Genomic DNA, 72,089 nt, shown 5'->3' with positions numbered 1-72,089 from the left:
GAATAACGGCGTAAGTCCAATCTCTTGGACTTACTCCATTATTCCACGGAACATATGGACTTACTCTACTGTTACATCGATTAAAGGAAACTGGTATATGTATACGCGATAATCGATTCGTAGTTAGCAAGACCGATGAGGGTCATCCATGTTTACATTAACTTCTAGAACTGTTTAGTATTTTATTAGCTTCCGTATCAGTGACATTGTGATATACAAGGTGTTTATTTTATCTTGAACACCTACATTATTTCCGCTACTATTAAAAGTAAGACAAAATAACTAAGTAGGATGTACATGGTTTTAAGACGCGCATCAGATGGTAATAAAACAAATCCTTTGAAGGTCATTTTAACAGTTTTTTCAAGGTCTCTGTATTTCTGTGCATATTGACATGTATTTTTCATAATGCAATGTTGTGTCGGCGTCAAGATGAGTTCAACAACCTATACACCATGACCTTGAAGTGACCTTAAAGACGCCGACTACAACATTGCATTATGAAAAATACATGTCAATATGCAAAAAAATACAGAGCCCTTGAAATGTACATCCTATTTAGTTATTTTGTCTTACTTTTAATAGTAGCGGAAATAATTTAAGTGTTCAAGATATAATAAACACCCTGTATTATATCCGCTCGAAATGAATACCGTTAACGCAAATCCTATGGTAAGTCGGAAAAGAGTAAGAACTAGTGATGGTTGGGCTAGGAATGTTGCAAAACGACTTCGTAATTCGGGTGCAGATGCAAATGACGATAGAGGGGTTGTTCCATGCCAAATGTATTACTCTTTGCAGACACCATCGTCGTTTTTGTTGTAAATGAAATATGTTGTAGTCTATGTGAAAATTCGTGGAGGCTTAAGTCATCATTTTGCCGGTTTCGATTTTTTTTTAGAAATGGCAAGCTTTCGAAAATTAAAACTCTTTCCCATTTTGGCAAAAACGGGCCTCGCTTGCGAATTTTTATCGCACGATCTGTTTGTCCGATTGAGCTAAATTTTTTTTTTGTTTTATTCGGAAAGGATTGGGCTATTACATAATAATTTTGTCAACCTCAAAAATCAACTTTATAATGTCGAAAAATTTAAAGAAATTCTTTTTCTACGTTTTTTCGATGATGGGGCTCGGTGATTTAAATGTAGAAAAAATATGGTTATATTCCTTGAAGATTCCCCTTTAAAATGAGCCCTTGAAAAAGATGGTGCATATTATCAATGGAGGGCTCATTTTAAAAGGGAATCTTCAAGGAATATAACCATATTTTTTTCTACATTTAATTCACTGAGCCCCATCATCGAAAAAACGTAGAAAAAGAATTTCTTTAAATTTTTTTCGACATTATAAAGTTGATTGTCGAGGGCGAAAAAATTATTTTACATAAAACCAAATAAAGATGAATAAAACCAAAAAAATGTAGCTCAATTGGACTAACAGATCCTGCGATAAAAATTCGCAAGCGAGGCCCGTTTTCGCCAAAATAGGAAAAAATTTTAATTTTTGAAAGCCTGCCATTTCTAAAAAAAAAACGAAACCGGCAAAATAATGACTTAAGCCCCCACGAATTTTCACATAGACTACAACATATTTCATTTACAACAAAATCGACGATGGTGCATGCAAAAAGTAATCGATTTGGCATGGAATGACACAGAGGTAAAGCACCAAATCCGCGTAAACTTCGTGAAAATATTAATTTATAAAAATTATAATTTACAAGGTACATGCAAAAATAAAAAAGGCATTTTTTAAAACTTTTTTATTTTTAATACTATGTTACACACGAAAGTTTAATGGCTCATTATTTCAGTTTACATATTCATGTTTCGTTCCTCCTCCTCCAACTTCTCCGCAAGTAAGGAGTCGACAAAACGCCCAAATTTGTAAAACTTCCGTTTTGCTATCAATTGACGTTTCGCGTCCAAATTCAAAATTGCGGCCGTGACGCTCCTGGCATACAATTCTACATGGTTCTCCTCCTTGTCTAATACTCCACGGAGCAATCGGTTCGACTCCTCAAAATTTCGGAGCATACCGTCGTCACCGTTAGTTGTCCTTTTGCGTTTTGACGCTCTCGTCGGTGGGTGTCGCCGGACCTCTTCGTCGGCATCCGACTCCCCATCTGCGGATTCGGTAGTACCGGTCGTAGGATCCAATGTGGAATTGGTGCCGGTCGTAGGCTCCGATGAGGTACTGGCCATTGCATCCTCGGAGTTTGGTCGGGGAAAGCCGGGGCGGTGGCTGCAGATCGTATCTCGCTCTCGGAAACTTGGAAGCAAAAATTCCAAAATCGCCCCATATTTATGATTTCTGTCTCCGGAATTCGCCGCCTGGCCGCTTTTTGTGATTTGACGTTGCCGGAACTTCCGGAACGAATCACGAATATTCTGCCATCTGCGTTTGCAGAGGGAAGCTGCAAACAGAAATATTTTTTAATTAATCGTCTATCATTGTTGTAGATACCTAGCAACGGGAGACTCTTTCCTCACAATCAGCTACAGCTTTCGGATGGGGCATGCGACGGTATACCAGATTGTCACGGAAACATGTAGAGTTATCGCAGAAACGCTGTTGGAGGAAACAATGCCGACGCCCAGCAAGGAAAGGTGGGAGGAAATCAGAAAACAATTTTGGGAGAAATGTAAATTCCCAAACTGCTTGGGGGCCATTGACGGGAAGCATGTAGCCATACAGAAACCACCGAACTCGGGATCTGACTTTTTCAATTACAAGAAGACATGTTCGATCGTGTTGTTGGCCCTGTCGGACTTCATCGCCGTCGATGTAGGGGGCAAAGGCAGGAGTAGCGATGGTGGGCTACTTGCCACATCAAACCTTAGGGATTTAATTAACGACGGAACGATGAGATTATTGCCCGACGGAAATTTGCCGGGCACATCAATTTGCGCGTCCTGCGTGATAGTGGGCGATGAAGCCTTCCCGCTTCGAAGAAATCTTTTGCGCCCGTATCCAGGAGCACAAGCTCAAGGCGACGAAAGGATGACTAATTTCAACACGTGCCTATCCATGGCACGGCGCGTCGTGGAGAATAATTTTGGAATACTTTCTCAGAAATTCCGCATATTTAACAGGCGGATCCAGGCCTTGCCTGGAAATGCTGATTATCATATATTGGCAGCGTGCATATTGCTCAATTTCATACGAGCCTATGAGAGGTCTTGGCCAGCAGACAGGGTGCAGGTAGAAGAAGAACCGGCGGTTCCTGCGTGGCGGCCATACAACAGTCGAACAGGCAACGCGACAAGGGAGGCTTTTGATGTTAGGGATACATTTAGTAATTATCTTTTCACATTAAGGGACCGACATGAATGACCGTTGCATGAGTGAGTGAGTGAGTGTGTGTGTTTGTGTGGACCTACATTGAAAATATAAAAATGTTTCCTAGGTCTGTATCAAAGATATGCATCGTTAAAGTTTCATCGCAACGGTCGATGTGGGGAAAAACAGCAATTTTTACCATCCTTGAACGTTTGTAGATCATTACAACGTCGAACGATTTCGATGAAACTTTCGTAATGCATATCATTGACACAGGTCTGCAAAACGTATTTTAAAAATTTTCAATATTAGCCCACAAACACACACGCACATATACAAATACAAAAAATGGTTAAATGCAACTCTTTGTATTTTCTCTGAAATTCCGACCAATTGCAGGTTTTGAAAAAATCTCTTTAAACATCTAATATGAAATCAATTGCTCTAGCTTCGGGAAAAAAGTTGGAAGCGTACAGTCAAATATTGAATAGTTAAATAAGAAGAAATATTGAAGAGTTATAGCTTTTTTGCGAGCGGTTCGAATATCAATGCGAGTCACTGGATACTTAAGGATGTTCTGGAGGTATATAAAAACTCAACAAAATTTTTGGAAATTTGACAAGATATAATTCTTACTAAATTAATGCAATTACCAAAGTTTGCGTTCGATTCACTGCACCGTTTAAAAATTATATAATAACAACTTAAAGTTTGCACATTTTAACACGTCTTCTTATGTAGAATTCATAAAATTCCACTTCAAACCCTATGTAAACCTTGAAAGAACGTAACTAGAAACTCAAATTTTTTTTTATATACAGGGTGTTTCGTTTAAAACAGGACACCTAAGTATCTTTTCTAACTTTGAAAATACAAAAAATGTTTTCTAACGTAATCCACATGGTTTCAAAAGACGAATCAGATGGAAGAATCGTTTTTTATAAATTATAATTTTTTAATCGTTTTTTCGAGGTCACTCGTGTTTTTCCGTATATACATACAGTTTTTCTAGTTGTATGTTATAGCAAACGTTATTGTACATTTATCCATGTTTAATAGCACGACCTTGAAATGACCGTGAACTCTAAAATATGCTAATTAATGCAGAACTTTCTTTCAGCGACATTTCAGATTTCAACGGTAACAGACATCGACTATGAACTTGAACTTGTAAATAATCACATTTATTACTGCAATAAACATTTGAAATACAGAGGAATGATACAGTCTGTTTATTTACAAATTCTAGTTCATGGTCTAATTTCTGTTACGGGTGAAATCTGATATGTCGCTGAAAGAAAGTTCTGCATTAATTAGCAAATTTTAGAATTCACGGTCCTTTCAAGGTCATGCTATTAAACATGGATGGATGCACAATAATGTTTACTATAACATACAACTACAAAAAACTGTATGTATACATATACGGAAAACACGAGTGACCTTGAAAAAACGATTAAAAAATTATAATTCATATAAAACGGTTCTTCCATCTGATTCGTCTTTTGAAACCATGTGGATTACGTTAGAAACATTTTTTGTATTTTCAAAGTTAGAAGAGATACTTAGGTGTCCTATTTTAAACGAAACACCCTGCATAGTAAAAATTATGCAATTAAATATGTCCAAATTTTAGTGGGATTCACTAAACAGTCACAGAACTAAAAATTATGAACTGTTACAAAACGTCAAATTTATCGTGTTGTCCTTCTCAGTAGCATGGAAACGCGACAACTAACAACAATATAGCTACAATCAGAGGGTACAATTATTCGCAAAAGTCACTCACAATTTCTTATAACATGAAGACAATTTGATTAAAAATAAAATTAAAATTAAAAATAAATATAACATGAAATTCACTAATGAAACGAAAGGTTTTTAAATTAATCTATTTTTTTAATGCAAAATATACACGTGAATGGCTTTCATTGCTAATATATTGATAGATTTCGAATTTCTTGTACTTTTGTCTCCCATTGTACCTCCAGAATATCCTTAACTAATGGCTGTTTCAATAAGTGTGTTATTATCCGAAAATATCTCTATTGCAGCAGTTTCATGTTTGGTCATTCCACGTGACATCGGAGCGCTTTTTGAAGTACGGTTTCGGATTTGGTTTTAATTTGAATAATTGGAAATCTTGACCTGTCAGCGATTCTCAAAGTACTATTCGTTATCTTCAATTGTTGTTTTTGCAGAGATGTACCAAAAAAGGTATGCGAACCCTTTTCCACACACATATTGAATTGTAAAATTATAACTAACAAACCGATGGAAATGAGTTTGTAGTGAAAAGATGCGAGCATCTACTAAGAATGTTGTCAGTTAAAAAAATGATTTTTTTCGCATGTATTCGGCAAATTTGTATAACTATTCACAGCACTCTACTTCCACTACAAGCTCCTAGAAACACATCTCCAAAAACGGTTGGCACTTTTTTAACACCTCGACGATACAACATCTCGAAGATGTCTAGGAATCCTTTGAGAATCGCTCACATATCACTACACACAAGGAGATATCCTTTGGACTGACTTTGGAATGACAAACAGGGATGTATTAAAATACAGTGAATACTGACCTGGCTGCTGCAGTTCCACAGCGATGTGTTCCCACGCGGTGTTCTTATACCTCGAATCCATGTATTGAGCGTGTGTCAAATCGTACAAAAATTCACGTGCGCGCACAGCTTCTATTAGTCTCTCGTCTTCCATGATGGGTCTAAGTGCAAAGCGTAGGTGTTAACTGTCCGATGATCGAAACTAGAAAGATTCCTGCGTCGAACCTTCGTGAAAAAAGTCACCTCGCAATTAGCCTCTGCGGGGGATGGTAAAGATACCTGTGGCCAAAAATATTATTGGAGTGGGGGACGCGGTCAACGGTAGGGCCTGCAAGTGACTCACCTGAACCGGGGCGCTCCGACGAAATGTGTTTGTATGCATTCATTACGAGAAGAAACAATTTTATTGGAAAATAACATTAAACGAAAAAAAATCAATGCGTCAAAAAGATAGCAGACTTTTCTTAAAGTAACCAAAAAGTAAGCTGTATGTATAAAAAAATTATGTCTTAATGTTTTGTAAGTCCGCCTTTTGGTTGTGTTACTTGGAATAAACGTTTTGCTATAGATTTATATAATTTTTTAACCACGTTTCTGCTTAACGATACCCAATTTCGTTCAATACAGGTTTTTAATTCGTCGCGGGTTCGAGATTTGGCTAAATGGGCCCAGCAATTTTCTATAATATTTAAATCTGGAGACTGGCTAGCTAGTCCAAAATTTGAATATTCTTTCACAATCTTCGTGTTATGAACACTTGCATTATCTTGCTGATGAATAAAGTTTTTTCCCGCAATTTTTAGAGCATGTCTCTTCAATTGTTCGTCGATTAAACTAATGTACTTTGCACTGTTCATTTTTCCAATTATAAATTTAATTTTCGTGTTTCCATGGTACCCAATTCCAGCTCACACCGTTACTCCACCACCACAGCGAATTGTCGACTGCACAAAATTTTTTGTTCCTTGCGCAAATCGTGGAAAGAACAACGGTAGCCATCCGGTCCATCTAACGTAAATCTGTTTTCATCACTAAAGATAACTTTTCGGCATTTTTTCTTCCAATGAACATACTTCACAGAAAATTGTAAACGAGCTCCTTTATGTTGTTTAGTTAGCGGTGGTTTACGCTTTTTATGTACTTACATTCTTTTATAATACGTTGTACATTGCGTATCTTAGTATCTACACTCCAGGTCGAAAAGATAGCACACTTTGAAATTGATGTAATTTCTGTGTCTTTCTCAACATATATGGATGAAATGAAACAAAGCTTCATTAACTTATCTGTTTTTATCGAATAAGGTAGAATTATTAACGAAATATAGAGGTACACAAAATGATAGCACACTTAACGAAAAACTTGAAATATAACAGAATTAATCGATAAAAATTAATGCTCAATATTTTGTAGGACCTCCTTTACAACTAACGATTTTAATCATTCGGTTTGGTAAATATTTATACAATTTTTTAATACTGTTTTGGCTAATATCCTTCCATTCGTCCAAAATGCACTATTTTAAGTCGTTAATATTTTGGAATTGTCTGCTATTTTCGTACACAGCTCTGGCAAGATGTCCCCAACAATTTTTAACAATATTGAGGTTGGAGATCTTGCTGACCACTCGAAAACACGAATAATTTTTGTAGAAAAGTATTTCCTGACCGCTTTCGCCGCGTGGACTGCGACATTACCTTGTTGTAAAATGTGTTTATTTGCAGCAATTCTTACAGCATAAGTGTTTAGTTGTTCATTTGTCATTTCAATATACCGTTCACTATTCATTCGTCCTGTTATAAATTTGATTTCTGTTTTACCCCAGTATCCAATATCGGCCCCAATTATCGCACAGCCGCCTCCCATTTGGCGACGTTTAAAAATTGCTGTTCTTCATTCAAATCATGATAGTAATAGCCTATGCCGTCTGGACCATCGAAATTAGATCTCTTTTCGTCAGTAAATACACTCCCGGACAAAAAGATAGCACATCGTCTATTTTTTCTCATTTGGTAGAATAAACCGAAGAAAATTAGTATTTTAATATGTCAACATATTCTGACATGCCTCTATATATAATGTACTGAATATCATCGACAATATTTACTTCAACAGAACTCTAGAAATGAAAACGTAAATATTGTGGTTCGCAAGTGGGACAAGATGATAACACGTGTAGTAAATCTACGCTTTCCAGTTACACCGAAGCTCGCGAATTGCGAACAACAACCTCGGAACATAGTTAATAAAGTCCGTGATATTACCTCGTGTTGTATATTTGTTTAAAAAAGGCGAAATATTATGAAAAATGGGTCGCGGAAAGAGATTGAACGCGTGTGAGATTCACACTATAATAAAATTGGAAGAAGAACAATATTCAGTGACAAAAATAGCAAAAATTATGAATAGAAGTCGAAAAGTAATAATGAATTTCTTGAAAAATCCAGAAAACTATGGTAAAAAGAAGAGTTCTGGACGTCCGCAAAGTCTATGCGCCCGGGAACGTCGTGCAATACTAAGAGCAGCCTCGAATTCTAAGATGACTGCAAGGCAAATTGCACAAAGTGTTGGTGTAGACACTAATATAAGGAATGTGAGACGTGTTTTACAAAAATGCAAATACATACAACGAAGAAAATTAAAGAAAAAGCCTTGGTTAACTGTGCAACATAAGAACAATCGGTTACACTTTGCGGAAAAGAATATTCATATGCGAAAGAAATGGCGAAGAATAATATTTACGGATGAAAAGAGGTTTAACTTAGATGGACCTGATGGTCTGAGTTACTATTTTCACGATATGCGAAAAGAGGAACAGTTTTTGAGTCGTCGACAAATGGGAGGTGGTAGTGTGATGATTTGGTGCGGTATCGGGTACTATGGTAAAATGGAAATCAAATTTATAACAGGAAAAATGAATAGCAAAATGTATTTGGAAATGATTAAGGAACAAATAAACACGTACGCGACCAGAATTGCTGGAGAGAAGTATACTTTTCAGCAGGATAATGCCGCAGTACACACAGCAAAAGTAGTAAAAGAGTACTTTTCTCGAGAAAAAATTCGCGTTTTAGATTGGCCAGCAAGATCATCCGACCTCAACATTATTGAAAATTGTTGGGGAAATCTTGCCCGAGCTGTATATAGAAATGGCAGACAATTTGGAGATATTGCCGAATTAAAAAAATGTATTCAAGATGAGTGGGAGCAATTAGAGCAAAAAACCATTAAAAAACTCTATGAATCTTTGCCAAAGAGAATGATGGCTGTTATTAAATGTAAAGGAGGGGCCACAAAATATTAAGCATTAATTATCATTCGTTGATTTACTGTTATACATAATTTTCATTTAAATGTGCTATCATTTTGTCACACCATATTTCCTTAAAAATTCTTTTTTTTTTAAATAAAATTGTATACGCTGGCGAAATTCAATTCAATTTCATTTGTGTCTGTTTATATCGATATTTCGCAAGAATGCGTAAAAATAAAACCTTGGTTGTAATGTTAAATAAATAAATATTACGTTAATTTTAAAATGTGCTATCTTTTTGTCCCGGAGAGTGTATGACTCTTTGCCGCTTTGTCCTTATATTTATATGCTTTTCGGCAAATTGTAAGCGAAACGCTTTCTGCTCCATCTTTAACCAAGGTTTCTTTTGCAATTCTCTTCACGCTAAGTGCTTGCATTTTTGTAAAACACAACGTACGTTCTTTCCGTTAGTGTTTACGCCAACACTTTCGGCGATTTGTCTCGCAGTCATCCTCGAATTTGATGCTGTTCTCAATGTTGCACGTCTTTCACGGGCAGTTAAACTTTGTGGGCGCCCAGAACTGTTCATTTTCCTGTAATTTTCAGGATTATTTAACAAGCTCATAATAACTTTTCGGCATCTATTTACAGTTTTTGACATTTGTGTAATTCAATTTTGTTTTCTTCCTTTAAGTTTTTTCCTTTCCTTAAGTTAGTTCTTTTCCACGACCCAATCTTAACGATTTAGTATGTTGTTTTATTAAATAAGCACGAAAGAAGCTAGTACCCACTTTATCAATTACGTTTTGCAATGAATGTTTGCTCTTCGGTAACTTCTGCACAACTGACAAATGTAAAACTGCTATTTGTGCTATCATTTTGTCCCGCTTGTGGGCCCCAAAATCTACGTTTTCATTTCGAAAATTCTATTGAAGTAGATATTGTGGATGATATCCAGTACATTGTATGTACAGCCATGTCAAAATATGTTGAAATATTAAAATATACTAAATGAGGAAAAATAGACGATGTGCTATCTTTTTGTCCCGGAGTGTACTCTAGCTTCTGCTACAATTTCTCTTGCAGCAGCAGCAGAATTTGATGTAGTTCTTAAAATTATACGCCGTTGACGATCAATTGTCACTCTTTGACGTCCTGCGCTATTTTTATCCATATTCGTCTACATTTTTTAAGAAATTGTACATAATACATATTCAACAGTTTCGCAATTTTATCAGTGGAACAATTTTCTCTCTCTCTCTCTCTCCCTCCCTTTAAATTATTAATATTTCAGTACCAGTCAATCTTGAACCGCGACCCATTGTTGAAAATTTCACAATATTTAAATCCTAGAACACGCACAATATCAAATACTTGTCCACTTGAACACTTTGACGTCTTGACGCAAACTGGAAACATCAAAGAAATTTAGACATAAAATTATTGACAAGAGTAGATATTATAAGAGCCACTTTAGTCCTCATTCCTCTTCCAAATTCTTAAGTACTTACCTGCTAAGAAAACATCTCATTTGTTTAAAATATTCGGTAAATGAATGGCAGAAGAAACATGTGTTTTCAACTGAAACAACTCGAAGTTCCGCAAATATCTTTATCGGTTTGTTAGTGCAGCCGTTGTAACACAATGAAAAAAGGTTGACAATTCACTTTGCAGGTATGTAGAAACAGCGGCCATTTATGACAGGGACTCGGCATAAACAGGGAACGGCCATTTATGACTAGATTTCTCGGATGTAGCATTTTTATTTCGCCCCGGAATAGTCGGGACCACACAAATTACTTTACAGTAAACACGTGTTGTCCAAATGTGCCGACTTCCAGCTTAATAGTAATGACCTATCATAAACCTCTCCATAGAGAACAGCCCCGGGAACGGCACATAAACACAGCGAGCCTATCGCTAAGTCTTGCTATCATCCCCACCACAGCCCCGCGCCTGTAGCCCCAATGTTTTGACTTTGACGTTGGACGCTACGTAGTATGTGTGGCCGCTGTAGCCAATATTTCGACGACAGCCGAAAGTGCGTGTGAAACGAGGTCTGCCTCCTCCACTCTGATCCAATCGGCCGCGCGTTCGTACCTAGATACGTCCTGCCTGGGAACCTTCTTCTCAGGCTCGCATCAATACAATGTCAACAGTTCGGACCCATACGAGATGGCGCCTTGCCAGTCCCTACAATCGCGTAGTAGTGGGCGTTAGCGGTTTTCATATCTTAGCCCACAGCTGTCCCGCTATCATTCGTACGGGGCAGTGTTTTGAACTAGTCAGAACATAAACAAATCGGCGAGCAACACAACACGCCTTTTCGGGCAACGTTGCAATCTATTGGTGTGATTTTTGAGCTGGTACATTATAATTTAGTATCTGGAAGTCCCTTCCAACACGTGTTGACCACGTGTTTTCTTTCGTGCTTTTGTCGGACGGTGGTCATAAAGTAATTTATGCTCGCCAACGAAACTTATTTTTACGCTACCCTCATTTATACCTGTCTTTACCTGCAATTAAATTTATGGACTTAAGGTAACGGACGAACAGGAGAACACCTTCTATGTGCAGCTGTTTGTAGTTATTGGGGTGTTTCACATTCCATGTGTACCGTATGAAATTTTTAAACGGTGCGTACAAGGTCAATCAAGTTGCAAAGTATCGTAGTGTAAAATGAACAATTTACTTACTACATTCCTGTGCATACTCCCCTCTACGTGTATTCTCGAAGACTACATACAATGACTCCCACTAATATTTGGACACTCCAAAAAAGACGATAACTTTTCAAATATTGGACTATATGATTTGAGCTTTTTTAGAAAGTCAGATCAATTAGTTTACTACAGGACGCGAAAGGAAATTTTTTCTTTTTTACGTGGGCCTATATTGAAAATTTAAAACATAGGTTTTGTAGATCTGTGTCAATTCTGAAAATTCCTTCAAAATCAGTCGATGTTGCAATAAGCTGCAAACGTTCAAAGATGTTGAAAATTTCAATTTTTCACGAATTTTAACCAATTTCGATGAAACTTTCACAATTGACACAGACCTACAAAACGTACTTTTTAAATTTTCAATATAGGCCCACATAAAAAAATTGTAAAATGCAACTTTTAGTATTTTTTCTACAATTCCGATCAATTGCAATTTTTTAAAAAATTTCTTTTCCCATCCTGTAGTAAACTAATTGCTCTATAGCTTCACAAAAAAGTTAAAATCGTATAGTAGAATATTTAAAAAGTCATCGTCTTTTTTTGAGCGTCCGAATATTAGTGGGAGTCGCTGTATGTAGCATTTTTACATTTATTTTCCTCCGGAGAAGTCGGGGCGCCTACAAATTATTTTACAGTCAACACATGTTGCCCGAGAAAGTGCCGACTTCCAACTCAATAGTAATGAACTGTGATACACCTCTCCATAGAGAACAGCCCCGGGAACGGCACATAAACAAAGCGAGCCTATCGCTAAGTCTTGCTATCATCCCCACCACAGCCCCGCGCCTGTAGCCCCAATGTTTTGACTTTGACGTTGGACGCTACGTAGTATGTGTGGCCGCTGTAGCCAATATTTCGACGACAGCCGAAAGTGCGTGTGAAACGAGGTCTGCCTCCTCCACTCTGATCCAATCGGCCGCGCGTTCGTACCTAGATACGTCCTGCCTGGGAACCTTCTTCTCAGGCTCGCATCAATACAATGTCAACAGTTCGGACCCATACGAGATGGCGCCTTGCCAGTCCCTACAATCGCGTAGTAGTGGGCGGTAGCGGTTTATTATATCTGAACCCACTGCGCTGTTCTCCCCCATCGCTCGTACTTACGGGGCAGTGTATTGGACTACTTGTTGGACATAAACAAATTGAAAATGTTTTTCACTACGTGGAAGGTGTAATGTCTAAAGAATATTCAGCAATTTTATTCACCCGAAACAACAAACAATTCAAACCTAACAGCTGTTTGTAGTTACTGGAGTATTTCACATCACATGTGTGTCGTATGAAATTTTTACATGATGCGTACAGTTGCAAAGTATCGTAGTGGGCGAAATGACACTATTGGTTTCCCTAAAATGAACGTTTTATTATTTTCCGGTGTATCCGAAATAATTTTTGATATCATATGTGTATTAGGTTGGAAGGAAAGAGTTATGGCGCATTTTAAATAAGCAAGTAATTTTACTTGTATATCGAAAACACATGTTGCTAATTAGTCATTGAGATACGGGAATTGACAGGTAACCTGAATGATGGCAACAAGTTGTTACGAACAATGAAAAAAGAACGGTATTTCAAAGAGCAAGAATCGTAGAATGCGACCATATATTTAAACATTTTTTCACACTAGATCCGGTGGAAAATTTGCAGAACAAAGATATGTCTCTAATATATTTTTTAGCAATTATTTTAAATCATTATTTAAGAAGAATTCACCAAGCGGTAGGAACGCTTCCGTCTTCCATGATGTTATAAAGGAGACCTACCGATAGTTTACCTAAGGAGTTGTAGAGCACATAAAAACCTTTTTTTTGTGCTACGCACAGCAGGCAGCCGCGACCCCCGTCGAGAATTTATGACCTGACGGCTGCGGCCCGGCGCGAGGAAAAATTTCGGAGAGAAATCGGACCGGTGCTGCCGATGTCCGTCGCCCTATCCTTAAGCATTGGTGGCGGCCGGATGCTGTGGCAAACTAACTGGTCCTTTACTCGGATACGGGAACCGGCGGCTCGCGGCAACAGGTATTCGGGATCGGTCAGGACGGTTCGTGGGAACGGTGACGGGAACTTCGGCGCGAAGTTAAACGGATTCGTTCGACGGCACGTTGAACGAGCGAGGATACAACGGCGCGTTGCAAAAGGTGTCTCGACGGCACGTGGAGACGGCGACGGGAACTTCGGCGCGAAGTTAACGGATTCGTTCGACGGCACGTGGAACGGGCAAGGATACAACGGCGCGTTGCAAAAGGTGCCTCGACGGCGCGTGGAGACGGCGACGGGAACTTCGGCGCGAAGTTAACGGATTCGTTCGACGGCACGTGGAACGGGCGAGGATACAACGGCGCGTTGCAAAAGGTGTCTCGACGGCACGTGGAGACGGCGACGGGAACTTCGGCGCGAAGTTGAACGGAAGATTCGTTCGACGGCACGTTGAACGGACGGGGATACAACGGCGCGTTGCACGGGGAACAGGAACGGTCGGGATCAGGGTCTTGACGGCTCGTCAGGGTAAGGCGCTTACCAGGGTTCCAGTCGACCAAGCGGCTCGCCTGCTGGACTCGGAAAGAGAACGTGTCGCCTTCCGCGTTGGCTTTTATAGGCAAATTCGGTGATTACCGCGGGGTGCGCGGGTTGCGGTATGTATGCGGCGTCTGTCTCGAGGCGCGAAAACGCGGGAAGGTGCGTAGCGCTGTGTCGCGCCTGGTTACGAGGCGTGAAATCGCGCGTTACGGGTTCGGTTTCGGTCGGGATCGTTCGGCGTGCTTCGGCAATACGCGAGTCTTCGCGTTAGTAGCAGAGCTGTACTGAGCCCGCTGTACAGGTCTGCTACAAGTTTAACGAATTTTCTCAAGGAAAAAAAATTTTTAACGAATTTTTCATATTCTGCAAAGTTTCCGCTTTAATTTTAAAAAAAATTCATCGCTCTACCTCATTTCTATCGAAAGTTATTTCTTTTTGAATCGAGTTAGGTCACTTTTCCCCACTGTGCGCCGCTGCAGCTCCCATAGTTGTTCAAAAGAAAATCTGGAAATAGCACAAATCCGTTCTGATCGCCGTTCGTCGAAACGTTCGTCGAAACGTTCGTCGAAATGTTCGTCGAAATGCGCGGTTCGCAGCAAGGTTCAAGGCGCTGTTCGCGGCGCGGTTCGTCGAAATGTTCTAGTCTGTACGAAGCATAACATTTCATTCATTTGTCGGTGAATTTCTGCTTTATGGCATTCTGGTGGTCTGTATGATTTTATATTAATGGGTTTTTGGTTCTTTAATACAATTGTATGTTGCGTCAATGAAGTACATGGTAGTGGATCGGTATCTAATGCCAAAATGTCGTTGTAGGAACTAATAATTTTTAAGATGGGTTCTCGCATGCAGGATTCAACGTGATCAAGTCGTAATTTAGATGTAAGTTCGTGGATTCTATTGTAACGGGACTTGTTCCCGGTCTGGATTAAATCTCGGTCTGGATCTGGATCTGGGTTCCCTCCGTTGCTGATTAGCTCGCCGCGCCAGGATTTGTATACGGCGGAGAGAATAGTCGGGATTAGGAAGTACGGGGTGCGTAGAAATAAAGACACGTGGAATTTTAGATTAACGTGCGCTCGCTGCCAGCGAGTTTCATTCTACCGTGATCGCGAGAGTGCGGAATGCAACATATATTTACGAGGATCGCGGTGCTCGGAGATTGATTCTGTCGCGAAATCGGTTGGAAACGGAATCTTTACGGGTGTGAATATTTATCGGTGCAAGTGAACAGAGTTCGGCAGGTGACACACCGTGGCTGCGAAAGAGAGTGGCGACACGCCGTGCTCTTGGATTCAGGATTCAGCTGGTGACACACCGTAGCTGCGGAAGAGAGTGGCGACACGCCGTGCTCTTGGAGTCAGGATTCGGCTGGTGACACACCGTGGCCGAGGAAGAGAGTAGCGACACGCCGTGCTCTCGGATTCAGGATTCAGCTGGTGACACACCGTGGCCGAGGAAGAGAGTGGTGACCCACCGTGCTCTCGGGATCAGGATTCAGGATGTGACTAGTGACATGCCGTATATCTGGAAGAGTGGCGACCCGCCGTGCTCTGGGAGTGAGATTCTCACGGCCGGCTTCGAGGTGTTCGCTATGCGAAGTTAGCTCGATGTTGACATTAAGAGGGACCTAAGTAAGTCATTTATGAATACTTACAATGGAGATGTTATCAGGAACGTTCCTTACGTGGTCTGTACTTGTTAACATCTGTACCATCAATGTCGCCCCGAGCTCTAGCCGTGGCGGCTTTTATAGCTCGCGAATAGTGGTGGAAGTGGTAGCGCGGCGCTGTGATTCGCGGATAGCTTCTAGGCGCGGGGGTGGCGCGACGCGGTCCGTCTCGGCGCGACGACGGGGATACGGCGGTTTGTTCCGAGAAATGAACGACGGTTGATCTCGGTTTGGTTATAACCGGATTGATCCGGTTTACGTTCATGTATAGTAACAGGCCTGTACGGTACAGGTCTGTTACACTATCAATGTTATTTTCAGATTCAATTAAATTTGTAATGTGTGTATTCTGCTTACCAGTATTGATGAAACAAACCCTCGTAATGTCATCGTTGATTTTACAAAACCGTGAGGTGACCTTGTTTGGTTGTATCTCTACTTCAGTTGGCGTCGTCTGTAATGAATAACTAAATTCGTTAAGCTGTAGGTAATCGTTGTGTATGGAATATTCGTATTTTTTAAGATAGGGAAGTCCAAGAATTCCGTCTTCAATTAATGGAAAATCGTCAGGGACAATGAGGAATTCGTGTGTTTGTCCTAGGGAAAGTAGTTCGGTCGTATCAGTTATTTCGTGTTCGTCATTGCCGAGTCGTATGTGTCGAGGTTGTGTTAAAGGTGTATAATTTTTTACAAATCCTCGTTTGATGATGTTGGCTCCTGCTCCTGTGTCCAGTAGGAGTCTTCCTCGTTTGGACATTCCTTGGAATAGACAGAATACTGACTGCAGGTCTCCTGGGGTGTAGTTAATTCTGTAGCTTCTGATAGATGGTTGTCGATGGTCTCGAGTCTGTGGATGCGACGGGGTGGTAATTTCCCGTTCTGAGGTGAGTAAAAATTTTTCGGCTTGAGTTGGTAGCAAGTTGCTTTAGTGTGTCCCGATTTTCCGCAATGCTCGCAGATAACGGGTGCCTTGGTGATAACGGAGCTATCCGACTGTCTAACGACAGTGTTGTTGTTGGCTGGGTTTGACCGTGCAAAGTACCCTCGAATTGGTTGTTGCCTTGGCAGAACGTTCACATGGCGCGGCTGTTGAACTGGTCTGGAGTCACCTAGCCAGAGTTCCATGTTTGTAGCTTCGCTCTGTGCTTCGGAGATGGTCTTCGGTCGCATAGGAATAATTACACTGTCCAACACCAAATTTGATTTCAATATACTGTTGGGTCCTTCTTATAGAGTTTTTTGCGCTGATTCCGAATCTGGTTTTAATTTTTTTCCTATACGTCCAGTTTTTGAGAAAATGGAGTTTTAAAAAAAGACATATTTTTCAACTTTAAACAAATATTGCGATGTTATTATAAAAGATATTGAATTGTTGTTTACAGAAAAAGATTCTGTAGACTTTCCCGAATACAGTGATATCCAACATTAATACATTATGATTGTTTAAACATGTTTAAACAATGATTAAAGACGTAGATGCACCACTTTTGCACCAATTTTTGCGGATATTTTCGAATTTATCTCAAAAAATAAGGGTCCAGCGAAAAATTGAACTATACCACGCGAAAGAGCAGACTTTTATCTTGAGAAACCCCCCTGTGAAGTTTGCATGGTCGACGTTTTTACCGAACCAGGAAGCAAAATATCTTCGCCCGACATGCGTTGACGCCAGTGGTGCTCTTCCACTAGCGCGGTCGTTCGTCGGGATACGGCGCGGCGCGCTGCGGTGAAACGGCGCGTGGCTATAAGCGCGCAATTATGTCAGCTTACTTAAATGTAATATTTTATTAAATGTGTTATACTATTGTTATTTATTATTTATTAGTATATTTATTCTGTATAAATTATTTTATGTATTTTTTAATGTTAGTCTCTCGTTTATAGTATATTTAATACAAAAAATACCTTTTGTAACAAAAAAATAATTTATTCACACACTACACTATTACACTATTTACAATGCTAATATATATGTGTACACTATTCAGATATAATACACTATATCGATTTAATATGGAGCAAACTATTTTAATTATGTATTTAAGTCAATAAAAATAGTCCCGTTTATATTGTGTTTGGACTTATTTTACTCGGAAGAATCTCGAGTGTTCATTGGCACTATAATTACAATACATAGATAAGACGACAATTACTGAAAATAAAATTTTTCAGTCAGCGCATTGCAGACTTTCCTTACATTGTATGTATTCCGTTGTCCGTAGACCGTCATTTATTTCAAAATATCGTGTTGGTTCTTAAGAAAACTGATGCCAGAGTTCAGTTTCGGCTTTGTGTTTGTTGAAATCAGTCGTGTCAAGCATTTCAAATCTGCATTGCTACGTATAAAACTTCATAAAAAACATTTATAGTTATTTATAGTATTTTAGTTGTTGTGTATATAATATATGTATTTTAGTAGTGTATTATATCTGAATAGTGTACACATATACAGGGTGTCCCAAGACCCCTTCGACTCCGGGAAATGGGAGGTTCCTTAGGTCATTTGAAGCAACATTTTCCTTTGCACCAATGTCAGCCGGGGCTTTGTTTAGGAGTTATTAACGAAAAACACGGACCAATCAGAGCGCGACCTAGACGCGCGATGGCACGTTCAGCCCGGCGCGCCGGGAGACGAGCGCGGTGTAACGCCGCGATGCCGCAACGAACAAGAGTTTCTTGAGATTATGTGAATCTTCCCCGATTTGGATGAGCTTTGGATATGTTGTCAAGACCATGATTCTGAACAACATTTCCCTTTACAGTTTTTGTCGGCCGGCTTTAGTTTACGCGATAAGTAACTTGTAATTGTAAATCGATCGATGTACTATCTGAACTATCTCCTCTCCGATTTCGATGAGCTTTGGATATGTTGTCAAGACCATGATTCTGAACAACATTACCCTTTACAGTTTTTGTCGGTCGGAAGAACTTTACTTGTCAATTCATATGGGTGGATCTCTTTACCCGACTTACGGCAACTTTACCCGAACGAGGGAAAAAGCAGAAACTGATTGTATTAAAACCTCACTTATTCAGCCGTAAATCCATTTGCTGCTTCGAAATGTGTGTCACTGGGTCACTCGGTGACGAACTGCACAGATGTCTTCAGGTATACGACAGTACCGAAAGCTAAGGGACGTACGGCCAGGTCGACGAACTGCACAGCCGGTGGTAAAAGGCCTAAGGGATGCGCGGTCAAGTCGACGATCCAGAATTTCACTTTCACTTTCGAAACGATAAATAATTCGTATGTTTATTTCACACAGATGCCTTGAAATTTTTCCACACTCACAATCACTGTTCACATTTGTCAACACATAGTTATGCACTAATAATAATTGCTTAAACTAATTAAACGATTATTTAATCTAATCACTAGACTGCGGATCTTTATGTAAAATGAAAGTTGGCTGCCGCTATTACAAGGGACAGGAGCCAGACAGATATTTGATTCTTACTGTGATCATTTTAAGAAGTTGAAAATAATACATTGGTGTTCTGACATTACTTTAATCTCTCTAGTGTCTTAAAATGCACCTACTCATGTTTGCTACAAATGCATGAAATCCGCAGTCTAGTGATTGCATTACCTGATTGTTGTGATTTGTGCAGCAGGACAAGGGATATGGCAATTATTATTAGTGCATAACTATGTGTTGACAAATGTGAACAGTGATTGTGAGTGTGGAAAAATTTCAAGGCATCTGTGTGAAATAAACATACGAATTATTTATCGATTCGAAAGTGAAAGTGAAATTCTGGATCGTCGACTTGACCGCGCATCCCTTAGGCCTTTTACCACCGGCTGTGCAGTTCGTCGACCTGGCCGTACGTCCCTTAGCTTTCGGTACTGTCGTATACCTGAAGACATCTGTGCAGTTCGTCACCGAGTGACCCAGTGACACACATTTCGAAGCAGCAAATGGATTTACGGCTGAATAAGTGAGGTTTTAATACAATCAGTTTCTGCTTTTTCCCTCGTTCGGGTAAAGTTGCCGTAAGTCGGGTAAAGAGATCCACCCATATGAATTGACAAGTAAAGTTCTTCCGACCGACAAAAACTGTAAAGGGTAATGTTGTTCAGAATCATGGTCTTGACAACATATCCAAAGCTCATCGAAATCGGAGAGGAGATAGTTCAGATAGTACATCGATCGATTTACAATTACAAGTTACTTATCGCGTAAACTAAAGCCGGCCGACAAAAACTGTAAAGGGAAATGTTGTTCAGAATCATGGTCTTGACAACATATCCAAAGCTCATCGAAATCGGAGAGGAGATAGTTCAGATAGTACATCGATCGATTTACAATTACAAGTTACTTATCGCGTAAACTAAAGCCGGCCGACAAAAACTGTAAAGGGAAATGTTGTTCAGAATCATGGTCTTGACAACATATCCAAAGCTCATCCAAATCGGGGAAGATTCACATAATCTCGAGAAACTCTTGTTCGTTGCGGCATCGCGGCGTTACACCGCGCTCGTCTCCCGGCGCGCCGGGCTGAACGTGCCATCGCGCGTCTAGGTCGCGCTCTGATTGGTCCGTGTTTTTCGTTAATAACTCCTAAACAAAGCCCCGGCTGACATTGGTGCAAAGGAAAATGTTGCTTCAAATGACCTAAGGAACCTCCCATTTCCCGGAGTCGAAGGGGTCTTGGGACACCCTGTATATTAGCATTGTAAATAGTGTAATAGTGTAGTGTGTGAATAAATTATTTTTTTGTTACAAAAGGTATTTTTTGTATTAAATATACTATAAACGAGAGACTAACATTAAAAAATACATAAAATAATTTATACAGAATAAATATACTAATAAATAATAAATAACAATAGTATAACACATTTAATAAAATATTACATTTAAGTAAGCTGACATAATTGCGCGCTTATAGCCACGCGCCGTTTCACCACAGCGCGCCGCGCCGTATCCCGACGAACGACCGCGCTAGTGGAAGAGCACCACTGGCGTCAACGCATGTCGGGCGAAGATATTTTGCTTTCTGGTTCGGTAAAAACGTCGACCATGCAAACTTCACAGGGGGGTTTCTCAAGATAAAAGTCTGCTCTTTCGCGTGGTATAGTTCAATTTTTCGCTGGACCCTTATTTTTTGAGATAAATTCGAAAATATCCGCAAAAATTGGTGCAAAAGTGGTGCATCTCCGTCTTTAATCATTGTTTAAACATGTTTAAACAATCATAATGTATTAATATTGGATATCACTGTATTCGGGAAAGTCTACAGAATCGTTTGCTGTAAACAACAATTCAATATCTTTTATAATAACATCACAATATTTGTTTAAAGTTGAAAAATATGTTTTTTTTTCAAAGCCAGATTCGGAATCAGCGCAAAAAACTCTATAAGAAGGACCCAACAGTATATTGAAATCACAAAAAAAGTTGAAATTTGTTGGACAGTGTTATTTGTCCTATGTCGCGTCGCAGGTTGATCGAATACATACGCAGTGCTTCGGCGTTTTCTTGGTCGAGTGCAATGTTACGAGCTGTCGGATTGCGATGTTTAACTTGGATTTCGTATTCCAGTTCGCTAAGCGCTTGCCGGAATCGTGAACTGTAGGATTGCACACTTTCGGTCATACCTTGCTTAATGTTGTGTAATCGGTTTCGACTACCACTTACGGTGGTAGGAACAGAAATTTGGTTCCTTAAGGCCTCGTAGAGTTCCTCATAAGTATGTATTCGGCAGAAGCGTATGCTCCTTTTTGCCTGATCCGTAATCTTTTCGGTAATAATCATGCGTAAGAGCATATCCGGCTCAGAGCATTTGCTTCGTGCGAATTTACATGTTTTGATGAATTCTTCTACTCCGATATCGTCTTTACCGTGTAGGGTCTCGACTACTCGAAGTACTTTGCTGGCTTGCGTGGTGTTATTAAGTGAATTTCCATGGTTATTTGTCAGTGGTTGGTGTCGGGATGTGTCGGGTGCGGTGTCGTCGTTGTCATTTGTCATATAATCTTCTTCTTCTGTGCTTCTATGGGACTGCTCTTCTTCGGTGACAGTCAACACTCCCAGTCGGGCGCCCAGCTTCTTTAATTCAGTTGCTTGCTCTTTTCTTTCGCTGTTTATTGTTTTCATAGCGTTGGTTAATCGATCAATTCGTTCGTCTTGTCTTCGTAAATGGTCAAACATGGCATCGAGTCGTGACAGAATTTCAGAGTTTGACGGGGTCGCGACTGTCGGATTGCTCATTGTTCTTTGTATATATATATTTATTTATTTATATTTTTTTTTTTTTTTACCTGAAAAGGTTCAATCCGTGGCATCTGCTGAATGACGTGACACACGTAGTCCTTGGGTTGTCAAGCTCCGTAGATCGCTCTAGAATCCCAATTTGTCTTCAGCGAAGTGACCGTTGGATCCTGGCAGGATCGCCAAAATGTCACGGGAATTATCCGTGACGTAGAAAAATTAATTTTTTAAAACTGATCCGGAGTATCACTGACCGGTATCACGTTTGTTCGAAGAGTATAGGAGAGGCCGTAGCGATGTCACTATACGAAACTACCGAGGTTACTGTGATTTAAACGTATCGCGAATCGTAAGTGGATACGGAGTAGGGAAGTATCAAAGAAACGTATTTCTTTGATTCCAAACCCAAGACTGACTTTTTATTGCGCTCCGAGTCTTTTATACATGTCTGTGTCAAAGTGTTGTTACCAGGCGAACTCTGAACAAAGGGGTGTCAAGTATCTTAGATGGTGATGGCTCGTATGTTTCATATCGCAGGTGTAATGTGCGTAATCTGGTCATTAATCGATTGATTGAATACGCTTCACACAATGGCCAGTACCTCATCGGATCCTACGACCGGCACCACTTTCACATTGGATCCTACGACCGGCACCAATTTTACATCAGATCCTACGACCGGCACTACCGAATCCGCAGATGGGGGGTCGGATGCCGACGAAGAGGTCCGGCGACACCCGCCAACGAGAGTGTCAAAACGCAAAAGAACCAATAACGATGACGACGGTATGCTCCGAAATTTTGAGGAGTCGAACAGATTGTTCCGTGGAGTGTTAGACAAGGAGGAGAACCATATCGAATTGTATGGCAGGAGCGTGACAGCCGCAATTTTGAGTTTGGACGCGAAACGTCAGATGATAGCAAAACGGAAGTTTTACAAATTTGGGCGTTTTGTCGACTCCTTACTAGCGGAGAAGTTGTTGGAGGTGGAACAAAACATGAATATGTAAACTTGAACAATAAGCCATTAAACTGTCGTGTAACATAGTATTAAAAATAAAAAAGTTTTAAAAAATGCCTTTTTTATTTTTGCATGTACCTTGTAAATTATAATTTTTATAAATTAATATTTTCACGAAGTTTACGCGGATTTGGTGCTTTACCTTTGTGTCATTCCATGCCAAATCGATTACTTTTTGCAGGCACCATCGTCGATTTTGTTGTAGTCCATGTGAAAATTCGTGGGGGCTTAAGTCATTATTTTGCCGGTTTCGATTTTTTTTTAGAAATGGCAGGCTTTCGAAAATTAAAATTTTTTCCTATTTTGGCGAAAACGGGCCTCGCTTGCGAATTTTTATCGCAGGATCTGTTAGTCCAATTGAGCTGCATTTTTTTGGTTTTATTCGGTTTTATTTGGTTTTATGTAAAATAATTTTTTCGCCCTCGACAATCAACTTTATAATGTCGAAAAAAATGTAAACAAATTCTTTTTCTACGTTTTTTCGATGATGGGGCTCAGTGAATTAAATGTAGAAAAAATATGGTTATATTCCTTGAAGATTCCCCTTTAAAATGAGCCCTCCATTGATAATATGCACCATCTTTTTCAAGGGCTCATTTTAAAGGAATATAACCATATTTTTTCTACATTTAAATCACTGAGCCCCACCATCGAAAAAACGTAGAAAAAGAATTTGTTTAAATTTTTCGACATTATAAAGTTGATTTTTGAGGTTGACAAAATTATTATGTAATAGCCCAATCCTTTCCGAATAAAACAAAAAAAAATTTAGCTCAATCGGACAAACAGATCCTGCGATAAAAATTTGCAAGCGAGGCCCGTTTTCGCCAAAATGGGAAAAAGTTTTAATTTTCGAAAGCTTGCCATTTCTAAAAAAAAATCTAAACCGGCAAAATGATGACTTAAGCCTCCACGAATTTTCACATAGACTACAACATATTTCATTTACAACAAAAACGACGATGGTGTCTGCAAAGAGTAATACATTTGGCATGGAATAACCCCTCTATCGCCATTTGCATCTGCACCCGAATTACGAAGTCGTTTTGCAACATTCCTAGCCCAACCATCACTAGTTCTTACTCTTTTCCGACTTACCATAGGATTTGCGTTAACGGTATTCATTTCGAGCGGATATAATACAGGGTGTTTATTATATCTTGAACACTTAAATTATTTCCGCTACTATTAAAAGTAAGACAAAATATCTAAATAGGATGTACATTTCAAGGGCTCTGTATTTTTTTGCATATTGACATGTATTTTTCATAATGCAATGTTGTAGTCGGCGTCTTTAAGGTCACTTCAAGGTCATGGTGTACAGGTTGTTGAACTCATCTTGACGCCGACAACAACATTGCATTATGAAAAATACATGTCAATATGCACAGAAATACAGAGACCTTGAAAAAACTGTTAAAATGACCTTCAAAGGATTTGTTTTATTACCATCTGATGCGCGTCTTAAAACCATGTACATCCTACTTAGTTATTTTGTCTTACTTTTAATAGTAGCGGAAATAATGTAGGTGTTCAAGATAAAATAAACACCTTGTATATCACAATGTCACTGATACGGAAGCTAATAAAATACTAAACAGTTCTAGAAGTTGATGTAAACATGGATGACCCTCATCGGTCTTGCTAACTACGAATCGATTATCGCGTATACATATACCAGTTTCCTTTAATCGATGTAACAGTAGAGTAAGTCCATATGTTCCGTGGTATAATGGAGTAAGTCCAAGAGATTGGACTTACGCCGTTATTCAATATATTTTTACAGTAATTTAATTTATGATGTAAAATTTGCTTTTATTTTTTATTAACACAAAACAATGTAGACACAAGTTAATGAGTTAAATAAAGCAAAGGTTCTCAATACTTACTATTTCTGTTATAACTTCATTTTTCGTAATTTTGGACTCATGCTACTTGTCAACTGAGGAGCTCAATTAAGACGAAGCTATTTCGACTGGTTTTGGTATAAGTAGCTGTGATACACAATTATTTTCATTCCGAATATATATATATAAATTGAACAAAAATAACATTCATTATATTACACCTTTAGTTATCGCCGCAAAAGTCATCGCATCATTGCGGAAAAAGTAACATGAAGTAAGAATTTTTAAATAAAATCGTAAAATTAGTCACTTTGACTGACGTGGGTGATAGTTCTAGTGTCAACACCCTTTTTCAAAAGCAAAAAATAATATTTACGTAAGGAGCCCCATATTTATACATATATAAGTGTTAATAACAATAAATTAGGTGAAAAATCACTTACCGCAGGCAAACTGCCAATCGGTCTGTTGGGGGAATCGGACTTTTGAAATGGGTGTGTTTTTTTGCCAGCTTGTCACCGACTTTGCTTAGCAACAGGGCATAGCAGCCCCTGCTCTCATTCGGAAATATCCGTAAAATATTTCTTCGTAATCCATTGTCATTTGGCGAATTAGCACCAATTCGCTTTCGGTCTCTCTAGTTCTCCAAAGGGGGTGGACGTTGTAGCGGCGTCTTCTTCTTGTGCTACGGAGCTCACGGTCCCGTAAGTAACGTCTTCGGACGATCAATTGAGTGCAAAGAATTACCGCTAGCCGACGATTCCGATCCATGCTTTTAAGAGTAACACGCGCGTGAAAACTGCAGTACAAGGATAGGCCAAAAATGGTGCTGAAACGTGGCTTCACAGTCCCTTATATGTATACACTACCGGCACCCCCTACTCAACGACGTCAAGGGAGAGAGTGGAATTTCCCGATCGAGAAGAGTCGCAAACGTTTCTATTGAGCGGTACGGAATCGCAATACTAAATACACATGCAGAACACGTAACTGTGCAATAAGTAAATAATATCATTTTACAGTTATAATAAGTAATAACACTGTCCAACATTTTTCTGAAAAACATATTTATAGTTTGCTCTCACTTTTTCTCTACAGCCAATAGGTACAGTGACTCCCACTAATATTCGAACACTCTTAAAAAGGCCATAACTTTTTTAATATTGGACTATGCGATTTTAACTTTTTTTGGAAAGCTAGATCAATTAGTTTACTACAGGATGCGAAAAGAAATTTTTCTAAAAATTGCAATTGATCGGAATTGTAGACAAAATAGTAAAAGTTGCACTGTACAACTTTTATATGCGGGCCTATATTGAAATTTTAAAAAATACGTTTTGAACATCTGTGTCAATTGTATGCACTGTGAAAGTTTCATACAAATCGGTTGATGCAGGAAAAACGACAGGCATTGAAAGCTGTAAAAATCCTTAGAATTACTGCAGTTTGCGGCCGAAAACCGTGAAAAACTGCAATTTTTACTATCTTTAAACGTTTGTAGCTCATTACAACGTCGACCGATTTTGATGAAATTTTCAGAATATGTTTAATTGATACAGATCTACGAAACGTGTTTTTTAAATTTTCCATATAAGCCCACATAAAAGAGTTGAAAAATACAACTTTTAGTATTTTCTCTGCAATTCCGACAACTTGCAGTTTTTTTCAAAAATTTTTGTCACGTTGTGGAGCAAACCAATTGTTCTAACTTCTCCAAAAATTTCAAGTCGTATATTCCAATATAAAAAAAGTTATGGTGCTTTCAAGAGTGTCCGAATATTAATGGGAGTCACTGTGTACATTATCTAGATTTCGAGCAAAATCTGTAACTAATTTAATTGAATCTTTTAATTCTAACTTATTATTCCACAAAGTGGAAAAATTAGCTTAAATAAGTACACTTTGTTCTTTGAAGGATTTAACAATCTGGAAATAAAGGAGAACTTGACTATTTGGCACAAAATTCATAATCCATTTAGTCTAAAAAAAATGAATTTAAATATTACCAAAAATATTTACTTCACTTCCCTAGTAGCATGCACATGTTTTGCGTAAAATATCGCCATTTCTATCCACGTTCCCCATCGTGTCACGACCGCTTCTGGAGGAAGAGGAACATTTGGCAGTTTTTCTCAGTAAATTTCTATTCTGCGTGGAACTTTGAAGAATATTTGCAGACACGCGCTCTCGTGTGACATAAGAAATAATAAAACATTCTATTTAAAAAATTAAAGGTCACCTTCATATCTAACAAAATATCATAAACACAAAAAAATTACATATGCCGTTGCGTTGCGTATAAGGAACAGTATGTACTACTTTTTCCTCTTTCATGTTTTTCTAATAATTTGCAAGAGAAACGCTGGCCAGGAATAGATCCACACAACGTGCTCTTCAAATTTTCAATAAAGAGCCACCCCAAAAAAATTGCGAAATACAACTGTTAGTATTTCCTCTGCAATTCCGACCAATTGCATTTTCCACAAATCTTTTTCCACGTCATGTAATCAATTAATAATTGTACTAACTTTTCAAAAAAATCAAACTCTTTGTTATAACGTTTAAATTCCTTAACAACTAGGAGTGCGCGGGTTCCCGCATATACGGGTTCGGGTCGAGCCGGAGAAAGTCGAGCGAGCTCGAGCGAGTACTCGAGACATCTGAATGTTCGAGTAGCTTGATCGCATCGAGTAGCTTGATCGCATCGGGTAGCTTGATCGCATCGGGTAGCTTGATCGCATCGGGTAGCTTGATCGTCACGGATAGCCGGATACATTCGGATTACATTATTACATAGATTAGCCAAACTCGGACGCGATCTTTTTATACTCGTGATTAAATTTGATTTCGGTTTCGGCTATGATTCTGATGATTTCGATGATTTTTTATAATGTTATACAAATCAACATTTTGAACAAATAATTACAAAAATTTGTATTATTATGTATTATTAAAGTATTATCTATTATTATTCTTTATTTGAACAATTTTTTAAATAAGTAATCTTTTATAATATTTTTAAATAAGTAATCTTTTATAATATTTTTACAAGAACGCTAACAGTCGAATGATTTTAATGGCTTTGTTCACGCGACAGAAACGTGCAATTTCCGCACGTCGTTTGTTTTAGCCTTTCCTTTGTTTTGACGGTTAAAACGACTTTGTTGCATTTCAGATTATTGAGATACAGCTAATGTCCGATACTAGGTGCTGTCCGGGGCTAGGGGAATATATATACATATATATATATATATATATATATATATATTACAGATATTTATTTATTTAAATAATCGTTTTGACAATAAATTCTTATTCAAACAATAATTAAAATAATGTAAAATAAACAAGTTTCTATACATTATAAAAATTTATTTATTTAAAAATTGTTTAAATAAATAATAATAAATAGCTATATAAATAATAAGTATACAAACGGATTTGTATACATTATATTTTGCAGCATAAAAATTTATTTAAATAATTGTTTAAATAATAAATACGTATTTAAATAATGAGTATATAAATAAAATTGTAAATATTACAAAAGATTACTTATTTAAAAAATTGTTCAAATAAAGAATAATAATAGATAATACTTTAATAATACATAATAATACAAATTTTTGTAATTATTTGTTCAAAATGTTGATTTGTATAACATTATAAAAAATCATCGAAATCATCAGAACCAAAGCCGAAACCGAAATCCACAACCGAAATATATATATATTGTATATTTCGTCTTATAAAACCGAGTACATAATTTAGGACCGCATTAGTGCGAATTACGAATCGTATGTTTAATCACGAGTATAAAAAGATCGCGTCCGAGTTTGGCTAATCTATGTAATAATGTAATCCGAATGTCTCCGGCTTTCCGTGACGATCAAGCATCCGACGCGATCAAGCTACCCGATGCGATCAAGCTACCCGATGCGATCAAGCTACCCGATGCGATCAAGCTACCCGATGCGATCAAGCTACTCGAACATTCAGATGTCTCGAGTACTCGCTCGAGCTCGCTCGACTTTCTCCGGCTCGACTCGACTGTCGGGTTCCCGTAAATTTCGGGAACCCGCGCACTCCTATTAACAACGTATTCGCCACCTATTGACACGACAAACTCTGACAAGTTCTAGTCAATAGCTTTTTAAATAAATACAGCATGTTATATTCTGCCTATGCCACGCCGCGCCGGAGCGGTGGCCGGAAAAATTTCGGAGAGCTTGGAATTTCTCCGGCGACCGGACCGGCTCTAGCATAGGCATCTCCTGAGGTGTAGAGGGGAGTAAAAGATTCAGGGAACCCCTGGGGTTTGTCCGCGAACCCCTGAGGTTAGACACGATCCCCAGCGCTTGGCCTTTGTGCGAGCCTCACGAATTACGACCAGCCCACCGGACACAAAACTAAATGGTCCAAAATGTCCGCGCGCCGGAGACGGTGCAAACTAACGCTGGCGAGATTCCCGCCAGCGGCCCCGTTACCACCCGCGGGAAGGAGTTACAATGCAGTGCCGTCACCCGCCTCTTTCAATGCGGGAAGGAGTTACAATGCGACCCTTGAGGCAGCCCAAGAGAAGGCCAGCAGGTTTGCGGCCCGCCAAGCCGCAGCTGAAGCCGTAGCTGAAGCCGCGGCCCCGACAGCGGCCCCGTTACCACCCGCGGGAAGGAGTTACAATGCAGTGCCGTCACCCGCCTCTTTCGTGACATCAGCCGCGACAACGTTTGGGTTCCCATCAATGGGAAAGTGGTCCCACTTGGATCGTCCAGCCGCCGCCTCTTTGCCATACTCATCGTCCGCGACGAACAAAGTGTAGTGTCCTAAAAAAAAAAACGTAAACTTTTTAAATATTGTACTGTACGATTTGAACTTTTTTGGTGAAGCTATTCCATATTCATTGTTTACATTATCATTTCCGTAATAATGTCGATTCAAACAATTGCTTCAACAATAAATTGTTATCAAGATGATAATTCAAATATAATGCATGTAGAGACATATTATAAAAATGCATTTATTTTTTAAAAATGGTTCAAATTATAAATAAGTACTTATCAGAACAGTTTTCAATCTCCGGTCCCAACTAGGTCTTCTATGTTATTTTTATTATGATTAATTTTTTTTTATTTGTTGCAGAACAAAGTATTTGTCGACGCGCAGAGGAGGTTTATTCACCTGCATCAACGCGCGGCAGCGACCGCCGAAGCCCGCGGACGCGGAGGCCGAGGAAGCGGAGGCCGAGGAAGCTGCCGAGGAAGACGAAACAGAAGAGACAGACGAGACAGAGACGACAGACAGAATCATAACCGTCCATATAATTTCTATTTTTAAATAAAGTTTACACATGTATATATATATATATATATATAGAGAGAGAGAGTTTTGGTATTTTACTTACCCTCACACGGTCCTTTGCGTTCCATGCTGTTCCCTCCTAAATTTTTTACATATATAATGGTGGACAGAGAACGTGACACCGCCAAACCGGAAGAGAGGAGCGATGAACGTCACAAATCAAGCGGGGTTGGCATCACCGCCAAAAAAGAGCAAAACACACATCGAGATCATCACGATCCACGACGACCAAAACACCACCACAACCGTGACCGGGCCAGAGCAAACGACAACAAGCAAACCGGAACCAGGGAGCGAGAAACCCGGAAACAACGGGCTACCAGCCACCCCCGAGCAGCTAGCTGCAACACAAGCGCTGCCACCCGTACCGTACAAGGGAGAGGATGCACCATGCCCCACCGCATGGTATACGCTACCTACTGGACGCCAGGTCGAAGTTTCGCTCCGATATATTACGGCAAAGGCGTGGGAGTTCCGGCCATCCAGCGGAGAGGAGCGTTGGGTCTTATTTTTTAACAAAGATCAAACACTGCGGCGGTGCAAACTGAGGAACACGAAGCCGCCCATAGAGGAATAGAGGCGGAATGTATATAACTAGAAGTTAAGCCCGTCCGTCCGTTTTAGTGCGAGATAAATTTTTTTTTGGACGTGTAATTACATTTTTTTTTTCTCTTTTTCCGTTCTACTACCGTCACCGAACGCCCGTTCTTTCGGTGTGTACAGTAGCACGAGACAATTTTTTTCACAAGGACGCGTACGGATGTTTTATTTTTTTTCTTTTTCTTCGTTCCATTACCGCCAGCGAGAGCCAAACGGCAAAACATTGTACATTTTGTTTTGATTATGAAATAAAGACACGTTGTCCACATATACTCGCCAAGACCGGTACTCTTTCGCCACCCCGAAGAAGGAGGGGGATGTAACAGACCTGCACCGAGCAGATCTGTCACGAACGGTTTTTTTCAAATCCAGCCCCAAAACAAGGGCGGACGCGACCGAAACGTACCGAAAACAGTACAAACCCTTTACCGCACCACCAACCCTCACCACAATGTTAATGGTATATAAGCCGCCGGCAAATAAGACAAATTACCGTATTCCGTCTAGAAGTACTCTAGACTCCTGTCCTGTACTCCTGCCTGAGACGAGCCGTCACAGCGATCACCAGGAAGCCGACATTGTTCCTATCCGGGTGAGTATCCACACCGCAATCCGTTTCGCCGAGCCGTCGAAACCTCCACACCGAAGTCCGTTTCGCCGGGCCGTCGAAACCTCCACACCGAAGTCCGTTTCGCCGAGCCGTCGAAACTCTCACCCGAAACCCGTTTCACCGAACCATCGAACCCTATACTCCGACCTCTGTTTCGCCGAGCCGTCGAGACCGTCATTCCGAAACCCGTTCGCCGAGCCGTCGAACTCTCCGCACCGATCTTCACTTCGCCGACCCGCCGAATACTCCACCGATACACCCTTCCGTTCCACAGCACCACCGAGACATCCACCGATTTTGCCGAAACACCGAAATCTCCGACAACCACCGCCGGTCCCGCCGACCCACCGAACTCCCCGCCGTTACCACCGAAGCCGCCGAGATCCGATACACCGTTCCGCTCCGCCGAACCGCCGGAATTCACGCCGCTAACAATCGTTCACCGTCCGAACTATTTTGCCGCGATACCGATGCACGCCATATACCGTCCCGACTCATGCATGCACGCTGCAACCATGCACCCACGTCGCGCCTAAGAAGCAGCATTGTTTATACATTTGTATTCGTTTACAGTCTCTAAATATAGTACGTCATTTAACGTAACTGTTGTTTCCGAATTCTTTCCGAACCTTCGCACCTCGTCTTCCCGCACCGGCCGATTCCCCTAGTCAACTAACGAACTTTGGTCCGACGAGCTGTCCAAACACTGAGGGGTCAGCACCGCGAAGATTCCGATTACCGCCGGAATCGACGACCGTTACACTATAGGAGAATCGCGTTCGAATTCTAACGATAATAATTGTCTTTCTGTTCCAATGACTTGACTGTTTGTTAACGCTGTGTTTTGCAGGAGGGACTCTCCGTCGCGTCTACACGGCGAGTCGATTTAAGTTTAAATTCTCCGGTCTGTCTGATTTAACAAAGTGCGGTAAGGAGGTAAGATTTCAAAAGACAGGACCGATAAACTGGAAAAATTCCGTAGTTGTTCCTTTTGTCGATGGTATTTCAAACGATATAAGACGTATATTCAGAAAAGTCGGAATCCACACAATCTACAAAATTCCACAATATCTAAAAAGTTGGTTCCCCACGGTTAAAGATAAGTTAGCTTTAAAAAAAAGCCATAATATAATTTACTCTACCCATGCAAGGGATGCAATCAAGTCTATATTGGACAAACGTCTAGACATTTAGAAGCGCGAATCAGAGAACACAAGCACAATATTTTCCTCAGTCCATCGCAACACACTGCAATAACGAGGCATTCAATTGAATTTGACCATCCTTTCAACTTTGAGAATGCAAAAGTAATTGACCGAGAAGCAAATCTACATCAAAGGATATTATTAGAAACAATTCATATGATTAAACATCGTATAGCGTAAATCTTAGGTATGAAACACCGAAGATACATGAATATTACGCAACATTACTGAACCAGTAATGCTATATGATGAATTTTTCTAAACATTTCCTTATACAGCTTCATAATTTTGCTTCAATCGACACATACACACAAATAGTGTATATAGTATAATTAAATTGAATGTTAATTAACAAATACCATATTTTATGATTGTAAGAGAGCAGTGAAAATAGGACTATATTGACTGTGGTTGATTTTGAATTTAGCGCCAAATATCGATCAACAACTGAACGATTGATATGAGGTTGGTTTCGGTTCTATATGTCATCACGGTCACGGTGCATTATACAGGTGTGCCGACTTAGCATCTCTGTAATGCTGAAATTTGGAGGCAGATGAGTCGTAATTCTCTGGCCACCGCCAGACGGCGCATGGTTCCAGGTACCGTACGTGTGCGAATGAGTTTGTATGTATTCAGCAGCGCGTCTGAATACACACACAATCTCATTCGCACACGTACAGTACCTGGGACCATGCGCCGTCTGGCGGCGGCCAGAGAATTACGACTCATCTGCCTCAGTTTTGTTAGGGAAGTCGGCACACCTGTATAATGCACCGTGATCACGGTACACTGGCACTTCATTCAGTGATGCCAGAATCGGGGACGCGAGGACGCTTCCCCTCCAGCACAGGTTCCCCCTCTCTGACGGACCGTCCTCGCCGTAGCTTCTGCTGCGCACGCGCTACACACGAACGTACTTCTACTCTGCCCGTGTGAGTGCATGCTCGATTGCACGCGCGCTACACAAACAAGCGTACCTCTACCATGTCCGTGTGACTACCTGCTCGACCGAACGCGTCGGCGACGCGTTCCTTCGATTTTCACCAATTTTCATGTTGCCGAAGTTTCGGAAGCACGAGTCGGAAAGTCGGGATCTGGAGACGGCGCGCATTTGAATCCCGGGACGGCGCGGCGCGGCGCGGTGCACATTTTGCTATAACTTTTGATCTAAAAAAGATATCGAAGCGAAATTTGGACTAAATTTTTTTTTAAAAACCGGGTTTAATGGTTAATCCTAAAATATGTTTTGTATTTCTTAAAAAATTTTTCTCGTTGATTTTTAAAGTTAAGGTAGTCCAGAAGGCCCCCAACACAAATTGATTTTTAGTCGAACCATGCTCAATAAACAATTACGAAAAAATTTATAAATATTAATTAAAATTAAATAAAAATTAAAATATTATAAATTATGCAGACATGTTTAAAAAAATTGAAAATCTCGAAACATTCGAAGAAAATGCATATTTCGTATTGAACTTTCCGAGATACCAGTTTTATAAAAATTCATTAGTCCGATATTATTGAAACAATTGTCCTTAATTTTTCTCAGAATTTTTTATAAATTGTATCGTTGTTAAAAAATCAAAATCAATTTTTTCGATATTTCTTTGTTGATGTATTATGTAATACTGAATATTTTTATAATCAGAAAAATAATGTACAGACTTGATAATGCAATATAAAATATTTTATTTACGTTATATTTCAATATACATATGTGCATCACTCCTAACAATTTTGGTAATCACATAATTATTGTAACGACATTTTACATATATCAGGTCGTTAAGTATGAAACTAGACAAATAAAACACAAATTTCAAACACATTTGTCAAGTTTCATACATCTCCGGTTACGAAAATCGATTTTAAATGGTCCCTGCCTTTCTGTAACATAACAAAAAAAAATAATTAGTTAAAGTCATGATTGCAAAGTATAGAATAAAATATTAATGTATAACTTTATAGTATAGTTTATACTTATCTTTTCTTTGAAGTCATTCACTTGAATCTGCTAATATTGATTTTACGTTGTCCAGAAAGTCCACTCCAGCTGACACACACGCGATTTTGAATGGGCCTCTGCCTTTCTATAGCATAAAAAACACATAGTTAAAGTTATAATTATACAAAGTACAGAATGAAATATTAATGTAATCATATACTTATCTTTTTTCTTTCAAGTCATTCTTGAATCTGCTAATATTGATTTTACGTTACCGCGATTTTAAATGGTCCTCTGTCTTTCTGCAACATAAAAAAAACACATAGTTAAAGTTATAAGTACAAAGTACTTACAGAATGAAATATTAATGTAACGATACACTTCGCTTTTCTTTAAAGTCATTCTTGAATCTGCTATTTCATTACCGCTGACACCCACGCGTTGCTATATTCAAAGAAAAAGTAGACCTAATTAAAATCGTAATTCTAATTGCAATCTTGTAGGACTCAATATAAATAGTAACGTATACTTATCTTTTTTCATCGATGAATATGGTCACTCACTAAAATAAATTCCTAATAAGATAAAAAAATGTTAAAAACCCATTAAAAAGTATTAAAAACGCGACAAAGAAACTGGAGGCTGTTTACTATAATAATAATAATAATAATAATAGTATTTTATTTCCCATTTCGGGGTACAAACGCGGACCTCCGCTCCGCTTACAAACTTCACCTTCCTTATCTCTTCATTCTTAACTTAAATTTACACTTAAACGCGAGAGAGAGAGAGAACACACCGTTCACTCATTCCTCACACATTCTTCTTCACTCCTGACAGGGAGATTTTCTTCGTTCAAGAGTAAGTTGCTTGAGAAGAATCCCCATGTCATTACAATGCCATGCGTGTGTCATTCTGCAGCACTGGCAGCAAGTGCTGCTTGTGCTACACTTCCAACGGAGTGTGACGAATTGCTTCGTGGCGTCCCTTCGTTTATACATAGCAGCCCTAAACGGACTGCTATTTATCGCCAATTTCAGGAGAGTTATGAGAACTGTCCTTTGAAAATTCTCAAATTATCGGACACACGCTGGCTTTCTAGGCATCTGACTGTGGTACAATTTTTAGAAACTTGGGACGTTTCAGTCAAATTTTTCAACGAGTATAGCTTTTCGGAAGGCTCGGCAGCTGCTAGGAGATTTTCTTCGCTCCTGAGCAGATATGACATCAAAGGATATTTCTTCTTTTTGGAAAATGTCCTTGATGCTATGAATAGTTTTAACGCCTCCTTCCAAAGTAGGAAAACGTTGGTGCAGGAGTTACAACCGTCTTCAGCAAGGTTGCTTCGATTTTTTTTGAAAAGGTTTTTAAAACCAGCGCTTTTAGATTGGCTTAGCGAGGTGAGGGCGATAGATTTCTCGTTGGAATCAAATCAAGTTCCACTAGATGAAGTGGAGTTTGGTTCCAGATGCCACGATTATTTGGAAGAGGCAGTTAGGGATGGAATGGCGGAAGTTGAGGTGTCCACCTTAAAGAAAAATTGCTTAAGGTTTTATGTGACCTTATGCAATGAACTGAGAAATCGTCTTCCTCATGACGATATTTTCCTCAGACAATTGACGGTCTTCAAATCGCCCGATTCCCTATTCAACAGCGACAGAGATTTAACTTTTCAAAATCTCGTAGCTGTCGCTAATAAATTAGGGAATTGGAGTGCCGTAGATCTACAAAAAGAGTGGGACTTTTTGTACTACGGCATTTTCCGGTCGCAGAGGGACCAATGGTCGAATCTGTCTTTTGACGATATGTGGGTAGACATCTGTAACCAAACAGACCCGAATCATGTTCTTCGTTTCCCCCTTTTAACTTCTCTAATAAACACGGTCAGATGTCTTCCGCACTCGAATGCCGAGGCCGAGCGAATTTTCTCTTTGCTTCCCGACATAAAATCTCGAAAAAGGAATAAAATAGGCGCTGGCCTATTAAATTCCATGTGTGTGGTGCGCACATCCTTGAAAGCTAGACAGGAGTCTAGTCGCACCATGTCTGTCGATGACAGACATTTATCCCTTATGTCGGGAAAGCATTTATATGAAAATTCATCGCCCTCGCAAAGTTATAAACAATTAACTTTGAACTCGTTTACGAACTAGTGAGGTCGTGTTTTCTTCGTTAATCGTTCGATAGTTTAGTTCATATAGTAAACAGCCTCCAGTATGGATGAAGAGAGTGGAAGAGATGAGAGAAAGGATGAGCAGCGGAACCGGGGGTCCAGAGTGTGTGAATGAGTGAAGAAGAATGTGTGAGGAATGAGTGAACGGTGTGTTCTCTCTCTCTCTCGCGTTTAAGTGTAAATTTAAGTTAAGAATGAAGAGATAAGGAAGGTGAAGTTTGTAAGCGGAGCGGAGGTCCGCGTTTGTACCCCGAAATGGGAAATAAAATACTATTATTATTATTATTATTATTATAGTAAACAGCCTCCAGTTTCTTTGTCGCGTTTTTAATACTTTTTAATGGGTTTTTAACATTTTTTTATCTTATTAGGAATTTATTTTAGTGAGTGACCATATTCATCGATGAAAAAAGATAAGTATACGTTACTATTTATATTGAGTCCTACAAGATTGCAATTAGAATTACGATTTTAATTAGGTCTACTTTTTCTTTGAATATAGCAACGCGTGGGTGTCAGCGGTAATGAAATAGCAGATTCAAGAATGACTTTAAAGAAAAGCGAAGTGTATCGTTACATTAATATTTCATTCTGTAAGTACTTTGTACTTATAACTTTAACTATGTGTTTTTTTTATGTTGCAGAAAGACAGAGGACCATTTAAAATCGCGGTAACGTAAAATCAATATTAGCAGATTCAAGAATGACTTGAAAGAAAAAAGATAAGTATATGATTACATTAATATTTCATTCTGTACTTTGTATAATTATAACTTTAACTATGTGTTTTTTATGCTATAGAAAGGCAGAGGCCCATTCAAAATCGCGTGTGTGTCAGCTGGAGTGGACTTTCTGGACAACGTAAAATCAATATTAGCAGATTCAAGTGAATGACTTCAAAGAAAAGATAAGTATAAACTATACTATAAAGTTATACATTAATATTTTATTCTATACTTTGCAATCATGACTTTAACTAATTATTTTTTTTTGTTATGTTACAGAAAGGCAGGGACCATTTAAAATCGATTTTCGTAACCGGAGATGTATGAAACTTGACAAATGTGTTTGAAATTTGTGTTTTATTTGTCTAGTTTCATACTTAACGACCTGATATATGTAAAATGTCGTTACAATAATTATGTGATTACCAAAATTGTTAGGAGTGATGCACATATGTATATTGAAATATAACGTAAATAAAATATTTTATATTGCATTATCAAGTCTGTACATTATTTTTCTGATTATAAAAATATTCAGTATTACATAATACATCAACAAAGAAATATCGAACAAATTGATTTTGATTTTTTAACAACGATACAATTTATAAAAAATTCTGAGAAAAATTAAGGACAATTGTTTCAATAATATCGGACTAATGAATTTTTATAAAACTGGTATCTCGGAAAGTTCAATACGAAATACGCATTTTCTTCGAATGTTTCGAGATTTTCAATTTTTTTAAACATGTCTGCATAATTTATAATATTTTAATTTTTATTTAATTTTAATTAATATTTATAAATTTTTTCGTAATTGTTTATTGAGCATGGTTCGACTAAAAATCAATTTGTGTTGGGGGCCTTCTGGACTACCTTAACTTTAAAAATCAACGAGAAAAATTTTTTAAGAAATACAAAACATATTTTAGGATTAACCATTAAACCCGGTTTTTTAAAAAAAAATTAGTCCAAATTTCGCTTCGATATCTTTTTTAGATCAAAAGTTATAGCAAAATGTGCACCGCGCCGCGCCGCGCCGTCCCGGGATTCAAATGCGCGCCGTCTCCAGATCCCGACTTTCCGACTCGTGCTTCCGAAACTTCGGCAACATGAAAATTGGTGAAAATCGAAGGAACGCCTCGCCGACGCGTTCGGTCGAGCAGGTAGTCACACGGACATGGTAGAGGTACGCTTGGTGTGTAGCGCGCGTGCAATCGAGCATGCACTCACACGGGCAGAGTAGAAGTACGTTCGTGTGTAGCGCGTGCGCAGCAGAAGCTACGGCGAGGACGGTCCGTCAGAGAGGGGGAACCTGTGCTGGAGGGGAAGCGTCCTCGCGTCCCCGATTCTGGCATCACTGACTTCATTACGAAGTACATTGCCACAGCCTACTCTAGTACTAGCCGTGCTGAACAACGTGGCTGTTGATTGGCGTTGTTGATTATGTTTAAACAATGTGTAAATATTCTAACTATGGTAAGTAGAAGTGATATTAAGGCATATTAGTATTTATAAATGCGGTATACATTTTGTGGACTCTCGGAAAAGTTTGGTGTTGTGATACATAATATGTGAAATATTTCTAGTGGTTTTAAGAAAATAGAAGCATGAAGCAATGGGAAATCATCTTTGAACTAAAATGCAACATTTGAAAATGAATGAAGGAATATAAGTCAATAGAAGCCTGAAATAGACGAAATTATTGTGACGAAGTCACAATAATTAATATATTATATAATATATTATTATTATTGTAATATATTATATTTATTATAATATCGTCTTATAAAGGATAAGGTAATTATTTACAAAAGTACCATCCTCTTCGATTTTGATGAAATTTATATATGTTATGCAGCAACACATTCTAAACAACTTTTTCCTTTTCCAATAGTGGGGGGTCGCTTTTAGTTTTCGAGATATTTGCAAAAAACTATCGCGGATACTGTATTGAATTTTTCGTATTCCTGAACGCTCCGCTGCACAATGTGGCCGCCTGTGGACAAAAGTCGAAAATGCATCTATTTTCCATACCTTATTTGGCTTTACTAGTCCCTTCAGATATGTCTCTAATCAGAACCGATATATAACAGTTTGAAACAGTTATTTTCAGAACCGTTTCAGTCCCTGGTTTAAACCCACATAAATTTAAAATTTTGCATCAATTATTACTTTACAGACGCAATTCTTTAAAGATTTCTTGAAAACGATCTAAAAGAAGATCGAAACGTTGAAATGAGATTTTGTAAAAATTTGCAAATAGTGTCTAATTTTAATACTTGATCGAAGCAGTGCGCCGAAATCACTAAAAATATCGTTTTTGACAACAATATACGATCGACATAAGGAAAGAGTTATCTTTGAATACTTTGTTGAATTTTCTATTTTCTAAAATGAAAAACCTTTCAGACACATTCTGAGGAAGTGTGAAGTGGATTTCATCATTTAATTCAGAGATTCTATTCAGTAATGAAGCTAGTAAGGAATGTGTATTTTTAATAGTAATGTTTAATAATTTCCTCATGTATCTATTCTGTAAATTTGTCAATTTGTTATAAGTGAGAGAAGAAGTGGTAAAAGTGTTGAATTTATTGGTAATACTATTTCTCTAATGAAGTTCGGAATTATATTATTTGATCTGCATTTATTATTTCGTTTTCTCTCCTTGCATATCCGTTCGAGAAATCTTCAATATGAATTTAAAGAAACATTACTTTTGTCAGTAAGAAGAAACACTGCTACATATTTGTACGATATTCTTTATATTCAAATTCCCTCTCAGCGCCATTAAAGGTGAGCGCATACTAGATGGTCGCGGGAAGGCCGCGGATAGTCTCGGGAAGGCCAAAGCCGCCGATGGACGCCCAAAGCCGCCGATGGACGTCCACGCGGGAAGAAATCTCTAGCGGGCCGACGGCTCCACAGCAGGGAGCAGGGCTCCCTGAAAGAAAGGTCCCTTTCCCTAAAAGAGGTGGGGAGCCCACGGAGACCTTTTTTTCTGCCACGCACAGCAGGTAGCCGTGCTCCCTTGCCGCATGGTCGTCCATCGGTGGCTTTGGCCTTCCCGAGACTATCCGCGGCCTTCCCGCGACCCTCTAGTATGCGCTCACCTTAAGGGTACGATCACAGTGGACCCGTTTTCGTCCTACATCAGACATCAGCCCACACAGACGAGCGTTCGGAAGGGATGTGTTGGTGTCTTTTCGTCCGTTTTCGTCCAGCAAGGTGCTCACAGTGGGCCAGAAACCGGACGAAATAGTCAAAATCACGGGGAGCCAAACCTTTTTCAGGTACTTCGAGGAGGGTAACAATGGACAAACCCCATGGGGCCTCGACGCTGGACGATGTAGGAAGAAGTTAAAATGATTTTGATTTTCGTCTGATGTAGGACGAACAGCGTTCACTTCAAATAATTTTCATGTCGCCAATTTTAAAGTATCCGTATTTTTAAAAACGGGTCCATAAAGAGGACACTTGGGGCTATATTATCATTATTTTTATTTTTCCAATTTCCTGACGGTATGATAGCAATGCGCCTGTTTAAAAAACAATTGCAAAATAAACTATGAAAATAAATATTTTTTCAACTGAAATAATTTTTATTAAATACTCTTATGGTTTCAGTATGTGCACCCAAAACTAAAATTGTCATTGTTTTGTTAGTTTGGCCGTTATAATTTAATGAAAAAGTTGTGACACCTCATATTCCACGTCCGCGTAGAACCATCAATTTTCAAGATTTCAAAGAATTCTCTTTGAGATACGTTCATATTTTACTAAAGACTGCAACATATCCAAATTTGAACAAAATTCGAAACTGGAGTCCTATTTTGCTTGGAATGATACATGTGCATTAATTGTATGTAGATCAACGTTCACGGAAGTATGGATACTCGAGAATAATTAAAAACTAAAACAATTATGAGATACTGCGATTTTTAGATCAATTGTAAGCAGGATTATTATCTTTAATTGTTGTTTATTTTAATTATCATTTCATTGATCGTCTGATTTTTGAAAAAAACTGAAACACGCCACATCCGGATAGTGTTTTCATTTTCTTAGTTTTAAAAATGTTAAGCTTAATAAATATGGATTCAAGAAAATCGTTTATCTCGCTGTTTTCAAAACGATAGTGACCTTATTTATCGGAAAGTTAAAAATGTCGCAAACTGAGTTAAGTAAAGTACAACTCGTGTTGTCCGAGAAAGTGCCGACTTCCAGCTCAATAGTAATGATCTGTCATAAACCTCTCCATAGAGAACAACCACGGGAACGGCCAGCAAACGCTGGTACAATAAACTCCGAGTTTCCAAAACGGGGTCCGTCCTGTCGGTCGATGCAGGACGAAACTAGAAGGGTCTCACAGACGGGCCTACCCACACATTTGAAATGTCTGCCAGACGGCTCTGACGTCACCAAGTCTGTCTGATGTAGGACGCACTGTGATCGTACCCTAAGGGTGGGTCCGGCTTGAGCGAGAGTGTGGTGGCACCCTAACACACCGCTAGACACTGTATATGTACACGAGGATTGCAAGGGTTTCGTAGTTAGCAAAATACGTCTCGCTAATGCACATTTGGAGCCCCTACGTAGTCACAATCGATAGATAAAAGACCCACCAATTGCGGATGGTGTCTAAAATGGCCTACTTTTGCGTTTTCGAGGCGTAATTTACATTATTCGGCAGCATGTAGCGGAGTTCGACAAAAATTGGGCGGCGCGACAGTGCTGCCACTGTCAAGCCACATACATTTTCTTAAATATCGAGAAATTTAGGGTTCTTATAGAAAAAGCATACACCATCCGCAATAGCGGGGACACATACAATGCCAATGCAACGTTTATTATGTTAAACCATACGTGTTTAAACACACAGTTTGTTAGGTACGAAAACATACCCCTCAACGGAGGGTTGGATACAAGTATAGGTCCAGCATTTTTCGCTACGGGGCGCTAATATCTGATTCTGATTTTTCCGACGAACGAGTCGTCGGTGATTCAGTCACTGCATCGGTAAAACAGAGGATGGGAAGTGTTGCCGATAAGTCAGGTGTCATGAGCAAGCGTGACGTCACTATGCGGCTGGCGATGACGTGGTGACGGTGTGCTCGAGGGAGAGTGTGTGTGGCACACACTCGCCGCTCGGGCAGCGTGTACGTGTGCCTAGCCGGATCGCAATGGTTCGGTAACTGACAAACCATTTCTCTATTATACACATTTGGAACCACTGCGTAGTCACAATCGATAGCTAAAAGACCCACCAATTGCGCATGGTGTCTAAGATGGCCTACTTTTGCGTTTTCGAGGCGTAATTTTCATTATTCGGCAGCAAGATGTCTGTTCGGGAGGCTCTGACCAGCGCGGCGGTCCTTTGAGTTTCCCTGCGCGCGGGTTCAAAATATATTTTTAAATATTTATATTATCATTAAATAAATATGTTTGGGTAAGTAAAATACACACATTCCACATATAATTTATTTGTAATCACTTATGCGTACTACATATCATGCCGTACCGATATTATTCGCTGTAAATTTATTCGAATAACCCAGCGAATAAAAATCTATTCGTTATTTTTATTCGCTGGTTATTCGAATGAAATTTTATTACCCTAACATCTGGCAGGGTTTGCGGGGTTGGGATTGTCTCGTTGTATTTTTTCTCAGTCTTCGAATGGACAGGAACGCGTTCATGCGGAAGGATTGTTGACGCGATTGTGTGTGGTTTGTGTACTTGTACGATAGTGCGAAGAGTTGTGTAACCGTAGTTTATAGTGACAATGAATTGTGAAAATTCGCGGAAAACTGAGGGCCGGACGGCGGCACTGCGGATGTCGTGAATGACGTAAAGACAACAAGACTTCGCCCGTCAACGAGAAGACGTAGCAGAAGAGCAACGTCTCGTCGTAGTAGGCAAGTGCATAATCGATATATAAATAGAATATATAATAATATATAAATTTTTTATTTGTGATCTTGACTTGAATTGGCCCGTTGTTCTTCAATACGAGCTTAGCACGTGCTAAAATTGCCCAGATGTTTTCTATTATATTTAAATCTGGAGACCTCGCAGGCCATGGTCAAATTTGTATATTACGGTCTTCAAAATATTTTTTTACACGTTTTTACACAATAGTGCTAGTATGTCGCGTTAATTGTTCTTCTGATATATTTCCATATATTTAATTGCATCGTTGCCGCTCGGTTGTCACTTTTGGACGTCCACCAGCATGTTTTTTTCTACAATTCTCTCTATTTTTTAAATAATTGAGCACGGCACATCGACTTTGCCCAATCACTCTTGAAATTTCTGAAATAGTAGTATGTATTCTCTTTTCTTCTATATTTACGATCATTCTTATTTCACTGCATGTCAGCTTTTTCCCACGCGGCATTGTAGTTACATTATGTAAAATATACTTCTATATAATGTAAACAATTGGTTGATGCGGTAAAAAACGACAGGCATTGAACGATGTCGGAATTCTTAGATATGCCGAAAATCGTTAAAATCTGGAATTTTTACACCATCTTTAAATGTTTGTAGCTTCTTGCAATGTCGGCCGATCTTGACGAAATTTTAGGAATATGTTTAATTGCCACAGATCGACAAAATGTATTTTTTAAATGTTCAATTTACATAAAAAAGTTGAAAATACAACATTTAGTATTTTTTCAACAATTCCGATCAATTGCTCTAGCTTTCCAATAAAAGTTCAAATCGTATAGTACAATGTGAAAAAACTTATCGTCTTTTCAGAGGGTCCGCATATCTTTCCGAGTCTCTACATATGTATATGTTACCGCTGCTCGGTCTGAGTTTTCGAGACATTCAGTAGAGTTTTTTCAGTAAAGTATAATTCAGCATATATGTATATGTATACCGTTATACATATTTCAGAAACCTAACCTTTTTCATAATTTGTTTTGAAATGTGGGACGCTTGTGTCCGTACATTTTCACCACGTTTTTATTAGCTCGCTTTCTTGTTTGTTATTCAGGTAAAACTGGAATTCCAGATGTTTTTTTATTATTATTGCAGTTATTATTATTGCAAAATTTTTTCTCATTTCTTTGTTGTTTTAGTGTATATGCACTCATTGATTTTCAAGTTTCATAGTGTAAATATTATTCAGTGCGGTGAGTACATTACCCGACCCAGCCGTCGGGCCCACCCCTGACAGTTTACTTACTAAACTGAGATTACATACTCGCATGCTTCTGCTGTAACACTGTCCAACAGCCAAAAAGTATTTCGATTCCCACTATGCGATTCTTATAGAGTTTTCCGCGCTGATTCCGAATCTATTTTTCATTTTTTTCCTATACGTCCAGTTTTTGAGAAAATGCAGTTAAAAAAAAAGACATATTTTTCAACTTTAAACAAATCTTGTGATGTTATTATACAAGATATTGAATTGTTCTTTACAGCAAAAGATTCTGCAGACTTTTCCGAGTACAGTGATATCCAATATTAATACATTATGATTTTTTAAACATGTTTAAACAATGATTAAAGACGAAGCGATGAAAATTTTTTAAAATTAAAGCTGAAACTTTGCAGAATATGGGAAAAATAGGGAGATTATGGTACGAACGTTTTTTAACCTTGAGAAAATTCGTTAAACATGTAGAATTTCAAGAAATCGATTTTGCAATATCCTGAGGTCGCAGACAAATTTTGAGACCAGATTTGAAATCAGCGTGAAAAAATCTACGGGAAATGAAGTACAGCATGTTCAAAAAAATATTTTTTCAGCGTGTGGTATTGGAAAAACCACATTTTTCTCGAAATTGTGCAAGTTTAACGAATCTTCTCAACGTTCAAAAACGTTCTTACCATAATCTCCCTATTTTTCAAAATTTCTGCAAAGTTTCAGCTTTATTTTAAAAAAAATTTTATCGCTCTGCCTCATTTCTATCGAAAGTTCTTTGATTTTGTCTCCGATTAGAAAGAAAGGTCCCACTGTGCGCCGCGCCGCGCCGTGGCCATCTCCGCGGCCTTCGCGGCGCGCTGCCCAGTGCGTCTCCGTAGATTTTTGAAGAAATCCTTCCTCGCCTTCTGCATTTGTTTGTGCTGCAACGTATAAAAAAAAAATTTATGTGCCGAACACAGTGCGAAATACAGAACCGAAACCGGGGGAACCGAAATCCAGAACGGAAAAATAACAATTACAGAACCGAAATAATATCGCACGCCTGTGTATGTGAAAGAGGTTTATGAAGGTTTCTCTGCCGTCAAAAATAAATGTAACAATGACCAGGTAGTCAGAAAAATTACATTTCCTTCCCGCTTGCAGATTGACCGCGATGGATGTTTCCGGAGCGAAGGTGCCTATTAGCATTTCAGGTATACAGACGTTTTATGACCGAAAGTCCGTTACGGTAGAAGGTATACCACCAATAAACCGGGGCACAGTGGCCCATTCCAGTAATCTAGCTTTACTAAAGTTTTTACGAAATGAAAAGAGTCGTTTGCAGGAATTTAACCTTGTGAAAATCTGCAATTTTTATCATCTTTAAACGTTTGTTGCTCATTAACACGTTGACCGATATTGACGAAATTTGCAGAATACGATAAAATTGGCACAGTTCTACTAAACGTATTTCTTAAATTTTCAACATGAGTCCACTGTCTAAAGAGTTCTAAAATGCGACTTTTAGTATTTCTATCTGCAATTCCGACGAAATGCCATTTTTGAAAACAAATTTGAACTGCCCCGTACGAGCGATTATACCGTTACCGCCCACTACTATGCGATTACAGGGGGTGGAAAGGCGCCATCTCGTATGGGTCCGAACTAGTGTCATTGTATTGATGCGAGCCTGAGAAGAAGCTTTTCAGGGCGGGAGTACGGTGACGTGTCTAGGTTTGAATGCGCGGCCGATTGGCGCAGAGTGGAGGAGGCAGGCCTCGTTTCACACGCATTTGCGGCTGTTGTCGTCGAAGCATTGGCTACAGCGACCACACATACCATGTAGCGTGTAAAATTGGGACTACGGGCGCGGCTGTGGTGGGCATAGGCAGACCTAGCAATGATAGGCTCGATTTGTTTATGTGCCGTTCCCGGGGCTGTTCTCTATGGAGAACAGGCCTCACTTTCATCTCAGGAACTGTTTGGCCGATTGAACTACACTTTTTTTTCGTTTCATTCGTAAAGGATTGAGCTATTACAAACTAATTTTTTCAACCTCGACAATCAACTTTATAATGTCGAAAAATTTAAACAAATTCTGTTTTTACGTATTTTCGATGAGGGGCCAGAGTATTTGGAAGTTTTCGGTAAATATTTATACAATTTTTTAATACTGTTTTGGCTAACGTTTCTGCAAACCTCGTTCATCATTTCTTCTGAAATCTGGCACGCTAGGGTCCCTACATTATTACTCGGGTTTTTCCTACTACACTCCGGTATTCCAGATGTTTTTTTATTACTATTGCAGTCAGGCCCAAGGTTTGTCTCTTTTTGTAAACACGAACACCTCGGCAAAGAGTGGTTGCTAATATTGTTCTCGAGGTATAAATAGGGTTATTTAGTCGTAAACAGTTTACTGGTATTTTCTCGGGACCAGCCGTACAGACAAATGACCATAATACCATAATGACCCTACCTGAAACAGGGGTGCACGGCGGCCTTTACCAGCTCATTGTCATACTAATTTTTATAGCTCCATTCGTTCAAGGGAAAACTTCGAATCACTCTGACCTCTCATCGAGAAAACGTTCGGCTTCGATGAAATTTCGAAACGAATACTTTTAAAATAATTTCCTTCTATCATTTAATCAATGGCAAGTTTTGCAAAATGTATTGGCGATTGCGCGTAAAAGGTTATAACAGACCTGCACCGGGCAGGCCTGTTACTAACGGAACCAAGTATCAAGGCGCGCCGAGGCAAACCGAACCGGGCCGAACTAAACCGAACGGAACCGTCGCGCACCACCGACACACGCCCCGCGCTTCACGACCACCGTGCCATGAAACCGATACCGATGGGGGACGAGTCGACCGTTTTGTACCACGCGCGTGAGATCGTTCTAGAAGATTCGCGAAGTTTAGTACCGCACCGACACCCGCATCACCGAACGGACAGCTATAAAAGCGGCCACGCAACCGCGGGAGCGCCTTCTTAGCTGAGACGAGACTCAGAACGGATCGTTCCCATTAGCATTCCTGTAAGTATCCCTTCCGGTGACGAACTACGTTCCACCAAAGCGAATACGGCGTACCGCCATCTTGTCAACCAGTGTTCCTGTCCCATGGAGGCATTCCGCCGGTGACGAACTACGTTCCACCGAAGTAGAGTACGGCGTACCGCCACTCTGAAAGGCCAAGGTGTACCACCAGCCATCTCGTCAAGACGTACCGTCCACGAGAACGAACGACGAGCACGATGAACCATCGCTCGTCGCCGTAGAACCGCCTGAGAGGACGTAAACCGCACGGTGAACCACCACGTTGAAATCCGACCGACACGACTCAGGCAGGGAGCCCTCCTCTCTCCCCGAAAACGTCCTGTTCCTGTAGCATAGTCAGAGCACGACGTACCGTCACTCTTTTTCGCCAAGGTGTACCACCAGCGAGCTTGTTATGGCGTACCGCCGACAAGAACGACCGACGAGCACGGTGAACCACCGCTCGTCGCCGTAGAACCGCCCGAGAGGATTATGGCGTACGGCGAACCGCCACGTCACATATCCGACCGACCTGACTCGGGCAGGGGTTTCCTGATCGTCCTGATTTTTCCCGTTTACCTGTCTAGAAAATATAGTCGCGTCGCGTCCGAGAAAGTAACGCGTTCCGTACCTGAAACCCGCGACGTGCGCGTCCGAGAAAGATACGCGTAATCGTATCCGAAAGTCGCGGTTACCGAGTGAACATTCGCGAGGAGCGAATCCTGAAAACCGCGTTCGCGAACGCGCCGGTAGCGAGCATTGTCAGTGAAACCGCCTGTGTCGTTATTTCGAAACACGCGTATCACGTCCAGTTCCCCATCGACATTTTCCTCTCGTTGAACATCGAACTCTGGATCGGCGAGCTATAAGGACGAAGAGGAAGTCTCCGAACGTGACGACGAAACCAGGTTGTTACAAGGTTACATTTGACCGATTTCGATGATTTTTTAATATGTTATCAGGGTGAATATTTTCAACAACTTTTCCCTATACAGACATACATACAGACATACATACATGTAACCGATTTTTTCGACGTTTTTTCTGCGAAGAACTAACAATAAGCTGACCTTGCAATTGTTACGTTCTATTTATTCTGTAAGCCTATGTGGCACTGATCACCCGTTAACATTTTACAGATTTAATTATAAACCGAAATCAACTTGATTAGCATTTCAACACAACATCTGGAAATATTAGCCCCGTTCCCAGCAGCTCGGTTGGCTCAATGCGTTAGCCGTTCCACTGCAGGCCTGCTTATACACCCCGCGACAAAACTATACATAGATACCCACGACGTTTGAAAAGAAATTAATAATGGTGAACTTTTCCCTATTTCGCTTTCCGTGTTACCTCCAATTCGTAAAATTATTCGTGGAAAGTTCTCAAGTAAATCCTTCCAATGGTTTTCTGCCAGGGCGACCAAGGCCTCGGTCGCCGTGGCTGAATGGTTCAATAAACACGGCCGAGCAACCCGACGGCCATCCAGGTGTATCGGCGCGAAACCGCAACTAATGGGTTTGGATGTTTCCCAACAAATGGGGTTTACTTCTTGTAAGACGGATTTGTGCATGGAATCTAATAAGTACAGAAAGGCACGGAAAGTGAAACTGTACATTTGTTCTTTGATCTTTGGATTGCGGGTGTGTATTTAATGTATGTAGGATTTCTTGTTAGAGATATAATCCAATTACTAAAATATTTACAGATGTAATGCTGATGCTCTAGAAATGCTAATCAAGTTGATTTCGGTTTTTAATTATTTCTGTAAAACGTTCAAGGATGATAAACGCACTGATAATAAGTGCCTTCCACGCGAAATCTGCAATTTTTCGATTCTTTGAGATTTTTGTTTTTTTCCCCATGCAAGATTTTCAATTTAAAAATCTTGAACGAATTGCAGAGAATGCACTTGTACTGTGCATTTGTTCTTTGGTTTTTGTGTGTGTCTATCCACCGTTCTGTTGTGTGTAGCCATCAACATGTTTTTGTATTCTGTTTGCAGACAGCAGCGGTTATCGAGGCTTGGCCTGGAAAAGCAGTCAACGGGTGCGGAAAATGGAGCGCCGGCACCTGTTGGAAACGAAGAACCAATATCGTGGGAGACAAACGCCGAGCATTTCGTGGCGATGGGCGAACATAATAAAGAAAGGGAAGCATCACCGGCATCGAGCGTACTGGAAGAGGTGTGCGACAACACCATCTGTGATAAAACCATAGGAATTGAAGAAAGCATGGAAATTGAAGAATTCGTAGAAATTGAAGAAGTCATAGAATTCGAAGAAATGGAAGCAGAAAATGCAGCGCCGGCGTCAGGTGGACTCGGAGGAGAAACATTGCGCAACATGACAGAAGTTGTTGGAGAGACGACAGACATGCAGACAGTCACTGCTGCCGACGAAGAGGAGTACTACGTCGTGGAAAGAGGAACGACGACCACGTCACAAGCGGAATCGTGCCCTTCGGACAGGTACAGCATCTCTCACCTGGCCTACGTCGGCGAACAAATGTTGAAGGTTGCCAATCACTCGGTGATTACATGTTCGTCGACGAGCATCCGTATAGAACGTACGAAGACATCGGGTCTGAGGACAACCATGCATTTGAGATGCCAGATGTGCAATGAGACATTTGAAGTCCATAGTCTGCCTGCAGATACTAGAGAGAAGTCGTCTGTTGACATCGAGCTGAGTGCAGTCGTCGCAGCAATGACCGCCGGAGGCGGATATTCACAAATGGAGGGACTTTTCTCAGCCATCAACGTCCCCTGTATGACGAAGAAGAAGTACCGTAAATGTCACGACACGATCGTGGATAAATCCCAACTTATTGCGGAAGAAGCAATGTCGGCAGCGGCTGCTGAAGAAAGAGAGCTAGCCATTGCAAGAGGCGATATCTTACCATGCGGAACTCCACACATTCCCGTCCTGGCTGACGGGACCTGGATGAAAAGGTCCTACAAAAGCGGAATGTACAACTCGGCGTCGGGTGTTGGCGTGATCATTGGATTTTACACCGGGAAGGTCCTATACGTCGGAATAAAAAATCGAATCTGCAGCATTTGCCAGAAAGCAGCGAAACTGGAAAAAGAAGCGCCGAAACACAAATGTTTTAAAAATAGGGGCAGAAACCAGGCATCGACACAAATGGAGGGCGACGCCATCGCAGAAGGTTTCAAGGCCAGCAAGGAAACACACAGATTAGTGTACTCCACACTAATTGCTGACGGCGACACCAATGTATACAAAAAAATTTTGGATTGCAAGCCATACGGAACATCGCTGCGCGTGAAGAAGATCGAATGTACGAACCATTTGTTGCGCAACTTCTGCAACAAGATGAAGGATGTTGTGAAGAAGACTCAGGCTGGCTACTACAGGAAAATGGTAGAGAAAAGTATTCGGCGGATGCGCACGGGAATTGCGAGAGCTGCTGCATTCAGGATGAATGAGAACGTGTCGATAGCAGAGAAGATCAAACGTTTGCATGAAGACATCGTCAATGTGACCAGCCACGTTTTCGGAGATCACAGACGGTGCGCCAGATATTTCTGCGATGGATCTCAGAAAGAAGATGAAGTCAACATTGTTCCCGACTTATCAAATCAGGGAGTGTATAAAAAGATACAGGATATCGTAAATACGTTGGCGGCGTACTCTGAACGCCTCCTCTATCAGAGCAACATTAACGCGGTGGAGAGTTTCAATGCCATCGTCGCGAAGCACATTGGCGGGAAGAGACTCAATTTCGGTCAAAGAGGATCGTACAACGCAAGAGTTTACGCTGCTGTGATCCAGTTGAACACAAAAGCAGTAATGTCTCGTCTGCAGACATCCCTCGGCGGCGCGCCCTCACCAATTTTGAAGAATTTGGAGGAACTACGTAAAAACGAAGCATCACAAAATGCCCGTAGGAAGAGTGGCTGCAAAAGGACAAAACAGCAGTTCCCTGCAGGCAAGGATAAAGATTACCAAACGCACAAAAGCCAGACATGGAGCCACATATACAGGGTGTCCCAAAATTCGTGAAAATCCCGAAAGGGGGTGGTTCCTGAGACCATTCTAAGAGACATTTTCCTTTGCACCAAAGTCAACTGCGGCTTTGTTTAGGAGTTATTAACGAAAAACACGGACCAATCAGAGCGCGCCCTGGGCCGCCGCGCCGTCACGATGCGATGTCACGGCGTACCGCGACACTCGCTTGCCGGCGCGGCTTGGCGCGCCGGGCCAGGGCGCGCTCTGATTGGTCCGTGTTTTTCGTTAATAACTCCTAAGCAAAGCCGCGGATAACATTTTTGCAAAGGAAAATGTCGCTTGAAATGATCTCAGGAACCACCCCCTTTCGGGATTTTCACGAATTTTGGGACACCCTGTATATGAACTGCGCAAGACAGCCCATATGAAAAAGCTAGAGGATCAGGCGCAAGAAAGGGAACAGATCCAGCAGGATACCGTTGGTCAATGCAACAACAGCAAGTGGCTGACGTACAAGTCAGAAATGTTGACAGCGTCAAACTTTGGCAAAGTGTGCCGTCGATTAAAAACAACGCGGTGTGCCAAACTGGTAGAGGTACTGGTCCGCCCAAAGCCTCTAAACGTTGCTGCCGTACGATACGGAAAGCAGAACGAAGCTGCAGCTCTCGCAGAATTGTCGACAAAGGAGAATGTAAATATTAAAGACTGCGGTCTTTTCATCGACGCATCGCTTCCCTATTTGGGAGCATCACCGGATGGTTTGATCGGTGACGACGGCATTGTCGAAGTAAAGTGCCCGAAAACCGCAGAAAATCTAACACCGGAAGAGGCATTACATACAGTCACAGCCGTCCGAGAGATGTTTGAAGACAGTACGGGCAGCGCAATGAGCAAATCACACGACTACTACTACCAAGTGCAAGGACAATTGCACATAACGGGCAGAAAATACTGCCTATTTGGTGTGTGGACAAAAAAAGGGATAAAGGTAATTCGAGTTGAAAGAGACGACGTCTTTTGGCAACTTAAAATGGAACCACAATTGTCGCGGTTTTATATACATTGTATGCTGCCCGAAATTATCGACAGCAGAAAGGATAGAGGAAACCAGAAGATTAGGGAACCCCAGTACATCTTAGACGAAATAGCAAAGGCAGCAAAGAAAAAACTTGAAACTGCCCGACGCAAAGCAGCACGTACTAGTTCAGCTGGCACCTCGAAAATGTAAGTATTAGAAAAATGTTAAATATCTGACGTTGAGGTGCTCTTACAAGTGCAGTACCACTGATTCTGTCAGCTGGCACTGCACAATTGTAAAGATAGCAAAAAAGTTTTAAATATCCGACGTCGAGGTGCTCTTACAAGTGCAGTACCACTGATTCTGTCAGCTGGCTCTGCACAATTGTAAAGATAGCAAAAAAGTTTTAAATATCCGACGTCGAGGTGCTCTTACAAGTGCAGTACCACTGATTCTGTCAGCTGGCACTGCACAATTGTAAAGATAGCAAAAAAGTTTTAAATATCCGACGTCGAGGTGCTCTTACAAGTGCAGTACCACTGATTCTGTCAGCTGGCACTGTACAATTGTAAAGATAAAAAACAATTTAAACTGTCCGACGTCGAAAGAAATGTTGCAGTGTGCGACACAGTGGAATAGGCCTAAAGGGGATACCACTGACTAAAAAAAACGCATCTACAATAGTACCTCATGGGTGATGTGGAAAACTGTTGACACGCGTGCCGTCTTATATTTTCGCCAGGAGCCGAGGCATCCTCAGCCGCAACGGAAGACGCGGTATTGGTAAGTAACAGAAATTATGGTAATTGCACATAAAAGGTTACACCTCGCCAAATTCCAATGAAATTTAATGTGTTCTAAATCTCAACATTCTGAACAAGTACATATATTAGTATACTATTATATATTTTCAGACGCAACTATATATTTTCATTCAGATAGGATTGGGCTATTACAAACTAATTTTTTCAATCTCGACAATCAACTTTATAATGTCGAAAAATTTAAACAAACTCTGTTTTTACGTTTTCTCGGTGAGAGGTCAGAGTGATTCGAAGTTTCCCTTGAACGAATGGAGCTATAAAAATTGGCGTGACAATGAGCTGGTAAAGGCCGCCGTGCACCCCTGTTTCAGGTAGGGTCATTATGGTATTATGGTCATTTGTCTGTACGGCTGGTCCCGAGAAAATACCAGTAAACTGTTTATGACTAAATAAACCTATTTATACCTCGAGAACAATATTAGCAGCCACTCTTTGCCGAGGTGTTCGTGTTACAATTCAACCAGTTCCTGAAAATCAGGATCAAAGAAGAGTTTGCACAAATGGGATAATTTTGAAACCAATGCAGGGGGACACTGGATTTGTAACTTTTATTCTTGTAAAAAGAAGTGATATCCCAATCAAAACGTCGAAAAAGTAAAAAAGTTACGCCAAGTAACTGAGTGTGTATGTATACCTAAAAATTCATACATCTTTCAATGCCTGTCATACTTTCCCGCATCAACCGATTTCGATGAAACCTTCACAGTGCATATTAGTATCACGGATTACAAACTAATTTTTCAACCTCGATATGTAATGTCGGTATGATGTCGAAAAATTTAAACAAACTCTGTTTTTACGTTTTCTCGATGAGAGGTCAGAGTGATTCGAAGTTCTCCCTTGAACGAATGGAGCTTGTTCGGGATTCAAATCGAGAAGTTTACCGGTCGATTGAGACCCACTGGGTTTTTCTACCCATTTCAAGACGCGCGAAGAACACACGCCGTGTATTATGATTTTCGACGCTGCGTTCCCAACGGCTCGCCGTCGTGACCCGTAAACTACCTCGATTTGAATCCCGAAACAATCGACTCTGCGATCGATCCGCCAATCGCGGACCACCGCGTTCGCCGAATTGGGGTCTATTCGAGGACCCCCTCGGCGAAGCGGACACTCTCTCTTTTCATCGCGCTCAGAGTACACATAGTCATTCCAAACTATTGTGAAACTCACCGCTGGCACTTACGTGAATCAGTGCTGTGCGCGCTCAATTTCTCACGAATCAACTTTAATAAAGCAACGTGCGTAGTCGATCTCAATCACGTCGTTCGCCGAGAGTTTTCTGTGACCGTTACACCTTTCCTCGCGCGTCCAAACCTGGGCGCTCCCGGCACTCAGGCTTCCCGACCATCGGTCGTAGCCGAAACAGAGCTATAAAAATTGGTGTGACAATGAGCTGGTAAAGGCCGCCGTCCACCCCTGTTTCAGGTAGGTGCTTAGCGAGTCAAGCGCACCGCTATGATGGTCATTTGTCTGCACGGCTGGTCCCGAGAAAATACCAGTAAACTGTTTACGACTAAATAACCCTATTTATACCTCGAGAACAATATTAGCAACCACTCTTTGCCGAGGTGTTCGTGTTTACAAAAAGAGACAAACCTTGGGCCTGACTGCAATAGTAATCAAAAAACATCTGGAATACCGGAGTGTAGTAGGAAAAACCCGAGTAATAATGTAGGGACCTGTTGGCGTGGTTGCGTCCGAGGATAGAATAAGGAGCAACCACGATGGCAGTGCGCCACCTAGCGGGAGCGCGCAGCGACGAGAGAGAAAAATGTAATACGCGAGACGGTCTGCAGTCAGCAGTCAATCAGTAAGCATTATACGACGTTAAATAAAAGCACAGTATTATACGTTCCAAAGTACGAACCTAACCGGCTCATTATTCATACAAACCCACGCACATACACTACAAATTGGCGACGAGGATCAAGGATTGAAACGGAGTCGCAAACTGGTGACGAAATTTCGGGAGTCAAGTGAAACGTACATACAAAGGTTCAAAAAAAAAAATTCAGTTCGAACACGTGTTCCCCAGAAAGGAACAAGAACAGAATAGCCGAGATACAAGTGCAGAATACATACATACATACATTATTAGACATTACAAAGTGCTGTGCATTACATACATAATACAAAAAAATGGCTGAAGTGATTTTGCAAGGCTCGTTCAGCATCGATACATTTGATCCGACCGTTACGAACTGGAAAAGATGGCTGCAACGTTTCGAGGGAGCTACTACAGTGTTCAAAGTACAAACAAATAGTAAAGTGGCATATTTGCTACATTTCATCGGGGCGGCAGCATTTGATATGATAAGTGATAAGCTGGCTCCGGAGGATCCGTACAAGCAAACGTACGAGAATCTCATTACGAAGTTAGAAGAATTCTACGCACCAACGCCATTGGAGATTGCGGAGAATTACCGTTTTCACTTACGTAAACAAGCTGAAGGTGAAAACATACAGACGTTCGTTGCGGCGTTACATAAGTTAAGTATAAACTGTAATTTCGGCAATTATTTAAAAACTGCTTTGAGAAATCAATTTGTATTCGGATTGGCAAGTAAACGGGCACAAGCGCGTCTGTTAGAAACAAAAGATTTAAATTACGACAAGGCAGTACAAATTGCCACGTCAATGGAATTGTCGGAAAAAGACGCGACGCAATTACAAGTAGGAACGGCTAAAGTAGAATACGCGAATTCGGCACAAACGAAGAAAGCCATACTAGACAGGAAGGGCCAAGAGATGTGGAAGAAACCAGCGTCGAAGAAGTTAGACGCCCAACCACGGGCTACATTCTCAGGGCCATCACATAACCTCCCTCGGACAACGACTAATTGCGTTTGTTTCAGGTGCGGCGCGAATCACTATGCTACAAGTTGTAAACTCGATCGAAATATAAGATGTAAAAACTGTGGTATCGCGGGACATCTGGCTAAAGTTTGTAAAAAGAAGAAACTAGATACGAATCAGATGGAAGAGGTTATGTTCGTCGAACATGTAGAGCATAGAGAACCATACAAAGTTACGGTCTGGGTAGAAGGTACACCGGTGAACTTCGAGGTCGACAGCGGAGCGGCGGTTACAATTATGAGTAAGCAAACGAGTGAGCGATTGTTTCCTAATAAAAAGTTAAAAAGTACTACATTGAAACTACAAACGTTTTGCAAAAATGTCGTTGAGATTGTCGGAATGTACACTGTAGAGGTTAGGTACGGAAATATTAGTAAACAACTGAACATCTACATTACAAATATTGACAGAAAGCCTTTACTAGGCAGAGAGTGGATTAGACAATTAACGATTACATTAGAGGAAACGGTCGCACAAGCGTTTACAATACAATCTAATGAATTAGATAAAATTTTGGAGGGTTATAAAAAGAAACTCGACCCGAACTGTACAAAAATTCGGGGCATGCAAGCGCGATTTACATTAAAGGAGAATGCTAAACCAGTGTTTTTAAAAGCGCGTACGGTACCATTTCGTTTACTTCCTAAAGTAGAAGAAGAAATCGAAAAGTTAGAGAAAGACGGTATTTTCGAAAAAGTTAATGCGTCTGAATGGGCTACACCCATTGTTCCGGTATTAAAGAAAAATAATACAATTAGAATATGCGGCGATTTTAGCGTTACAATTAATAAGCATTTGGTCATCGACGAACATCCGCTCCCGACAAGCGATGAACTTTTCGCAGCAATGGCGGGGGGAAAGAAATTTTCAAAAATCGATATACAACACGCGTATTTACAAATGGAAATTCATCCAGGGGATCGCGAACTACTTACATTAAATACACATAAAGGACTATACAGATGTACAAGGTTACTGTACGGAGTCGCAAGTGCGCCAGCAATTTGGCAACGATACATGGAAAATTGTTTAAAAGATATTCCAGGAGTTACTGTGTTCCTCGATGACATTAAAATTACAGCTCCAAACGACAAAATACATTTACAGCGTTTAGAACAAGTATTAGATAGACTTGGCGAAGCGAATATACAAATTAATGTTGAGAAATCCGAATTTTTCAAAGATACAATAGAGTACTGCGGATATACAATTGATAAAGATGGTATACATAAAACAAAAGCAAAAATGGAAGCGATTGATAAGATGCCGCGACCGAAAAACATTACAGAATTGCGAGCGTTCATCGGTTTTGTAAATTATTACGGCAGATTTATTCAAAACTTGAGTTCATTGTTAGCTCCATTATACTACTTACTAGGCAGTCAGGTGCCATTCAGGTGGACTCAAAAATGTGAAACGGCATTTTTGGAAGCGAGAAAACAGTTCAAAAGTGAAAAAGTTTTAGCACATTTCGATCCGAAACTGCCGTTAATTGTTGCGTCTGATGCAAGTGCATACGGTGTGGGAGCGGTACTGTCACACAAATACCCAGATGGGTCCGAACGTGTGTTGCAATACGCGTCGCAATCATTGTCAGAGACACAACGCCGCTACTCACAAATCGATAAAGAAGCGTATGCGATAATTTTTGCGATTAAAAAGTTTCATCAGTACCTTTACGGTAATCGTTTTACACTGTACACTGACCACCAACCACTAGTACAAATATTTTCGCCAACGAAAGCACTACCAACGCATAGTGCAATGAGAATGCAACACTATGCGCTTTTCTTACGCGGTTTTTCTTTCGATATTAAGTACAAAAATACAAAATTACACGGTAATGCGGACGGATTATCCCGTTTACCCATACAGGGAGTACCAGAATTTCGGTACGACGTAGTAGACGTTTACGAGTTAGATAACATAAATACATTGCCAGTCACAGTGGGGGACATAGCTAAAGCAAGTGCAGCTGATACAGATTTACAAAAAATTAAAACAGCATTACAAACCGGACAGCAATTGAGTGCACGCGAAAGATTTAATATTAATCAAACGGCATACAGTTTACAGCAAGGAATTATTTTGTGTAATGATAAAGTAGTGATTCCAGGGAAATTACGAAATAGAATATTACAAGAATTACATACAGGTCATTTTGGAGTAATCAGAATGAAACATTTAGCACGTGGAATATGTTGGTGGCCAGGCATAGACAGAGATCTAGAAAATATTACAAAAAATTATGTACATTGTAACATGAATAGAAATAATCCAGCGAAGGTAGACACACATTGTTGGGAACCTACAACGACAGTCTTTGATCGTGTACATATTGATTACGCGGGACCGTTTTTAAACCATTATTTTCTGGTAGTGGTTGATTCATTTTCAAAATGGCCAGAAATACGGATTGTTAAGAATATTACGGCAAAAATAACAATCGAAAAATGCAGAGAAATATTCAGTACATTCGGGATTCCTCACATGGTAGTAATGGATAACGGTACAAATTTCCGTTCCCAGGAATTCGTGTCTTTCTTAAAAACAAACGGGATTACCCCGAAGTTTACGGCACCGTATCACCCAGCAACAAATGGGTTGGCGGAGCGTTTTGTACAAACGTTAAAAGCAGGATTAAAAAAGAGTTTAGAAAATAAGGCACCTACATACGACAATATTCATAGAGCACTCCAACAATTATTGCTACAATACAGAAGAACAACGCATGCGAACACCAACAAATCGCCAGCGGAAAGAATGTTCGCTAGAAACATTAGGACACGCCTGGATCTTTTACGACCCGCCGAACAACGGGTACATACAAAGAATAAGGAGACCGGGAAAATACGTTACCTCAAGGAGGGAGAGAGAGTGCAGTGCCGTAATTACACAGGCACAGGAAAGTGGCGTTTCGGAACGGTCAGGCAGAAGCTTGGAAAACTACACTACAAAATCGAGCTGGATGACGGACGAATGTGGGAACGCCACATTGACCAGATACAGAAGACTGGAGTGGACATGCAGAGACAAGAGGATACAGATCTGGAGTTAGATTACGAACCTCCAGAAACGCCAGTAACGCAAAGAGAAGAACCGAACCTGCCTAATCCGCCAGTACGAGACATATCACCGGAACCACGAAGGTCCATTCGAAACCGGAACCCGCCACGACGCTATGGTGATTGGCGGGAACATTAACACCTTCTTTAAGGGGAGGGAATGTTGGCGTGGTTGCGTCCGAGGATAGAATAAGGAGCAACCACGATGGCAGTGCGCCACCTAGCGGGAGCGCGCAGCGACGAGAGAGAAAAATGTAATACGCGAGACGGTCTGCAGTCAGCAGTCAATCAGTAAGCATTATACGACGTTAAATAAAAGCACAGTATTATACGTTCCAAAGTACGAACCTAACCGGCTCATTATTCATACAAACCCACGCACATACACTACAGGACCCTAGCGTGCCAGATTTCAGAAGAAATGATGAACGAGGTTTGCAGAAACATTAACCAAAACAGTAAAAAAAATTGTATAAATATTTACCGAAAACTTCCAAATACTCTGGCCCCTCATCGAAAATACGTAAAAACAGAATTTGTTTAAATTTTTCGACATTATAAAGTTGATTGTCGAGGTTGAAAAAATGAGTTTGTAATAGCTCAATCCTTTACGAATGAAACGAAAAAAAGGTGTAGTTCAATCGGCCAAACAGTTCCTGAGATGAAAGTGAGGCCTGTTCTCCATAGAGAACAGCCCCGGGAACGGCACATAAACAAATCGAGCCTATCATTGCTAGGTCTGCCTATGCCCACCACAGCCGCGCCCGTAGTCCCAATGTTACACGCTACATGGTATGTGTGGTCGCTGTAGCCAATGCTTCGACGACAACAGCCGCAAATGCGTGTGAAACGAGGCCTGCCTCCTCCACTCTGAGCCAATCGGCCGCGCATTCAAACCTAGACACGTCACCGTACTCCCGCCCTGAAAAGCTTCTTCTCAGGCTCTCATCAATACAATGACACTAGTTCGGACCCATACGAGATGGCGCCTTGCCACACCCTGCAATCGCATAGTAGTGGGCGGTAACGGTATAATCGCTCGTACGGGGCAGTTCAAATTTGTTTTCAAAAATGGCATTTCGTCGGAATTGCAGATAGAAATACTAAAAGTCGCATTTTAGAACTCTTTAGACAGTGGACTCATGCTGAAAATTTAAGAAATACGTTTAGTAGAACTGTGCCAATTTTATCGTATTCTGCAAATTTCGTCAATATCGGTCAACGTGTTAATGAGCAACAAACGTTTAAAGATGATAAAAATGGCAGATTTTCACAAGGTTAAATTCCTGCAAACGACTCTTTTCATTTCGTAAAAACTTTAGTAAAGCTAGATTACTGGAATGGGCCACTGTGCCCCGGTTTATTGGTGGTATACCTTCTACCGTAACGGACTTTCGGTCATAAAACGTCTGTATACCTGAAATGCTAATAGGCACCTTCGCTCCGGAAACATTCATCGCGGTCAATCTGCAAGCGGGAAGGAAATGTAATTTTTCTGACTACCTGGTCATTGTTACATTTATTTTTGACGGCAGAGAAACCTTCATAAACCTCTTTCACATACACAGGCGTGCGATATTATTTCGGTTCTGTAATTGTTATTTTTCCGTTCTGGATTTCGGTTCCCCCGGTTTCGGTTCTGTATTTCGCACTGTGTTCGGCACATAAATTTTTTTTTTTATACGTTGGATGAGAAGTGTTGTCGATAAGTTAGGCTTCATACGCAAACGTGGCGTCACTATACGGCTGACGATGATGCTGCGTTGGTGTGCTCGAGTGAGAGTGTGTAGCACAGCTCACCGCTCGGGAAGCGTGTACGTGTGCCTAGGCGGATAGCAAGGGTTCAGTTCCCAACGTTATTCGTCTCGCTAATGCACATTTGAGACCCCTACGTAGTCACAATCGCTAGATAAAAGATCAATCTAGGCCGCGAGCTAATAAAAGTGGCCTACTTTTGCGTTTTCGAGGGGTAATTTACATTATTCGGTAGCATGATGTCTGCTCGGGAGGCTCTGTAAGCAGGCGTGAAAGCCGGACCGCGCGGCGCACTCACACACTCACTGCTCGGGCAGCGTGTACGTGTGCCTAGGCGGATTCATGCAAGGTTTCGGGATGCTTCAAACCATTACCCGTCCACCGCTGCATTCTGCACTAGAGATAGCATAGAGCACCTCCGCCGTATCTTCTGCCGCATTATAAATTATTATTCTTATTTTCTATATGTTATAAAAAGTGAAACAATTATTTTATCAAAAAATTCGTAGGTTGGAACGGAAGTTCGTAGCGTTTTGAAATCAAAATTCAAAGATGATTTTTAATGACTACTTTTCTTTTCAAAGATTAAAAGATAATATAATGATAATATATTTAAATATACATTTCTGACGCGCGCAGGGGAAGAGCAGGAGAAGGGAACTGTGAAAGTGTCATAGAAATCGGTTAATACGGGAAAAAACGACAGGCATTTAAAGATGAAAGAATCCTTACACACCGCGACAAAACGATAAGAGTGCAGGTATGTAGTATCAAATCTCTTCCTTCCAATCCAGAATATCTGGCCTATAGTTTTTGTTTATTTTTTATTATTTCTTCATTCCTGTTGTGTTGCTAGTCAGATATTTTGGATATTCATTGTGCGTGTATTAATTTTATTGATTAATTTGTTTTATTTCACACTTTAGATGGAAAACTTTGCGAATTTAAACATTGTCAGCCCACCGCTATCGCCGACAGCGAAGGAGGACGCGGAAAGGTCGCGCCGTGCAAGGGCGGCAGTGGAGGCCGCCTTAAGCGAAGCCCGCGAATCCGCGGCCCGTCTTGTAGAAAGAGAAGACGAGGTCCGTCAGTATACGCTGCGATTGGCGACTCGAGACCGGGAGGCCCGCGAGCTCGCGTCCCGGATAGGGGCCGTAGAAGTAGCGACGACCGCGGTGACAGATATGGGGGGTACGCCACCCGTCGCAGCAGGCTCAGGCCCACCCCAGGGACCACCGCCCGCCTCGGCAGCAGACACGCTTCTGGTGAGTAACAGAAATTATGATAATTTTGCATAAAAGCACTTTGCACCTCGCCGAATTTCAATGAAATGTTAATACAGTAAACTCCCGATATTTGTCAACGACCGCGTATGCTGTCCCTCTGTACGTTCGGTTTTCTTTCAAATTCTCGGCGCGGTCATAAAAAAATAATATCGATATGTTGTCCGTGCAGACTACAGGCTGTTTGACAAGAATCGCGTCTTTACTGTATGTTGGAAAACTCAGCATTCTGAGCAATATCGGCGAGGTGCAACCTCTTATGCGCTATCACCGAAATCACATATGTATGTTGCAACCCGGGACTGAAAAGGTTCTGAAAGTAACTGTTTCAAACTGTTGTACATACATTGGTTCCGGTACTCGGAACAGTTACGTAGAACCGCAATGATGTTACGAACTGTTACGAGAATATCAATTCTGGCTTACATATCTGTATCGGTTACGGTAACGGTTCTGGAGAACCGATATTATTTCGGTTCTGCAATTATTATTTTCCACTTCTGCATTTCGGTTCCCCCGGTTTCGGGTCTGTATTCTGTATTGTGTTCGTCCTTATATATTCATTATTCAAGTAGTTCTTTATTGTTGTTCATAATTTAAACAATTTTAAATGAATAAATTTTTATAATCTATATCTACATATGCATTATTTGAATTATCATCTGAATAACAATTTATTGTTGAAACATTATTACGGAAATGATAATGCAAACAATAAATATAGAAACAGATTTCTGTACAATATGAAAATTGATTTCTTTAAACAATTGTTTCACCAATGAATTGTTATTGTAAGTAGTTCTTTATTGTTGTTCATAATTTAAACAATTTTAAATGAATAAATTTTTATAATCTATATCTACATATGCATTATTTGAATTATCATCTGAATAACAATTTATTGTTGAAACATTATTACGGAAATGATAATGCAAACAATAAATATAGAAACAGATTTCTGTACAATATGAAAATTGATTTCTTTAAACAATTGTTTCACCAATGAATTGTTATTGAGATGATAATGTGAATGATGCATGTAGAGACGACAGGTAATAAAAATTTATTCATTAAAAAATTGTTTAAAGTGTTAATAACAATGAAGAAATACTTGAATAATGAATGTATAAGGACGAACACAATACAGAATACAGAATACAGACCAGAAATCGGAGGAACCGAAATGCAGAAGCGGAAAATAATAATTATAGAACTGAAATAATATCGGTTCTCCAGAACCGTTACCATAACCAATACATGTATATGAGCCACAACCGACATTCTCGTAACAGTTTACAACATCGTTTCGGTTTTTCATAACTGTTTCGAGAGCCGGAACCGATATGATAACAGTTTTCAATCCCTGGTCCCAACTAGGTCTTCTATGTTATTTTTACAATATTATCATTAATTTTTTTATATGTTGCAGACATATTTAATGGATCTTCATTATAAGAAGGCAAGGAGGGAATATTACCGAACGGTTAGAAGTGAACGCGGGGCAGCTACCGGCGGACACCCATATGGCCGACGAGGCGGCCGAGGAGGCGGCCGTGGAAGCGGCTGTGGAGGCGGCCAGAGCGGCGGCGACCAAGTGCCGCCGTATTGTCTTTATTTTAATAAATAAATTATAAAATATATGTATTTATGTATGTATGTTTATTCTTGTTCCCTTACGGGTTACAAGGTGATCCCGTTTCCTTCCCTCTCACACTCTCTCTCGCTCTCTCTCTTGTATTTTAATTATTAATAAAAATAAATAAATTATATAGGATGGGTACATTTTAATTAATCACACTACCCTTTGAGTTCCCCTGCTATTCCTCTGCGCGAGTACAAAATATATATTTAAATACTTATATTATAATTATTATTAAATAAATCAATTTTTATAATGTACATGTTATTCTATAAACGTATGAATAAATATCTTAATTTTATCTTTGAATTTTTCTTTAAAAACGCTACGAACTTCCGTTCCAACCTAATAATTTATTGTTAAATTAATTGTTTCAATTTTTACAATATGTAGGATAATAATAATAATGCGGCGGAAGAGATACGGCGGAGGATGCGGCGGAGGACGAGAAATGGTTTGAAGCATTTCAAAACCTTGCGATCCGCCTAGACACACGTACACGCTGCCCGAGCGGTTACTGTGTGAGTGCGCCGCGCGGTATGGCTGGTCAAAGTCAAGCCTGCTTGCAGAGCCTCCCGAACAGACATCTTGCTGCCGAATAATTAAAATTATGCCTCGAAAACGCAAAAATTGGCCATCTTAGACACCATACGCATTAGATTGATCTTTTATCTAGCGATTGAGACTACGTAGGGGTTTCAAATGTGCATTATATGTAGAGAAATGGTCTGTCAGCTACCGAACCCTTGCGATCCGGCTAGGCACACGTACACGCTGCCTGAGCGGCGAGTGTGTGCCACACACACTCTCCCTCGAGCACACCATCACTACGTCATCGTCAGCCGAATAGTGACGTCACGCTTGCTGATGAAGCCTGACTTACCGGCAACATTTACTAATGCAGTGACTGCTGTCACCGCCGAGGCGCTGTTGTGTGCTCCGCGACATTCAACCATAGAAGATGTACCCAGCACCCCTACTGGACGAAAATGTTATTACTTAGGTTCTACTAGCGGCCACTCTTTCGTTTTTGGCGTGACCATCGAAAAGTCGTCAAGGTCAACTGGGGATCCACACCCTTAATCGAACCTATAGTGCGGTAACGCTATCGTAACTATTTCGCGTGATCAACGGGTCACGCAACAACGGCATTCGCCACATTAGTGCGACCGTGCGACCCTCTTAAAAACAGGCAGAATAAAAAGCTCTTAAAAACTAAAAAGTCCTATTGCATTGTTTTGGTCCCTTGATTTAAATAAAGTCAATCCATACAGGAAATATGTCTCGAACAAATTTAATATTATTCCCCACACGTCCGAATAGGTATCGCATTATGCTGGCAAGGTGTGCTGTCCAAAATCGGGCAGATTCCGAGCATGCTCAGCTTCGAGCGTCGTTCTGGCAGCTCGCATCGTGCGATTACAGGCTATGCTCGATATCTGCTCAAGGCAGACCTGGCTGACTGGGTAGTTGTAGTTAAGCGCTTCGAAGATTCAAGGTTTTTCTGTGCGAGGAATGTACCTGTTGCTATATGTATACAGATCCTTGTATCAGATGATCGCATAAGTTCGTGCCCGATTTGAAAATAAAAAATGGTTAAATTTCAATTATGATATATCAACTATATATAATTTATACTATATCATTTTTTTACACTCCGCCGTGCAGTACAGTTTGCTACATCGATGAAAATCGGGCACGAACCTGTGCAATCATCTAATACTTGTGATATGTACTTGTGTAAAAAGTTGAATCCGCCAACCAATTCAGCGAACTATAGTTGCCAAAGTGTAATGGGTGAACATTTTTGAGGCAATACACATTTTATCAGAATTATTATCTTATTGTATAATAAAGAGATAATATTTTGTAGTTTAGATTTTAGATTAACATTTTTAAGCAATTTCAATGTTTTACATGTGGCATTCAGATATTAGCGTCGTGTCTAGTTCCCTGCTGATGCTTAATCTTTGATGCCCGATTTGTTCGCACTCGTATGGTATGGGTTGTAAAGTATATTAATCAGCATTGATTAGTTTTCGGGAATGTTGCAATAAAGTGTGGCTATTTTTCGAGGGTGATACAGTGAATGATGGTGGAATGGAATGTGTTTTCGAATGTATTTGCTCACTTCGTAAAATAACAAATCTTATTCCATTCATCTTCTCCGGTGGCGACGTTTGCTTGTTTCTTGTGGGCAACCCCTTACAGTGGCGGAATCAGCGTATCAAGATCGTTGTTAGAATTTGTATGTTTTGAAGAATTTCTAACGTAGTTTCTTGTATTCCTCGATTACTATTAGAGGCTACTAAGGGTTGCACATCCTTCTGCTATAAGGATTGTGCATCAAAACTGCACATGCTCCAATTCAGAAAACTGATGTTCATTTTGGAAGTTGTGTCCTTATTGTTTGATCCTTGGCAATGACGGCACATCCTGGACCTGAGAATCTGTCTTCTCAGCGTCAGCTATAGGAACTGATATAACATAGCTGCAACTAAGCCTGTATTATTCGAACTACACGTACAGCGTAGTTTCAGTTGTACAAACACAGGCTCGTAGAGGCTAGTTTCGTCAACCTAATTTCTTGGAATATCGTCCACTGTCATCGAAACTGATGAAAACAGATTTGTTGGATCTAATCTGGAGGTGGGGTCGACAGATGTTTGTGGGTGTTCCATTACGATGTCGAATTCCTTTGCGTGAATGTGTCGTGTGTAAAGCTAAGAGGTATGCTTCGATTGGATACTTTAGATTTGTCGATTCCGATGATAGATACTGAGCTGGGATATCATTGCAACAACCGAACTCCTCCAATTGCTGGTCAAGACGTTTGAATATGTTGTCTCGCCATGGGGCGGAATCGCTGATTGTTTAGAATGTACCTCCGATTTCTTCTATGAATATCGTTTTCATTTCGGATACGTAATGTTTTATTGGAGAACAAAGGATGGACAACAGTTTTGGTCGTTCTTCAAAATAATAGATCAGTTGCTATGTCGTCTGCATCGAGTTTGTTGCGAACATAAGTGGAGCAAGCTGTTTGCTTCTCCTAATCGATTGTTCACCGCCAGATGGTGTCGTTGCGTACAAAAAGACTTCATTGTAAACGAAGAACGTTTCCTCAACGGATGAATAAAATCGCAATGCGATTGAAATTTCCGAAAAACTTTGTATGAGGTCTTCCATAATCGCCTGTCGGTAGTGTAAGTCGAAGTTGGCACTGAACGAAGTAGTTATAATATTCTGATTCGTAACTACGTTAGTGCCGGTACATTCGTCGCACTCTACAGGTCCATGTGGTTTTCCTTGAAGATCTCTCACGCACGGTGGACTTGCGGGTGTGATCGTTATCGCGAATAGCGACAACACACGTGACTCGAGACGGGCTAGGTAATTTGATTGGCAGGATTGTTACGATCACTGCACGATAAATTCTCCTTGCTTTCCTAAGGGCTTCTTTGGAATTTTGCTCGTAATTTTTGGGATCCCACCATGGTTTCGATAGTCTGATTCTTTTTGACTGCGTTGAGTGCACGATGGCAAACTCCCTTTTTTGCAGTTCCACCACGTACTTCTCCCGATTTCATTGGCCCTAGTTGGTTCGGAAGATTTCGGCATCTCCTGCTGCAACATCCACGATTGTTTCCAGTTCGCTTATTACCTCGTTGATTTCTTCTGAATTGATTTCATGGCCTGTGTTGTTTTTCTGGTAACGAGGCCAGTCAACTGTATTTTACAGATGTTCCATTTGAATAGATACGAGATTTGATTAGAGAGTTATAGGTACAAGTCCAAGGTATAGGAATCTGGAGATTGGATTTGTGAACAGTATCAGGTCAGACATAATTTACTGCAACATCATATTCCCAGAATGCATTGGCAATTTAGAGAAAGACAAAAGTAGAGAAACAGCTTGGTAATCATTGGAGAAAAAGACGTATGTGTATCTAAACTATTCTGATAAAATGGTATGTAAGCTTGTTCTATGTTGACCGATTAAATATACTGCAACACATTGCTAACCATATTCTTCGAAACGCTTAATTCAAACGATGTACGTATACGTTGCAATTATATTATCAGTACTTGTACATATAAAAATACACAGTCTTCGCGAGAACGCAAGATATCGGGCAGATATCGGACACAGCCTTACAGATCTTAAGTCTGTGACAGCCTGGAATCGTACAATGCCGGCAGATGGCGAGCATTATGCTGTCATTATGGCATTATGTCATATTCTTGGCATACCGCCAAGAAGATACAGTCGGTGCTAATAGTATCTTGTCGGTGTTCAGGACAGGTCGCACTAATGTGGTAGATGTTGTTAAAGCAAATTTCTATTGTACTAATATATAGCAGTTTTCCTTTTTACCGACAAAATTAATATCTATTTGTAGAATTAGGTGATTTGAGGTGAAAAAATCAACTCTGCGTGTCCTATGCTTGACTCAAAATACGTTCAAATACTTCATTATGTTTATTTTTAATGTGTTTTATATATGAGAATACAATATTCCTTCAAACTAGTGGGTTACCAATTCATTTCAACGAAAAAATGATTTCATAAGTTGTGTTCACGAAAATCGATTTCTTGTCAAATCCTGAGGTCGTAGACAAATTTTGAAACCAGATTTGAAATCAGCGTGAGAAAATCTACGGGAAATGTGTCGCATGTTAAAAAAAAAATTTTCCGCGCGTGGTATTGAAAAAACCACAATTTTCTTTACATTGTGCAAGTTTAACGAATTTTCTCAAGGTTAAAAAACGTTCGTACCACAATCTCCATAATTATTTCATATTCTGCAAAGTTTCAGCTTTCATTTAAAAAAAATGTCATCGCTCTATCTCATTTCTATCTAATGTTCTTTGAATCTAGCAAAGATTTCGTCCAAGTTGCCCACTGTGCGCCGTAAGGCCCAGGCCCAGCGCGCGTGGGTGAAGTGGATTGGTTGGAGGCGCAGTGGAAGGGATGATGGCCCCGCCTACAAGGTCCCATCGCACATAAATACCGAGGCACCTGCTTCTGTCGAATTAGTCTTGAACTAACTTTGACAGTTTTACATTAAAAGCTTTTGCGGGGATCCGTTTCCGGTTATACAGAGAGAAGGCACGTTCTATGTGAGTGGATAATAAAGTGGAGATTTTGAGAAAGTGAAAGGAAGAAAAAGTGGAGAAAGAGGCTCCGTGGCTGGAGGGAGCGTAGAAGAGTAGGTGGAGATAAGAAAGACAGAGAAGAAGGTGAAAAGAGGAGTGGAGAGTGAAAAGAAGAAGAAAGTGAGGTTAGAAGTACAGTGAGTGTGAAGGTGAGGAAAACAAAAAGACAAGAGGTAACAGAAGCAGTGGAAAGAGCGCCATCGTGCAGGAAAAGAAGGTAGCTAGAAGGCAGAAGAAAGTAAAGCAGGTAAAGAAGAGAAAGAAGGCAGACGAGCAGATAAGGAAACGAAATGGACAAAAAGTTAAGCGAGGAAGAGGGAAGGGAAGCGTCAAGAAAATTAATGAAAATAAGAGAGAAGGAAAGGACAAGAAGCAACAGCTTATCGAAAATAGATGGCTTAGGAAAGTGGTTAGATAAGAAGAGAAAAGAGAGAGAGAATGATGGAAAGGAAGATAAAGAAAAAGATCCGTTCAGAAAGAGCCGAAAGACAGGTAGATCGCCGGAGAAAGTGAAGGGAGAGGCCGGCAAAGAAAGGATAAAAGTGCAAGGCGACATTACGGAGGTAATAAGGGAGGAAATAAAGGGGGCACTGAAAGAAACGATAAATACGATAAATGACATGTGTGAAGGATGGAAAGAGATGAAGGGAATGATGAGGGAGATGAAAGAAATGAAAGAAGATTGGGAGAAAGAAAGGGAAAGAGACAGAAAATTGTGGCGAGAGTTAGAAGAGAGAGTAAAAAAGATAGAGCTGGAAGGGAAAATAGAGGACAAAATAGATAAAAGGATAGAAGAGATAGAAAAGAAGAAAAGAAAAGAACAAAGCGAAAGAGAAAACGGAGAAATGGAAAGAAGAATGAAAGAAGTAGAGATGAAGTGGGAAAGAAAGGGAAGAGAGATAAGGAGGAGGAACATAATAGTAAAGGGATTGGAGATGAAAGATGGAGGAGATGGGCAAGAAGAAGTAAAAAAGTTACTAGAAGTGATAGGAGAAAAGTTAGAAATAGAAGAAGTAAAGAAAGGAGGCAGAAAAGGAGTAGGAAAGGGAGAATAGGCAGTGGTAAAAATGGCGACAATAGAACAGAAAAGAAGAATAATGACAGAAAAGAAGAAATTAGCAGGGAGAAAAGAAAGAATAGAGGATGATCTCACGTGGGAAGAAAGAAACATTCAATGGAGGCTAAGGCAGATAATGGAGAAAGAGAGGGGGAAAGGGAAAATAGCAAAAATAGGATGTCACGTCTGCCGACGTGTTGCCATAGGTTATAAGCATAGTTAATAAGAGGAGGATATTGTAACCGTAATTATTAAGAATATTCATTAGTTATAAGTAGTCATACTTCGCTCCGTTCATCAGATCCGATTCTCACCTCATACCATATACCCATTCTTATCTTAACCCTTGTATAATAATCATATCTTAATGTATTCCCGTAGCATTCACCGTAATCATTAATCGCGCGCTTCTCATAACATCCGTAGCGTTATGTCTAACGAGACATCCGGTAGAAGATAAGACACCTATGTATTCGACCTCATGATCCAAATAGACTTCAGTTAATCCAGTTCAATTCGGACAGCCAGTCTGACACGTTCGTTCAAGACTCCAGCGAGGCTCGCCGCCTCCTGGATGTCCCGGTCCGGACTCCGACGAGTCCTCGCTCTCATCCGCCTTTGAGCGGTCCTGCTATAACACGCGCTTCTAGTTCATTATAATTTCATTTCATACGTTACAAATATATTCCCAGTTATTAATTTAATAAGTGAGTCTCTCTTAGTTCTTCTCCCTACATCCTCGCGCTGGCGATACTTTCCTATTCAATTCGCATTCGTCGTTATCAATTACGAAAGCTCGTGCGCATCAACGAACGCGAGACGGAGGACAACAGCGGTTGTATCTCCCGTCAACCGAGGATCACCGACGACGTGATCTTCCCAGGACGAGTGAGGATCATCGTCCTTCCTACGACGATCCAGCCTGATTCGACTGCAGCCGTCAGCGAGCAACGGAAGCAGTTCGCATAAAGGAAGCCTGCCTGTCTTCACCGATCGCTATACTCAACTGTCCGATAAGTTGCTAGATATTTCCCTGCGAAGATTCGCGCCGTCTCAGTTATCTCTGTTCTCGTCCGCCGCTTTGGGGGGAATCTACTGTAAGCGTTAAGTAGAATACGTATGTTCGCGAAAGTCGTGGTTCCCAGTCAGACGTCGGACGTAACGTGCCGCGTGGACAAAAGGTTGTATCGCATTTGAGAGCGTCCAGTAAGGGGAATGGGTCGCGGAACGATAGTTTTCGCGAAAGTCAGTCTCCGGGACGTAACATAGGATATATGAAGATATGGATAGAAGGAAAGATGTGGAAATGGGATGAGAGGGAGAAAATACTTAAAGACGGGGAGGGAAACGAATGGGGAGGGAAAGAGAAGGGGAAGGAGAAATAATAGAAAAAGAGAAAGAAGAGATAAAAATAGCAGAAGAGAAGAAGAAAAAAAGAGGAGAACGAGAAAAAATGAAAATTGGCTTTTGGAACGTAGCAGGAATGATAGGAAAAGATGAAGGATTCTGGAAGGACCTAGAACGATGGGACGTAATAGTGCTTGTGGAGACATGGGTAGAAG

The 72,089-nt window shown here is 40.4% G+C and overlaps 2 protein-coding genes across 4 annotated transcripts; both read left to right on the top strand.

The window, feature by feature from the left end:
- The first annotated feature begins 46,918 nt into the window (after positions 1-46,918).
- LOC143208585 (uncharacterized) lies at positions 46,919-52,145 on the top strand. Of its 3 annotated transcripts, XM_076423065.1 has the most exons (3): positions 46,919-47,893; positions 47,966-48,801; positions 49,899-52,145. In XM_076423065.1, exon 3 carries the CDS (start codon positions 50,023-50,025, stop codon positions 51,919-51,921), a length of 1,899 nt encoding a protein of 632 aa, XP_076279180.1. In that variant the 5' UTR covers positions 46,919-47,893; positions 47,966-48,801; positions 49,899-50,022; the 3' UTR covers positions 51,922-52,145. The 3 variants fall into 3 exon arrangements, with proteins under 3 accessions (XP_076279180.1, XP_076279181.1, XP_076279179.1); XM_076423066.1 differs by lacking the exon at positions 47,966-48,801; XM_076423064.1 differs by having other exon boundaries at positions 46,919-48,801.
- A 146-nt stretch (positions 52,146-52,291) lies between these two features.
- On the top strand, positions 52,292-53,095 carry LOC143208961 (uncharacterized). The gene has a single exon (XM_076423976.1). The coding sequence runs from the start codon at positions 52,292-52,294 to the stop codon at positions 53,093-53,095; it is 804 nt and encodes a 267-aa protein (XP_076280091.1).
- Positions 53,096-72,089: the final 18,994 nt, after the last annotated feature.

Source organism: Lasioglossum baleicum, chromosome 5, assembly GCF_051020765.1.
Source record: "Lasioglossum baleicum chromosome 5, iyLasBale1, whole genome shotgun sequence".
NCBI classification, from domain to species: Eukaryota; Metazoa; Arthropoda; class Insecta; order Hymenoptera; family Halictidae; genus Lasioglossum; species Lasioglossum baleicum.
This window is presented reverse-complemented; position numbering and strand designations above follow the sequence as displayed.

Coding starts and splice junctions, on each gene's coding strand:
- LOC143208961 (XM_076423976.1), top strand. CDS start 52,292: ATGAAAAAGCTAGAGGATCAGGCGCAAGAAAGGGAACAGATCCAGCAG.
- LOC143208585 (XM_076423066.1), top strand. CDS start 50,023: ATGGGCGAACATAATAAAGAAAGGGAAGCATCACCGGCATCGAGCGTA.